At 37.8% G+C, this 72,089-nt stretch overlaps 1 pseudogene; it reads left to right on the forward strand.

The window, feature by feature from the left end:
* The first annotated feature begins 9,052 nt into the window (after positions 1-9,052).
* Positions 9,053-46,862, forward strand: LOC136386470 (upstream-binding protein 1 pseudogene; annotated as a pseudogene).
* The last annotated feature ends 25,227 nt before the right edge of the window (positions 46,863-72,089 follow it).

Consider the following 72,089-nt stretch of genomic DNA (forward strand, 5'->3'; position numbering starts at 1 on the left):
GATATCAAGTTATACTACAAGGCCATTGTACTCAAAACAGCCTGGTACTGGCATAAGAACAGGCATATAGATCAATGGAACAGAACAGAGAACCCAGAAATATACCCACAGTTCTATGGACAAGTGATATTTGATAAAGGAGGTAAGAAAATACAATGGAGTAAAGACAGCCTCTTTAACAAATGGTGTTGGGAAAATTGGACAGCTACCTGCAAAAAAATGAAACTAGATCACCAGCTTCCACTACTCACAAAAATAAACTCAAAATGGATAAAAGACTTAAATGTAGGCCATGAAACCATAAGCATCTTAGAAGAAAACATAGGCAGTAAGCTCTCGGACATCTCTCGGAGCAATATATTTGTTGATTTATCTCCACGGGGAAGTGAAATAAAAGACAGGATAAATAAATGGGACTATATCAAACTAAAAGGCTTTTGAACAGCTAAAGACAACAAGAACAGAATAAAAAGACAAACTACACAATGGGAGAACATATATGACAATAGGTCTGATTAGGGGTTAATAACCAAAATTTATAAAGAACTTGTAAAACTCAACACCAGGAAGACAAACAACCCAATCCACAAATGGGAAAAGAGATGAATAGACACTTCTCCAAAGAGGACATACAGATGGCCAATAGGCAGATGAAAAATGCTCAACATCACTAATCATTAGAGAAATGCAAATTAAAACCACAATGAAATATCACTTCACACCAATCAAAATGGCGATTATCAACAAAACAACACAGAATAAATGCTGGCGAGGATGTGGAGAAAAGGGAACCCTCCTGCACTGCTGGTGGGAATGCAGACTGGTGTAGCCACTGTGGAAAACAGTATGGAGATTCCTCAAAAAACTGAAAATCGAACTGCCTTTTGACCCAGCTATCCCACTTTTAGGAATATACCCCAAGGACACCATAGAACGCCTCGAAAAGGAGAAATGCACCCGCATGTTTGTGGCAGCATTGTTCACAATAGCGAAGATCTGGAAACAGCCCAAGTGTCCGTCAGAGGACGAGTGGATTAAAAAGCTTTGGTACATATATACTATGGAATACTACTCAGCCATAAGAAATGATGACATCGGATCATTTACAATAACATGGATGGACCTTGACAACATTATACGGAGTGAAATTAGTAAATCAGAAAAAAAACTAAGATGAATCCATACATAGAAGGGACATAAAAATGAGACTCAGAGACATGAACAAGAATGTGATGGCAACAGGGGTGGGGGTGGGGGGAGGGTGGATGGGGTGAAGAAGGAGACAGGGGTTGGGGGAGGGTAGGGGCACAAAGAAAACCAGATAGAAGGTGACAGAAGACAATTTAACTTTGGGGGAGAGGTATACAGCACAATCAAATGTCAAAATAATCTAGAGATGTTTTCTCTCAACATATGTACCCTGATTTATTAACGTCACTGCATTAAATTTAATAAATAAATTAAAAAAATATAATGGAGGAAATTGACAATTCACTTGTGAAATATTATGGCAATAAATGGCTTTGTACTAAAGATAAATCATTTATCTTCTCCAAAATAATATGATATGTCAATAAATATGAAGTAAAAATGATATATATATTTGTCAAGAAAAGCTTGTTATGTATCACTATAAAACAATGTTAATAATATCTGCAATAAACAACAGAAGTTTGAAAAATGTATCATAATTTCCTTTCATTTTTCTTCAGTTTTTGTCCTAAGCATGTGTGCTACATAGATAAATGTTCAATTGAAATGAAAATATAATTGTGTCAATATGAAAAAAAATTACAACCAGGAGAAACGTGCATGGAAATTATATAACCAGGAGAGAGAGAGAGAGAGAGAGAGAGAGAGAGAGAGAGAGAGAGAGAAATGGAAAAGCCATAGCTGAAGGAGAAATTAAGACTCTTATTAAAGAGGGATAAATTATTAACTATTAATTGATTGTTTATATTTATTTTTCTCTTTTCCACCCTAATTTTTCCCTGGCCATGACAAGCCTCCTTGTTTATTATAGCACTACTTGCTATTAGTGACAGAGAGTGTTTCTCAATATCATGGCTATGTAAATATTGCACATGTGCTTTCTAAATTTAGGCTCTTCTCATAATCGAAGTCTTCAGAATGGCTTTGAGGAGACTTCTTGATCTTAAGAGTGATTACAGTTCTCTGTTCAGTATCAAGTGTAGCTGCATCTGTGAGGAGAGAGACTGGTCTGCTTGTTATAGGTTTGGACGTTGCTGATGAGACAGGGAAGTGGATGAGGCTGTCCTTATTCATGTGGGCATTGTTAGATTCGGGGAGGCGTGCTGTGGCTGCCAGAGTGTAACATTTTGGAGCAGGAACAGGGAGGTGCTCATAGGGCCCTGCTGTGGCTGCCAAAGTGTAACTATTGAAGGAGCAGGAACAGGGAGTGCTGATAGGGCCCCTGTGAGGCTGAGAACAAAGAAGTTTATGTTTGAAATTTGCCACTAAGCTAAACCCGGCCCCTGTTGCTATGTTCCAGCCCCTGTTGCTATGCTGCATGTGACCTCCCTAGCGAATAGCTAACTGCCACATCTGCTTCTGTATAATGCTTGCTCACTTAGGATATATAAGGACCTAGTTGTAAGCGCCAGGTGCGACTCTCGTTTGCAGCTCCTTGTGGGTACGGTGTCAACGGACACCTTGAGAGCTCGCTCCTGCGCAGGTTAAACTGGCCAATAAAGTAACATCTAAACTCCTGAAAGTCTCCAACGTTTGTTCTCATACCCAGTGGATGCAACAGGCATCAAATATGAAAACATTTGATTAAGGCTCTGTTAAAAAAGTGACTCTGTTCTTGGTTATACAATTAGGGAACTTTGGACAGGTTATTTATTCTCTGATTCCCTCCTTTAAACCAGAGGATCATAGGGGGAAGGAAACAAGCTGTTTTCATCACAGTTCATAGGACATTTGTGAGCTTTCTATAGTTTTTTTTTAAATAAAGACAAAGACCTTTGCTTAGTTTTTAGTGTTCCTTTTTACCATAGTGGAATTAATATTACCATTTAGTTATTTTATTATTATTTTTATTTATTTTTTCATTCATTTATTCATTCATTCATAAAAATGCTTTCAACTCTTTAACTTTTATGCATTTTTAAATGGAGAAGAGGAAGTGTCAGCAAAAGGGATAGAGCACCAGATGAGGCCTCTTCCATTTAAACTGTATTTACAAAGGCATTTTCTTAATATTGAAACACACCATTGTTCCCACTTGGAGGTGGACCACAAGAAAGTTTCTAGCTCTATACCTCAGGTTAAATACCTTGACAGATTTGTGAAGTTGCAGGTTGAAAGATCCTTGTTAATTTGACTCCAAAATAACTCAGAAGAACTTCTAGCAGATGTTTTATTTTAATTTTCTTAAAAATGTATTATTTTGCATTTTCAAGGAATTAGTGACCTTTATTGTCAGGGAGTACAAAGCTTTTCTTACTGAAAGATAATGGTTTCAACTTTTATGCTGTTTTCTTAAGTTTGAGGGTAAAAAGAAAAATAAATGGATGCATATGAGTGCTCCCTGAGGTTGTAACAGGCCACAGTAGATCTCTGAATCTGCTCTGGTATTGTATTACAAGGATAAGGTAAAATTGAGGAGTCTTAGAAGCCAATGATTGTATAGATAATTATCTTAATCATGAATGGTGTGAAAACACCAATTGAAAAAGAGACTAGCAGAGTGGGCAAAATGAAAATACTCAAATATATGTTGTTTACAAGAAACTAACTTTAAATATAAAGACACAGATAGATTATAAGTAAAAAGGAGAAACATATACCATGCTAACACCAATCAGGAAGAGGAGAAAATAGCTACATTAATTTCAGATAAAGCCAACTTCAAGACAAAGGAAATTATCAGGGATAAAGAGAGTCTATCTCTCACTGTTCATCTCTGTTCTACATCAACATCAACAGTTATAAATTTTATTGATAGTACGTGCGCTTGATATGACATGATGAAAATGTTACTGTAACTAGGTGATTGTCCTTTCCAAGACACATCTTCTAAATCTAATCATGAGATAAATATCAGGCAAATTTAAATAGAGGGGCTCTACAATACATATGACCATTACTTCCCCAAATTATCAAGATCATTAAAAATAAGAAAAAGTTGAGATACTGTCATAGTTGAGAGCTTAAGAAGATATAAATATAAAATATAATGTGCATTTTGCTTGGGATCCTAGAATAAAAAAGGGCATTTGGTAAAAACAAAGGATATTTGAATGAAGTATGGACTTTAGTTTAATAATAATGAACAAAATTGATTCACTAATGCAATATATATCATATTTTCAGAATATGCTCTAAAATATGCAGAATTAGAATAACAATCAGAGATAGCAAGCTACCCTAGGGTGAAGCTCTGAGCAGACGAGGGCTCAGTGGCCTCTCTGACCCATACTGGAAACAGTGCGTGCTGAAAACAACAAAACAATAGGATAAGATTCAACAACACAGAATATGTATAGGCTCTCAGCACAGAGATTAGGAGTCAGCATGTTCCTTGTCCTTTACTGCACCTCCTGAAAACTTCTGCTGTCTGCTTCCCTCGGTTGTTTCTACTTGCTAGTAAATATCTGAGTAAGGCTGGGGATGGGGTTTCAGTACTTTGGTCTGCTGACCTCAGCCCCTCAGAGCATGTTATATGGTCTCTGAGTAGCTCATTTTCACCACGACAAGTGGTGCCCCATATGGGAAATGGGAACCAAATATAAGGTTTGTTACTTTGAGTAATTCATTGTTGCCACAACAAGTGGTGTTCCACATGATGTGCCAGAAGAAACAACCTCCCAAGCTTGGCAAAGAAAAAGGATGTCTGTTCATCCTGTTTGGTAAGGGACACAAGCAAGCAAGGAACTAACCCTTGAATGCAGTGAGGTCACTTTTAGGGGTCAGCCCATGGTATTTTCCTTTCCCTTCATCTCTCCTTTATCATGAGAAATTTCCTTTCCCCTGAGCAATGGAGTCTTAAGTTACAGATATGGAGACTCCTCTGAGTGCCAGGTTGTTGGATCAAAATTTAACTGCCTTCTTACTCATGGTGTGACAACAATGCCCTTAGTATGCAAATGAGGGGAGTTCAGACTTAGAAGATTGGGAAAGCAATTTACCAAGGGGATGGTTGAAGCAATTGGGATGTGATATGAAATGACACCTTGGGATTAGAAAAGGCTGGTAAAAACTGTTCTCCCCACCAGGCCTGAACCTCAAACCAGGACCTCCCCCTAGATATTTCACCACCCCTAAACAGCAGGAAGTAGCTAAAGTAGAAGAGACCTTCACCCCTTTTCCTTAATCAACTAAAGTCTGTTAGGTTTGAGTAAAGGGATCCCTTAAATCCAAAGCCCCTTTAAAAACTCAAATTGCCCTCACCAAACGCTCACCTCTCCCCAAAAGTGAGAAAGAAGGACATTTTTAGAAAGATTACAGGCAGAACCTATGTAGCTTGGCTTTGTGTGTGCCCTGAGAGACTAATTCAAACTCAATCTAAAAATTCCCTTTAAAGGTCCAGCAAAGCAGATTGTAAAAAACTAATTTGATCAATTACTATTCTTGTTGTGTTTATGATAATTACCAGGCCAAGGTAAAACTAGACTTAATATTGAAACTAGGATAATCTTGATTTGGCTTTTTTAAAAAATAACTAAGGATAATTTTAAGAAGAAAAAGAGATAAACCAGGTCATTTAAATATCTTAAGGCCTTCTAGAGACCTGGAAACTACTGTAATGCTGAGAACAAAAGAAAAAGTATCAATAATACTGTAAAATATAAAACTATTTCAAATTTTCTTAACCACGTGATCAAAAATACATTTGATATTACTACTAGTTTTAATTTAATGAATGTCATTTAAAGTTCTTAACAAAAATATGCTTTTTCCCTAGGTTTACAAAAGGTTCCTGTTATCTTTATTATATCTTTTGAAAGTGTAAGTTTGTTTGCCAATAAAGGAACCTGCTTCTAGGGGCCATAAAGTATATTCACTAAAGTATTAATTTGCCTGACCAGGCGGTGGCGCAATGGATAGAGCATTGGACTGGGACGCCGAGGACCCAGGTTCGAGACCTCGAGGTCACCAGTTTGAGCGCAGGCTCATCTGGTTTGAGCAAAGCTCACCAGCTTGGACCCAAGGTCACTGGCTCAAGCAAGGGGTTACTCAGTCTGCTGAAGGCCTGTGTTCAAGGCACATAGGAGAAAGCAATCAATGAACAACTAAGGTGTTGCAACAAAAAACTGATGATTGATGCTTCTCATCTCTCTCTGTTCCTGTCTGTCTGTCCCTATCTCTGACTCTGTCTCTGTAAAAAAAAAAGGTATCAATTTAAAATTGCTTATTACTGATATAGTTGTCACTGAAAGTTAAGGTCTTTAAAAATTGAGAATTCTGATTAATTAGAAAGAAATTGTATAGTTTTAATAATAAAAGTTATAAAGTATAGAGATACTTTTGAAAGAAAAAGGAAGAAAGTAAATTGTTCTAAAAATTGGTTATTTCTGAATGGTAAAGGTTTCTGTAAGTTGCAGGTCTGTGCAGGTTGTAGAAGGTTTGTGTGAAGAAAATAAATAAGGAACTGAAAAAGTAGACAAAGATGAGAAAAGGAAGAAAGAAAAGATTTTAGAAAAAGGATTTCTCTGAAAGAAAAATAAAATGTAACATTAGAACTTTCTTAGGGGCCTCAAGATCTTGAAAAATTCACCCAAACTTACAGGTATTATAGAAAGAGTCAATAGCTTTCTTAAGCTCCAACTACACACACAAAAAGGGGGAGTCAGGAGGACAGACTCAACCCACAAGAAAAATTGTATAAGGCCCTTTTTTCTCTTAATTTTTGAGCATTTTCTTATCTGCAACTGGGAGGCATTTTATAGCAGCTGAGCAATGGCTTAAGTATCTCATGTTTTAGTGGGATATATTAACTGGCTCTGAGTGGCACAATCCAGTCAAATTACTAACCTGGGGGCCAGGGTATGTTCTAATTTAGTCATCAACCAGTCTTTTTTGATTACCAGTGAGAAATGTGAAGCCTTATTATGTATTGGCATCAGCCCCTAGAAAGCAACCTAGTTCCAGGGATCCAGAAACTGATAGTGAATCCACCTCCGGAAATGAACCCAAAAAAGAAGAGGACACCTAACTCACTCCCAAGCACTCAGGGAGAGCCTGACTTGACCTGGGACACTTTAAACATCTAAACATGCATACTGAAGAAGTTTTGCACAATACAGACAGGCTATAACCCCTAGAAACCTGTCTCTAGGTTTGTTCTTCACCTTCCACTGCAACCACTTAACCATCTTACTCTGTTAATCTTTACTAAAACGAAAAAGGCGATATAAAGAATATGGTCTGAAAATATGCAGAGTTAGAATAACAATCAAAGACAATGAGATGCCCTAGGGCAGAAGCCCAGGGCAGAGACTGCTCTGACCAGTACAGAAAACAGTGCACGCTGGAAACAGCAAAACAATAGGATAAGATTCAGCAACACAGGATACGTTTAGGCTGTCAGAACAGAGATTAGGAGTCAGCATGTTTCTTTTTTTTTTTTTTTTTTTTTTTTTTTACAGAGACAGAGAGAGAGTCAGAGTGAGGGATAGACAGGGACAGACAGACAGAAATGGAGAGATGAAAAGCATCAATCATCAGTTTTTCGTTGCGCATTGTGACACCTTAGTTGTTCATTGATTGCTTTCTCATATGTGCCTTGACCATGGGCCTTCAGCAGACCAAGTAACCCCTTGCTTGAGCCAGCGACCTTGGGTCCAAGCTGGTGAATTTTTGCTCAAACCAGATGAGCCCACGCTCAAGCTGGCGACCTGGGGGTCTTGAACCTGGGTCTTCTGCATCCCAGTCTGATGCTCTATCCACTGCACCACCGCCTGGTCAGGCTAGTCAGCATGTTTCTTGTCTTTTACTTTACCCCCTGACAATCTCTTCTATTCCCTTGGATTATTTTTACTGGCTAATATCTGAGTAAGACTGGTGATGAGGCTTCAGTCCTTCAGTCTGCTGACTGAAGCTGTTGCCTCCTCTCAGCCCCTTGAACAATGTCATCTGGTCTCTGGGAAGTTCATTGTTGCCACAGCATACTATATATACACCATATTAATGTAAGGTATTGATAATAGAGAAAATTGGGTGCGGGATATATATAAGAAATTCTCTGTGGCACCTGCTCAATTTTTCTGTGAATCTAAATCTATTTTAAGATAAAAACTTGTAATAAAAATTAAAAATCAATAATAATAAAAATATATCCTTAAAATGTGTTCATTTGGTTATGTATTAGCATGATCTTGACTTGATGCTCATGTTTCAGTTATCAGAAACATCTGAGAATAAACTCAAGATTTTTGTGTAACAAAAAATAATTGAGATATTTTATTCATTTATCAAAGATACAGACACAAGTCATAGTCTTTGCCATCAAGGAGCTTTTACTCTAATGGGGGAGGATACTCATACAGTAGATGATTGAAGTGCTGTGATAGAAATATATGTAGGTACTGTGGGAAACAAATAAAGGAGTGGGAAGTATTATCTCAGTGATGGTAAAAGTGCAGAAAAGGATTTTCATATAACATGCTTTCCTCTTCTTTATAGAATACAGCTAGTGCTCGACTTACAACCACGATTAGTTCCGACAGACCGGTCATAACACGATTTGGTTGTAAGTTGTGTAAGCTATATGTACAGTACTGTGAAATGATGTTATAAAAATCTTTAAGTCATATTTTATCATAATTTTTTCATTATTGTTATATATGATAATTTTCTTTTTTCATTTTATGCCATTTGTATCATCTCTACACCATTTTGTTTCTTATTTTTACATTCGTCAGGTTTAAGTAAAACACTGTATTACCAGTACAACTGGTTTAATATTTGCAAAGACAATTTCCACTTGGTAGACATCTTGGGAGGGGTTTGATGAAAAATATCCAAGACACAAAACACAAATTGCTGTACTGAGTCTGGGATAACAGTTGAAATGGTGCATGGGGAGATGGTAGAGCTGCCAGAAGCTGGTCTGCACTGTCGTACACCCAGCTGGGCAACACTTGCGCTGCCAGACACGGAGCAGTCGTGGCTAGCGATTGTGGTCATAAAGTCAAATGGTCTTAAGTTGCATAAGTAGTAAATCGATCAATATTTGTATCATCTTGTTTTATTTTGTATGTTAATTTTCCATAATGCTCTTATAGTCAGTTGAATTTTTCTCTTTTCTAGGAAAATATATCTGACACCTCCTGCTCCCTTCCCTGTTTCCCGCTTCACTGTGTTTATCTCCATTCAAGTAATTATCATATTATTTTATATTGAAATGTTTATCCCTCCCACATCAACCTAAATTGTAATCTCATTGAGGATAATAATGATGTTTTCAAATAATGTATCAATAAATTATGACCACTAAAACAAGAAGCGAATAAATATGTATTTAGTAGTTTAAACGCTTAAATGCTAATATTGCTTCAGTTAAAACATTATGCTAAGATTGGCAGGTTCAAGATAGCTACAAATTATTTGACTTTCTTTTTTTTATATCTGGGCTGGTTTATGTTTTTTAAATTGATTTTAGAGAGAAAAGGGGAGAGAGAGAGAAAGGGAGAGAGAAACATCAATCTGTTGTTTCACTCACTTATTCACTCATTGGTTGCTCTTTGTATGTGCCCTGACTGGAGATGAAACCCACAATCTTGGCATATTAGAACCATGCTTCAACCAACTGAGCTACTCAGCCAGGGCTGGTTTATGATTGTTTTGACTAACATGATGCCCTAACTATTAAGAGAAGCGTCCATAATTGAACTGTCATGTTTCACAATTGAACCCTCCCAGTTTCTGTAGGATGATGTGGCAGCATGTGTGCATGCACAGATGATGATGTAACACTGTGTATACAGCGGAGCAGCCCACAGCCATGCCAGTCGAGATGTGGACGGTACAGAGGAAACTTCAGTGTGTTCTGTGGCTCGCTAAATTCGAATCTGTAACCAAAGTGCAACATGAATATCGGTGAGTTTATTACAAAGTGCCACCACATAGGAATAACATTACTTGGTGGGATAAGCAGTTGAAAGAAACCAGCAGCTTGGTGGAGAAACTCCGTTCTGATAAGCCATCAGTCAGTGATGAGTCTGTAGAGGATATACGGGATAGCTACCTAAGGAGCCCTAAAAAATCTGTGCATGAGCCCACATCGAACTGCACTGAATAGGTATGAAACTGGGAGAGTTTTCCTTTTATTTGGTGCAGATTTCACATTTCTATAGTCTTTTGTTGCTTTCCTGTGACTGGCAGAAAAGAAACAGTGGGAGAGCTTTTAAACAGCATGGGATGAGATAGGGTCCAGCTTTCTTACCAACTCAGCAAGGTACCAACCATGTGAGTAAAACCATCTAGTACACTCTAGATCAACTCAGGTGCTAAATGTGACAAAGTAATCCTAATTAACATGTGAAGCTGAGCTTCATGTGAATTGTCAAGCTGAGCTTTATCTATATTCCTGACACCCCAAATGTGAGGTGAAGTAAAATGGTTATGTTAAATTATGAAATTTTGGGATAGTTTGTTAATTAGAAATAGATAATTAAAAGACCAAGTCTCTTCAACTCTATTTTTTCAACATTGTATATGAAAACTCTCAAACATACAGAAAAGTAGAGAAAATCTACACCATCTAAATTTTACATTAAATTTTTGTCATATTTGCTTTGCTACATATTTATCTCTTGCCATCACTCTACTGATACATCAAAGTATAAGATTCAAAATAAGTTGGCATCAGTATAACTTATCTCTAAACATTTCATCATGGATATCATTACCTAGAGTTCAATATGTAGTTATATATTTTTTCTTTTGAGAGAAAATTGACATACAATTAAATATGCTGATCTTCAATGAACTTTTCCTAAGTTTTAACCAATGAGTACACTTGTGTAATCCGAATCTCCACAAAGAAGTAAAATGTTAACATTGACTCAGAAAATTCCTTCATGTTCCTTCTAAGTCAGTTTCTGCATCTAGCCCACAAGAAAGCATTTGCTTGATTTTTCTCTATCACAAATTTATTCTGTTCTAGAAGTTTATATACAAGTTACTGTAGATTTTCTATTCCTTTATGTGAAACTGGTTTTATTCAGATTAATGGTTTTGAGATTCATGCATGTGATATTTTTAAGAGCTTTACTCAATTTGCAGAGCACTAAGCAAGAACACTAAGCAAGAACAGGAAAGTTAATGCTGAAAAAAAGAAAAGAAAAGAAAAGAAACTTTGGAACTACCTGATCCAGAAGTTGAGGTTTCAAGGGATTATGGGGAAGGGGTATGCAGAAGCACTGGTGGGGCAAGTTTTAATTGCACAACCTGGAGCTTGGCTATTTATGGTAAGTGATGTAAGCACTATCTTTCTGGACAACAGATCCTTCATTTCTGAAAGGGTTCTGGTGTTCAAATTATTGTTTGTGTGTATATGTGTGTGTGGGGGGAGGCATTTGATTCTGGGTGCAGCTGGGGATCAAAGTTCTCTCTGTACTGTTTTCTCTGAAAAGCAACTCAATATCTTGCTCAACAGGATAGGACTACTTCCAGTTGCTTCTGTAGTTGCATTACTTAGTTGCATTGTATAGATGTAACTCCATTTGTCTACCATTTTTTCTTGTAATGGACACTTTCATTCATTCCAGATTTTAGTTGCTATGAGACTAAAACTGTCCAATTCTGTTTCAAAGTAGTTATATCATTTACATTTCTGACAACAATGTTTGAGAGTTAGATGTTGTCAGTTTTTTAATTGTAACAATTTGATGTTGTCATTCTTGAAATGGAAACTATTCCAGAGAATGTGTAATGATATATTGTTTTGGTTTTAATTTGCATTTGCCTGATGATTAATGATGTTGAGCTTTTTTTTATGTGCTTATTGGACGTTTTTATGTTTTTCTTGGTTAATGTCAGTTTGTCTTTTGCCCATTAAAAGTACGTTTTCTCTTTTTATTATTGAGATATAGGAGTTTTAATATATTCTGGATGAGTCTTTTATCAGACTGTGCTTTGCAAATATTTTTCACCAGCCTGTTTTAGCCACTTATTTTCTTTTGTCTATCAGTGAGCAGAGTTTTATTTATTTATTTATTTATTTATTTATTTATTTATTTATTTATTTATGTATGCATGTATGTGTGTATGTATGTATGTATGTATTTATTTTTGTTTTTTTCTGAAGTTGGAAACAGGGAGACAGTCAGACAGACTCCCGCATGCGCCCGACCGGGATCCACCCAGCATGCACACCAGGGGGCAATGCTCTGCCCATCTGTGGCGTCACTCTGTTGCAACCAGAGCCATTGCAGTGCCTGAGGCAGAGGCCATGGAGCCATACTCAGCACCTGGGCAAACTTTGCTCCAATGGAGCCTTGGCTGCAGGAGGGGAAAAGAGAGACAGAAAAGAAGGAGGGGGAGGGGCAGAGAAGCAGATGGGTGCTTCTCCTGTGTGCCCTGGCCGGGAATAGAACCAGGGACTCTTATATGCCAGGCCGACGCTCTACTACTGAGTCAACCGGCCAGGGCCGACTTTTATTTTTAATGAAGTCAAAATTAGTCACAGTTTTGTTTTGCTTTTTTCTTAGTCATGGCTTTTGTGTCATGTCTAAGAAAACCTTGTCAAACTTCAAGTCACAAACAGTTTCTTTTAAAAATTTTGCTTTTTACTTTGGGTCTATGGGCCCTCTTAAATTTTGTGTGTGATGCGAGGTAGGTTGTTCTAGTAACATTATTTGGTGAGTGTGTCAGCAATTAAAGAACTATATAATGTGGTTCTATTTCTGTATTTTCTATTCTGTTCTCTTTATATATTTGTTTATTTCATGCCAGTTTTACATTATATTGATTCTTGTAGTTTTATAGTAAATGCTGAAATCAGGTAGTGTACATCTTCGAGCTTTATTCCTTATTTTTTTGCAAGGTAATTTTAGATATTTAAAGTATTTTGCAATCCATATAAATTTTAATATCAACTTTCCAAAGGCCAAAAAAAATCCTTGGGTAATATTATCTATCAATCTGGTGTAATTTTCCTGACTTTCCACTTGTTAATTAAAAATGTATTAAAGAAAATGCAATACTGTCATTCTTGAAAGCAGTTCAGATCTTGCTTCCTGGCCCTGGCTGGTTGACTCAGTGGTAAAACATCAGCCCAGCATGTGGATACCCTGGGTTCAATTCCCTGTATGGGCACACAGGCGGGGTCACCACCTGTTACTCCACCCCTTCCTCTCTCGCTTCTTTCTCTCTTCCTCTCTCTCCCTTTCCTGCAGCATGGCTTGACTGTAGTGAGTTGACTCCAGTACTGAGGATGGCTCCCTGACCTCTGTCTCAGGCACTTAGAAGAGCTCAGTTGTTAAGCAATGGAACAACATCCCAGATGGGTACAGCATCTCCCTCTAGTGATTTTTTTCAGGTGGATCCAAATTGGGACACATGTAAGAGTCAGTCTCAGCCTCTATTTCTCTCACTGAATAAAAAAAAATAATAAAAAAAGATCTTGCTCTCTAGCATGTTGTCAATTGTGAAAACACTTATAAAAAATCTCTACAAGGTTGGACATTTTTAATGTCAACAATACTTATAAAGTAGTATGTTACATATAGTAATACATTAAACTTGGAAGGAATTGGCATCTTAATTATCTACTGTCCTTCCAATCCATGAGCATAGAACATCTCTCTATTTTTAATATTTTTAATTTTTTATGATAAATTTTCTATTTTTCAGCCCAGAAATTTTGCAATCTTCTGTTGATTTTATTCCTAAAATAACCCTTTCTGAATAAAATTGTATTTTTAAAAAATTGACTTTCTAATCTCATTCATAACCTTACCTGGGGTTCTAGCAGGGGAGAGCTAAGAAGACTAGAGTGGAGTGAGGAGAGTATAAAGTTGGAGGCCCAGGAAAAAACACTGTGGGGGAGAGCCACGATAAATCCTGTGCTGAGTCATTCTCTAATACTGTAGTCACTATGTTTCCTGAGTGGAACAGTCGCCTCTGAGCAGCATCAAGCTGCAGAAAAGCAACTACTCTACCTTCACGTGTCTTTCCTGCCCTAGTTATGGAGACTGGGTCATGCTGAAAAGCCAAGAAACAGGAGGCACATTAGTGACTCAGTTATCTGGTGTTGAGGTCAGAATTTCCCCCCATATACTCCCAAATCTAAGACTGCTGCTTCTGCCCAACAGGAGACTCAGTAGAAACTGTATGGACTGCAGGCAGACCACACCTCTGGGACTTAAAGGTGACACTCATTGGATGCGAAAGGCCACATCCTACTGAGGTCTGTGAAAAAACTTGACAGACTGACAGCTGGGGCCCAAAGGCACAGTGACATCCACCACCCTTTCTAATACCTGAATTTTCTCAGGCTCTAGACTCTATCAGAGGTTATTTCAGTTGCTGCACCCAACAAGCAGCCAACAGACAGAGGCTGCAGGAGGTGAAACTCAGTAAAACTTGGCCTTTTAAGTGGATCTTCTCCCAGGCCCACAGTGGGTAAAAGCCAGCCTAGGAGAGCAGCTTGGTATTTCCATGTATACCTGGGCCCACAAGAGGCTGCTACAAACTCTGGATTGCTTGGTGCTCTAAGAAGTTTGCTGAGGGCAAGTCATGGGCATTGCCACCCACTGTTCTGTGCTGGGTTTCTGGCAGGGAGGCCCAGGGTGGGCATATACAGTGGCCAGCTGTGGAGAGCATCAGTTCAGGACCTAAGAACCCTTGATAGAATGATATCCTAAGGAAAGGCTCCTCACACCTGGCCCAGCTGAGGTGAGTTCTACCCTCTGTGGTCAGTACCAGAACACCAGCTCATGTGCATTGGACAGGGTGGAGCTTCAGAGTCAGCCAGACTGGGCACAAGATATCTTTCCCTGAGGATCTATATTCCACAGGGGGAAGGGAGAGAGGTTAGGAGCATGGACATTTAGTGTGTGGATCCCTGTGAGTCTATTGTTGGATCTGATTGAGGAGCTTAGACACTTTCTTGGTGGCACAGTCAGCCCCAGGAGAGGACTCTCTCAGTCTTTCTCCCTGAGACAAGGGTCTCACCATCTGAAAAAACTTTTGCAGAGGTAACTGTCAGTCACATTCAGTCTGAACTTGCTGCTCACCTTGTTGGGGAGAAATAAAATATGAGTATCCAGTAGTGGCTGAGAGACTAGGCTCGGAGTAAGGGCCATGTATCCTGTACTAAGCTCCTGATCAAAAGACAGCTGAAGTAGGGGGTCCCACTAACAATGTATTTCCAACCTGAGCTGCACTAACCCACAAAGCTTGCAACATGTGAGGCATTGGTTGGGTGAGGCCAATCTGAACCCACATTACAGGTTTTCTTTAGAAGACTCTCTCAGAAGACCAGGCAGCTGAAAGAGGAGGTGTAGCTGTTGAAAAGTGGAGGAAAATGTTACAGCACTTGGGTCTTTTATAGAGCTACTATCATCTCTAAACAGGAGGAAGCTGATCCTATACACATATTGGCACCTTCCAAAATAAACAGAAAGAAAAAACACTGACACAAACAATTAAAAAGAGCAGTAGCTGCAAATAGGTAACCCACAGAAGGTTACAAACAATGGCTGATGACAACCCAACAATAATTAGAACCAACACAACTGGTAGTGGGTGGCAGACAGCTCCAAACTTAGAGTCAGATAGCTTCCCAAGCAGCATGCCCAAAGGAGGAGTCTAGAAGGCAGCAGACACTTTGGAGAATAAATACGCTCAACAGGACAGACATTGCAAAGTATTTAATACATGATAAAGGTTGAATCTTAGAGCCAGCCAGCTTAAAGGATAACCATATACATGTAAGGACCAACTGCTTTCAATACTCACATAGAAGTAGAGAAAAAATAGTACCTCAAGAAGCATTTCTGGAGCAAGGAGATCAGGTGGTCTAGAGGCCAATACCACTGAGCCCATCTTCTTCACAAAAATACCACAAAATTTTTAAGTCAAATAGTGATATCTAATACACAGACAGAATGGAAGACAAAGAAATGCAGCACAAATGAATCAACAAGAGAAATCCCCATAAAAAATACTAAATGAAATGAAGGTAACCAAACTACCAGAAGCAGAGTTTAAAATAATGATTTTTAAGTTGCTCAAGCATCTCAGAGAAACAATGGATGGTCATAATAAGAACCTAAATAAAGAGATATTAAGCACCAAAAAGGACATTGGAATGACAAAAAGAACCAGTCAGAAATGACAAATACTATAAAAAACAACAACAAAGAATTCTATAGACGGAATCAACAATAAGCTGGATGAAGCAAGGGATTGAATCAGTTGTTTAGAAGACAAGGTCAACAGAAGCACATAAGCAGAGAAGCAAAATAAACAGAGTCACAAAAAGACTTAGGAAACTCTAAGAGACCTCCATAACAACATCAAGAGAAAAAACATCTGCATCATAGGGGTTCCTGAAGAAGAGAACAAACAAGGGGTAGAAAACCAGGTCGAAGAAATCATAACTGAAAATTTCCTTAAAATGATGAAGGAAAAAGGCACACAAGTTCAGGAAGCACAGAGAGTCCCATTTAAGAGGACTCTAAAGAGGCTTACACCAACACACACCATAATTAAAGTGCCAAAGTTAAGAGACAAAGAAAGAATACTAAAAGCTGCAAGAGAAAAGCAGTTGATTACCTACAGAGGAACCACCATAAGGATGATATCTGACTTCTCAGTAGAAACACTTGAGGCCAGAAGGGATTGGCAAGAAATAGTCAAAGTGATGCAAAACAAGAACCTGCAACCAAGATGACTTTATCCAGCAGGGAGATTTTGAAAATCAAAGGAGAAATTAAAAGCTTCCCAGACAAAAAGAGACACATAAAATTCATTCCAATCAAACCAGTACTGCAAGAAATGTTAAGGAGCCTGCTATAAAAAGAGGAAAGAGAAAAAAATTGAGAGAAAGCATATTGTAGATTTAAAGAATACATATCAATGATAAGTATAAATGTAAATGAATTAGATTCTTCAATCAAAAGACATAGAGTAGTTGCATGAATAAGAAAACAGAACCTGTACATATGCTGTCTACAAGAGACCCACCTCAGAACAAAAGATACGTATAGATTGAAAGTGGAAGGATGGAAAAAATATTTTATGCAAATGAAATAAAAAAGTTGGGTAGCAATACTTATATCTGACAAAATAGCCTTTAAAACAAAGGCTATGATAAGGGATAAAGAAGGTCACTACATAATGATAACCAGAGTAATCCAACAGGAAGATATAACTATTGTAAATATTTTTGCACCTAATATAGGAGCACCTAAATATATAAAGCAGATTTTGATGGATATAAAGGGCATGATTTACAGCAATACTACAATAGCAGGAGATTTTAATACCCACTAATATCAATGGAGAGATCCTCCAGACAGAAAATTAACAAATAGTGACCTTAAATGACATACTAGATCAACTGGATTGAATTGATATCTTTAGGACATTTTGCCCCAAAGTAGCAGAATATAAATTCTTTTCAAGTGCTCATGGTACATCCTTTAGGATTGACTACATGGTAATAATAGTAAGATATTTTAATGTTACCCAAGGCATTCAAGCAAAATTTTAAAATTTAGAATCCAATGAGGGCAAAACTTCTGAAATTTTTTCAAAGCATCTATACATAGTAATAAATAAAAACAATTTGAAATCTAATGTTTTTGCACTGGTTGATAATACAAATACAAATTTTGCTGGGCAAAGACACAAAGGGGTAAATAATGTGTATAAAAAATTACAAGAGTTACTCCAAAAGAAAATACTAGGAATAGGTTGTAATGCACATATTTTTGTCAAATACAATCAACATGGCATCATATGTCATGCCAATTTATGTAAAAGTAATAATAACTACAATTTATTTGCATTTTAGTCATTTTACCATTCGTGTTGCTACTTTAAAACAATTTTTTGAAAAAGCAAATGTTGAATACAAAAAGCTTTTAGGATCTTCATAGATGGTTTGCTCTAAAACCTGCTATAGAGCATGTTCTACAATTATTTGAGACTCTTCATTTATATATTTTTTTGAATTTCCAGTGTGTTTATTTTTTTTTCTTTCTTTTTTTAATAATTATATTTTTTTAATGAGGCGACATCAATAAATTAGGGTACATATATTCAAAGATAACATGTCCGTTTTACGTATGTTGAAACATGCTTGAGATTCTGGGATGAATCCCACTTGATCATGATGTATTATTTTTTTAATATGTTGTTGTATTCGATTTGTTTGTATTTTGTTTAGTACTTTAGCATCTGTATTCATTAGAGATATTGGTCTGTAGTTTTTTTGGGGTTTTTTGTGCCATCCTTGCCTGGTTTTGGTATGAGGGTTATGTTGGCCTCATAAAAGGTGTTTGGAAGTATTGCTTCTTCTTCAATTTTTTGGAAGACTTTCAGTAGCATAGGAACCAAGTCTTTGAATATTTGATACAATTCACTGGTATAGCCATCTGGGCCTGGACTTTTATTTTTGGGGAAGTTGTTAATAGTTTTTTTCTATTTCTTCTCTACTAATAGGTCTGTTTAGGCTTTCTGCTTCTTCTTGACTCGGTCTAGGAAGGTTGTATTGTTCCAGGAATTTATCCATTTCTTCTAGGTTGTTGAATTTAGTGGCATAAAGTTTTTCATAGTATTCTACAATAATTCTTTGTATATCTACGGTGTCCGTGGTAATTTCTCCCCTTTCATTTTGGATATTGTTTATATGAGTTCTTCTTTTTCCTTGGTAAGTCTTGCCAAGGGTTTGTCAATTTTATTGATCTTTTCAAAGAACCAGCTCCTTGTTCTATTAATTTTTCTATAGTTTTTCTGTTCTCTATTTCATTTATTTCTGCTCTGATTTTTATTATCTCCTTTCTTCGGCTGGTTTTGGGTTGTCTTTGTTCTTCTTTTTCTAGTTCCTTAAGGTGTGAAGTAAAGTGGTTCACTTGGGCTGTCTCTTGTTTGTTCATATATGCCTGAAGTGATATGAACTTCCCTCTTATCACTGCTTTTGCTGCATGCCATAGATTCTGATATGTCGTATTGTCATTTTCATTTGTCTGTATATATCTTTTGATCTCTGCACTTATTTCTTCTTTGACCCATTCATTTTTTAAAAGTATGTTGTTTAGTTTCCACATTTTTGTGGGATTTTTCCTCTTTTTTGCACTTGAATTTTAGTTTCAAGGCTTTATGATCAGAAAATATGCTTGGTACAACTTCAATTTTTCTGAATTTGCTGATGTTTTTATGGCCCAACATATGGTCAATTCTTGAGAATGATCCATGTACATTGAATAAAAATGTATACTCAGTCACTTTGGGATGAAATGTCCTGTAGATGTCTATCATATCCAGTGTTCTAATGTTTTATTTAAGGCCGCTATATCTTTGTTGATTCTCTGTTTGGATGACCGATCTAGAGCCATCAGCGATGTATTGAGGTCTCCAAGTATGATTGTATTTTTGTCAGTTTTTGTTTTAAGGTCAATAAGTAGCTGTCTTATATATTTTGGTGCTCCTTGGTTTGGTGCATATATATTAAGAATTGATATGTCTTCTTGATTCAGTGTCCCCTTAGCCATTATGAAATGACCATTTTTGTCTCTGAGTACATTTGCTGTCTTGTAGTCAGCATTATCAGATATGAGTATTGCTAAGCCTGCTTTTTTTTGGATGTTATTTGCTTGGAGTATTGTTTTCCAGCCTTTCACTTTGAATTTGTTTTTATCCTTGTTACTTAGATGAGTTTCCTGTAGGCAGCATACAGTTGGATTTTCTTTTTGAATCCATTCTGCTACTCTGTGCCTTCTTTTTGGTGAGTTTAATCCGTTTACATTTAGCATAATTATTGACACTTGTGAGTTCCCTATTGCCATTTTATAGATTGCTTTCTGTTAGTTTTGTGTCTTGTTTGATCCTTCTCTTTCATTTTTCTATCTTTTGTTTTTATTTGGTTGTATTCCATACATCTTTCCTCTGTTGCTATCTTTTTTAAATCATGTGCTTCTGTGGTGGTTTTTTCAATGGTGGTTACCTTTAAGTAATGAAAAGGGTTCCTACCCTGTTCATTGTAGTGCACTATTTTGTGAATACTTTTGCACTCCATTGCCCTTTGCTACTGTTAATCTCCATCCTCTCCCCCCCTTTCTTTTTGTTGTCACAGTTTAAATTTGGTTTTATTGTGTTCTTGGTGGAGATTTTACTTGTGGCTTTGTTTTTTGTTTGTTTGTTTTTTTGTTCTTTGTATCTGATTGGAGAACTCCCTTTAGTAATTCTTGGAGTGGGGGTTTTCTGATGATAAATTCCCTCATCTTTTCTGTATCTGTGAATGTTTTTATTTCTCCTTCATATTTGAAGGATAGCTTTGATGGGTATAGTATTCATGGCTGAAAGTTCCTCTCCTTCAGGAATTTAAATATTGGGGTCCACTCTCTTCTAGCTTGTAGAGTTTCTGTTGAGAAATCTGATGATAATCTAATGGGCCTTCCTTTATATGTTGTATTCTTTTTTTCCCTGGCTACCTTGATAATTTTTTCTTTGCCGTTGGTTTGTGCCAATTTCATTATGAGGTTTCTTGGAGGAGGTTTGTTGGGGTTAAGAAAACTCGGAGTTCTCATTGCTTCTTGAATTTGAGGCTTAATTCTTTCCACAGGCTTGGAAAGTTCTCATCTATTATTTGTTTGAATATGTTCTCCATTCCATTTTCTCTCTCTTCTCCCTCTGATATACCTATTATTCTTATGATATTCTTTTTTTTGTGTTTGTGTGTGTTTTTCTGAAGCTGGAAATGGGGAGAGACAGTCAGACAGACTCCCGCATGAGCCCGAACGGGATCCACCCGGCACACCCACCAGGGGCGGACGCTCTGCCCACCAGGGGGCGATGCTCTGCCCCTCCAGGGCATCGCTCTGCCGCAACCAGAGCCACTCTAGCGCCTGGGGCAGAGGCCAAGGAGCCATCCCCAGCTCCCAGGCCATCTTTGCTCCAATGGAGCCTTGGCTGCAGGAGAGGAAGAGAGAGACAGAGAGGAAGGAGGGGGGGTGGAGAAGCAAATGGGCACTTCTCCTATATGCCCTGGCCTGGAATCGAACCCGGGGCCCCCACACACCAGGCCGACGCTCTACTGCTGAGCCAACTGGCCAGGGCTGTTATTCTTTTTGATGGAGTCAGATAATTCCTGTAGGGCTATCTCATTTTTTTTTTTTAATTTTTCAGTCTCTTTCTTCTTCTCTCTGTTGTGCCTCAAGTTGCTTGTCTTCTATTTCACTAATCCTACATTCTATCTGGCCTGTTCTATTAGCTAAGCTTGTTACCTCGTTTTTCAGCTTGTGAATTGAGTTTTTCATCTCTGTTTGATTTGTTTTTATAGTTTCAATTTCCTTGGAAATATATTCTTTTTGTTCATTGAGATTTTTTCTGAGCTCCCTAAGTTGCCTTTCTGTGTTTTCTTGTATATCTCTGAGTATTTTTAGGATTTCTATTTTAAATTTTCTGTCGTTTAACTCCAAGGTTTCCAATATATTAAATTTTTTTTCCATAGATTTTTTTTCATCTCTCTGTATTACCTCTCTTTCTTTTGTATCCATGATATTTGATTTTCTCTTCCTTAATGGCATCTGAGGGTGGTTTTGTTGATAGTATTAATGATATTTAATAAAGAATAAAAAATTAAAAAAACAAAAAATCGAATAGAGGTTTTTTTTAAAAAAAATTAATAATTAAATAAAGAAAAATAAAATAAAATTAAAATTAAAAAAAAGGAAATTATTCCCCCCTCGTTTTTTCCTCTCCTCTCCTCTCCCCTCTTTCTTGAGAAAATCTTGTGGTGAACTGTGAATTATATTGTACTAAATAAAACAAACAGTGCTTGTAATGGAGGGCCTGAATTTGGGAGAAGTAATAAAGGGGCAAAAAAAGGGGGGTATGGCCCCACAAAAAGAAAATAAGGAAAAAATTTGGGTCATGAATAAAATGATTTGCTTTTAGGTATTGGTTTACTAAGAGTTATGATGAGAGGAATAAGAGGGAAACAGGAAAATGTGGGGACAAATTAAAAAGTTACTATTCTATTTAGTGGAACAAGAACTAGATAAAATGGAGAGCCAGGGATGGGAGAACTGCTAGTGAGTTAAAAAGGTGAAGGAAAAACCTCCCAAAATGCCACAAACATAAGTTTGAGTCCTAGATAAGATAATTTGTTCATTATTGAGCTTTGAATGAGAGGAGATGTAAAGGAGGAAGGAAGAAACTAATATAGAGGGAGAAAAGAAAGAGAGAGAGAGAAAAAGGAGGGAATCACTAAAAGAAGAAAAAAGAAAAAAGAGGAGAGAGAGAGAGAGTTAAGAGTTTTGGAGTGCGACCCTCATAGAGAGAAAAGAAGAGGAAAGAAAAGATAATGGGAGATGTAACACTTATGGGTAGTGTAGTTCAAGGAGAAGAGAGAGTAAGACCAGCAGAGAGTTAAACGACCAAATTGGAGGAAGAAAAAAAAAATTAAGAATGAAGAGAAACAAACGAACAAATATAATAAAATGGGATAGTTTATAAAGTCTGTGGATTATTCTTGATTTTGAGAGGTTATCTTCTTGCTTTTTCTTTTCTCTCCCTCTTCCTGGTTGGTACCTCTGTACCCTGGGTTCTGCCCTTGTGGTATGCTCAGTTAGAGGTTTGCAGTTGATAAGTCTCTATGGTGATGTCATGTATTGTGCTTCAGTCTCGTTGGCAGTTGAGACTCATTAGCATTTATAGGCTCCGACAGTGAGAGAGTCCATGTTCTTGGAGCCTCTCTCCTAGTCTTTCCTTCCTCAATTAGTAGCCTGATAATCCAGCTATGAGGTTGCTGCTCTCTCTGCCTGGATAGTAAGAGGCTCAAAGAGCTGGCAACTTCCCACTCTATTCCCACTCAGCACAGGGCTCTAGGTAAGGCTCAGTCAGTCATAGCTGCTAGCATAATCAGGTGGGGCTTCTGCCCACACAAAGGCCCCTGACTCTGCCCCTCTGTGGGATAATACGGGCGCGCACTGCAGAGGTACTCAGAGGAATTTCTCACTCACTATCTGCACGCAGACCAGGATATCAGGCCGGCCGTCTCACCCTCTGAGTGAAAGCCCCGCCCACATGGGAAAGTTCCAGCGTTGGAATTGGCTCTCGCTCCCTCCCCGTGCACAGCTTTTTCAGGGCACTGGGGCAGCCCAAGATTCTGTTCCTGGCCCACACAAAGGCCCCTGACTCTGCCCCTCTGTGGGATAACATGGGATTCCACTCCTGAGGTGCTGGGAGGAATCTCATGCCCACTGTCTGTGCACGCTGACCAGGATATCAGGCCATCCACGTCACCCTCTGAGTGAAACCCCGGCCTGCATGGAAAAGTTCCAGCATTGGAATTGGCTCTCACTCCCTCCCCATGCATGGCTTTTTCAGGGTGCTTGGGCAGCCCGCAGATTCCGCACACAAAGGCCCCTGACTCTGCCTCTCTGTGGGGTAACACCAGCACTGACTGCTGAGGCACTCGGAGTAATCTCTCGCCCACTATCTGCATGCGCTGACCCGGAGATTGGGGAAAATGGCTGCCCCACTTGTCTTTCTTTGTCTGGGTTTGGTGCGAGTGTTAGCTTGTATTGACTGGTTGCCACAGGCACAGTTTTTCCTCGGCTTGGATCTCCATGCCACAGCCTGGTTCGGCCGTTTGTGTCGTGGCCTGGGTCTATTCACCCCCTTTGCCCACCTTAGTTTCTATATTCTCAGTTCCCAGTGAAAGCTGCCCTGTTTAGGTTAGTGAGGAAGGGAGAGCATTTCTTACTCCCTATTTCCTTCGGGGTTTGATTATATATTTAGCCAATTTTTCACTCAACCATACCTTCGGGTGTATTGCGAAACATCTGGAGGCTCCAAGGATAGGATTTTCTGTTTCTGGTTGAAGATCTTGTTGAGTTTTGGGGGAGATTTATCAATATCACTTCCTACCGTGCCATTACTCTGACATCATCTCTTCATCTATATTTTTAAAGTTTAGACAAATGTCCTAAAATATTGGAATCATTTTTCAATAATAAAATATCTGAGATATTAATGTATTTTGTACATAATCAAGCATCTATATTTCACAAAACGATTCAAAAAATTCAAGGTGAACACATTTCAGCTACAGAAGTTAGTCTTATTTTGAATGACTTTATACTTCAATATAAATCTCATTTTAAGGAAAAATTTCTTTAATTATAAAAAGAAAATTCTCAGTCTTAGAGGAATCAAATCTGGGCATAACAGAAACGTTTATCAAAGAGGTGCAGAATTTTTACCAGACATGTTTTCAATATATTGAGGAATGGTCTAAAACAAACATCGCAGGAAATAACAGTTTTCAATGGTGTTTTTTTACTTCATCACAAGTATATTGGTCAGATATTGAATCCTGTCTTGAGTTTTTGTCTAAAGAAATGCCAGAAATCAAAATAGACAACAATTGTGTCTTTAAAGAAATTAGAAGACTGAATGTATATTTAAATTCTGAAAAATTAATAAAATTGGAAAATAAACACTTCATAATTGATAAAAGATAGGTGGAAATACTTAGCCATTTCAAAAATGAACATATCCACGTGAAAATTTATTTATTCTTGTTCAATTTACATTGTGCTACCCTGGAACTAATGCAACAGTTGAAAGAGTTTTTCAATTGCTAATGATTTTTGGATAGGTGAGAAATAGAGATTGTATGTTGATACTCTAGCTGCAGCACTTGCCATAAAATTCAATATGAAGGATATTTCTTGTTCAGCTATTTCCAATATATTGTTACAAGATAATATATTGACAAAAAATATTCATTCAATGGAAAAATACTCATTTATATAATATCTAAATGAGTACTTTTAATACAATTATTAAAAATTAATAGGCATATAAGCACAATTACAATATAAAATATTACAAATAATGTTATTATGCATTTATTATATTACAATGTATTATTGTTGCAATAAATAAAATGTTTCTTTTATTTATGATATTGTTTTCTTAAACTTATTTTTGTCCTCCTTTTCATTGTAAGAAAATTGGTCAGCTTAGTATATGATCCTTTCTCTATAATTTACCATTTTTCTTTGTTTGTTTACAGGATTTTCACTTTATATCTGTATTTTAGCAAAATGACATTGTATGCCTGGTATGGTTTTGCTCATACTAATTTCTATGTGCTTTGCTGATAAAAGGTAGAGTTTGCCACCCTAAAACTTGCCTCTTTGGGATATTATTTTTAGTTCATAAATTTTAGGAAACAACAGACCTGAGAGAAGCTCTGAAAACCAAATACAAGTTTCCCTTTGTAGAGGACTTTTATGTTTTTAATGGAAATCTCCATCTGTAATGATGTTACCCTCACTGGACCAGGCCTGTCTTCATTTTCAGTGGAGAAGCCATGGACTTAAATCTTCATAACACTATGACCTTCATTTACTATACTTTACCTTTAAACTTCCCATAATTGTCTCTATTCCCTAACCCAGGGGTCCCCAAACTTTTTACACAGGGAGCCAGTTCACTGTCCCTCAGACTGTTGGAAGGCTGGGCTATAAAAAGAAACTATGAACAAATCCCTATGCACACTGCACATATCTTATTTTAAAGTAAAAAACCAAAACAGGAACAAATACAATATATAAAATAAAGAACAAGTAAATTTAAATCAACAAACTGACCAGTATTTCAATGGGAACTATGTTCCTCTCACTGACCAACAATGAAAGAGGTGTCCCTTCCTGAAGTGTGGCGGGGGCCAGATAAATGGCCTCAGGGGGCCGCATGCAGCCCTGCAGGCCATAGTTTGGGGACCCCTGCCCTAAAGTTTTCTTTGTTCTTGAGGTGAAGATGATATTTATGATGATGGTTTTGTAATTTTGGTGAGAGATACTCAGTTTTCTTGGGTCTCTCCCATGTATACAGGAGGTATATATGTTATTAAACTTTAATTTGCTTTTCTTTTGCTAATATGCTTTGCACTAATTTGATTTTCAGTCCACCAGAACTTTGAAGGGTAGAGAATGATATTTTTTTCTCCCAACACTGAGTTTTATGAGTCTCTAAGTTATGTGTTTCACCAAATTTGAGAAAACTTAGTCATTTTTTTCTATAAATGTTTTATTTTCAGAAACAATTTTCTCTCTCTTTTCTGATATCCCTTACATATGTGTTTAACTTTTTATATAATACCTTAGGTTATTGAGACTCTACTCAGTTATTTTTCTCTCTGTTCTTTAGATTAGATAGTTTCTATTTATCTATCTTTTTGTTCATTGATGTTTTCTTCTGTCATCTCTCATCAGATAGTAAATCAATTCAAGTGGATTTTTTTCTCAGAAATTGTATTTTTGTTGTTATTGTTGTTTATTTATTTATTTTGTTATGACAGGCAGTCTCCTTTGCTGTACTCATACTCCTAACTTTGTCTTCTATGTGGAGGCCAGAAGTTGAAATCTGTTTAGTTCTTTCAGTAATAACTGGTATGCTTACAGTATGTCTCACACCTGTGTTACTCTAAAGTCAGCTAGATGCACAAATGATTTTATACACTGAGATTAGGGGTACCCTGTGTGTTTCATATTGTTATGAGGTACAGCTTTCACTTTCCAGTCATTATGGTTCAGGGTTTACAATTTAATTTTATCTCCCTCAAATAGAACTGTGAGGGCCTTTTATTCATGCAAAAACTCTAAAATGTGAAAACTTATCTGTGACCTGGTTTCTTTTTAAGTGTATCTGCCTGCTTCTGCTTGCTTTCTGGTGCCTTCAGGAGTACCCACCCCACCCCAAATTGTTATTTGTAGGCTTTTGGAGAATTAATCTTGTAAAAGTTCATTCTTCATTACCAGACAGGGCACATACAAACTTTGTGATTATAGGATATATAAATAAAAGAGTAAATAATACTAGATGATTTCCAATTTATCTTTTGTTCATTTTGTCAACCTTACTTCAGTCTAAGTATGGCAGAAATTAGAGATATATACTTCCATATATGTGTCCATGTGCTTATTTTAATATCTCCTAATTTCTTAAACTTGGTCCTTTTATTTTGTTCTGTATTCTGCAGAAAGAGAAATTAAGTATTATATTTTAACTTGTATCTTTTTATTTATTTTTATTATATTTATTTATTTTTGATGGGGTGACATCAGTAAATCAAGATACATATATTCAAAGATAACATGTCCAGGTTATCTTGTCGTTCAAATATGTTGCATACCCATCACCCAAAGTTGGATTGTCCTCTGTCACCTTCTATCTAGTTCTCTTTGTGCCTCTCCCCCTCCCCCTTCCCTCTCCTTCTCCCCCCTCCCCCTGTACCCACCACACTCTTATCAATGTCTCTTGGTCTCACTTTTATGTCCCATCTACGTATGGAATAATGCAGTTCCTGGTTTTTTCTGATTTACTTATTTCACTCCGTATAATGTTGTCAAGATCCCACCATTTTGCTATAAATGATCCGATGTCATCATTTCTTATGGCTGAGTAGTATTCCATAGTGTATATGTGCCACACCTTCTTTATCCAATCATCTATTGACGGGCTATTTGGTTGTTTCCATGACCTGGCCACTGTGAAAAATGCTGCAATGAACATGGAGCTGCACGTGTCTTTACGAATCAATGTTTCTGAGTTTTTGGGGTATATACCCAGTAGAGGGATTGCTGGGTCATAAGGTAGTTCTATTTTCAGTTTTTTGAGGAACCACTATACTTTCTACCATAATGGTTGTACTACTTTACATTCCCACCAACAGTGGATGAGGGTTCCTTTTTCTCCACAACCTCTTCAACATTTGCTATTTTTTTTTTAATTTTATATATTTATTTTTTTTCTGCAGCTGGAAACGGGGAGAGACAGTCAGACAGACTCCCGCATGTGCCCGACCAGGATCCACCTGGCACGCCCACCAGGGGTGATGCTCTGCCCACCAGGGGGCGATGCTCTGCCCCTCCGGGGCATCGCTCTGCCGCGAGCAGAGCCACTCTAGCGCCTGGGGCAGAGGCCAAGGAGCCATCTCCAGAGCCCGGGCCATCTTTGCTCCAATGGAGCCTTGGCTGCGGGAGGGAAAGAGAGAGACAGAGAGGAAGGAGGGGGTGGGGGTGGAGAAGCAAATGGGTGCTTCTCCTATGTGCCCTGGCCGGGAATCAAACCTGGGTTCCCTGCACGCCAGGCCAACGCTCTACCACTGAGCCAACCGGCCAGGGCTTCAACATTTGCTATTACCTGTCTTGTTAATAATAGCTAATCTAACAGGTGTAAGGTGGTATCTCATTACAGTTTTGATTTGCATTTCTCTAATAACTAAAGAAGATGAGCATCTTTTCATATATCTGTTGGCCATTTGTATTTCTCTTGGGAGAAGTGTCTGTTCCTGTCCTCTTCCCATGTTTTTATTGGATTGTTTGTTTGTTTGTTGTTGAGTTTTATGAGTTCTTTGTATATTTTGGATATTAGGCCCTTATCTGAGCAGGTGTTTAAAAATATCATTTCCCAATTAGTTGGCTGTCTGTTTATCTTGTTATCAGTTTCTCTTGCTGAGCAAAAACTTCTTAGTCTGATGTAGTCCCATTCATTAATTTTTGTTTTCACTTCTCTTGACTGTGGAGTCAAATTCATAAAATACTCTTTAAAGCCCAGGTCCATGAGTTTAGTACCTATGTCTTCTTCTATGTACTTTATTGTTTCAGGTCTTATGTTTAGATCTTTGATCCATTTTGAGTTAATTTTAGTACAGGGGGACAAACTTTAGTCCAGCTTCATTCTTTTGCATATGGCTTTCCAGTTTTCCCAGCACCATTTATTGAAGATGCTTTCTTTTCTCCATTGTGTGTTGTTGGCTCCTTTATCAAAAATTATTTGAACATATATATATATATATATATATATATATATATATATATATATATATATATATATATATATATGTGGTTTTATTTCTGGGCTTTCTATTCTGTTCCATTGGTCTGAGTGTCTATTTTTCTGACAATACCATGCTGTTTTGATTATTGTGGCCCTATAATAGAGTTTGAAGTCAGGTATTGTAATGCCCCCAGCTTCATTCCTTTTCTTTAGGATTGCTTTGGCTATTCGGGGCTTTTTATAGTTCCATATAAATCTGATTATTTTTTGCTCCATTTCTTTAAAAAATGTCATTGGAATTTTGATGGGAATTGCATTAAATTTGTATATTGCTTTGGGTCATATGGCCATCTTGATTATATTTATTCTTCCTAACCAAGAACAAGGAATATTCTCCCATCTCATAATATGTTTTTCGATTTCCCTTAACCATATATCTTTGTTGATTCTCTGTTTGGATGACTGATCTAGAGCTGTCAGCAGTGTATTGAGGTCTCCAAGTATGATTGTATTTTTGTCAGTTTTTGTTTTAAGGTCAATAAGTAGCTGTCTTATATATTTTGGTGCTCCTTGGTTTGGTGCATATATATTAAAAATTGTTATGTATTCTTCATTCATTGTCCCCTTAGCCATTATGAAATGCCCATTTTTGTCTCTGAGTACAATTGCTGTCTTGTAGTCAGCATTATCAGATATGAGTATTGCCACACCTGCTTTTTTTGGATGTTATTTGCTTGGAGTGTTGTTTTCCAGCCTTTCACTTTGAATTTGTTTTTATCCTTGTTACTTAGATGAGTTTCTTGTAGGCAGCATACAGTTGGATTTTCTTTTTTGATCCACTCTGCTACTCTGTGCCTTTTTATTGGTGAGTTTAATCCGCTTACATTTAGCGTAATTATTGACACTTGTGAGTTCCTTATTGCCATTTTATAGATTGCTTTCTGTTAGTTTTGTGTCTTGTTTGATCCTTCTCTTTCGTTTTTCTATCTTTTGTTTTTATTTGGTTGTGTTCCATACATGTTTCCTCTGTTGCTATCTTTTTTAAATTATGTGCTTCTGTGGTGGTTTTTTCAATGGTGGTTACCATTAAGTAATGAAAAGGGTTCCTACCCTGTTCATTGTAGTGCACTATTTTGTGAGTACTTTTGCACTCCATCGTCCTTTGCTACTGTTAATCTCCATCCTCTTCCCCCCTTTCTTTTTGTTGTCACAGTTTAAATTTGGTTTTATTGTGTTCTTGGTAGAGCTTTTACTTGTGGCTTTGTTTTTTTTTTATTCTTTGTATCTGATTGGAGGACCCCCTTTAATATTTCCTGGAGTGGGGGTTTTCTGGTGATAAATTCCCTCATCTTTTCTGTATCTGTGAATGTTTTTATTTCTCCTTCATATTTGAAGGATAGCTATGATGGGTACAGTATCCGTGGCTGAAAGTTCCTCTCCTTCAAAACTTTAAATATTGGGGTCCACTCCCTTCTAGCTTGTAGAGTTTCTGTTGAGAAATCTGATGATAATCTAATGGGCCTTCCTTTATACGTTGTATTCTTCTTTTCCCTGGCTGCCTTGAGAATTTTTTCTTTGCAGTTGATTTGTGCCAATTTCATTATGATGTGCCTTGAAGTAGGTTTGTTGGTGTTAAGAAAACTTGGAGTTCTGTTTGCTTCTAGAATTTGAGGTTTTAGTTCTTTCCACAGGCTTGGGAAGTTCTCATCTATTATTTGTTTGAGTATGTTCTCCATTCCATTTTCTCTCTCTTCTCCCTCTGATATACCTATTATTCTTATGTTTTTCTTTTTGATGGAGTCAGATAATTCCTGTAGGTCTATCTCATTTTTTTAAAAATTTTTGAGTCTCTTTCTTTTTCTCTTTGTTGTGCCTCAAGTTGCTTGTCTTCTATTTCACTAATCCTCTCTTCTATCTGGCCTGTTCTACTAGCTAAGCTTGTTACCTCGTTTTTCAGGTCATGAATTGAGTTTTTCATTCTGTTTGATTTGTTTTTATAGTTTCAATTTCCTTGGAGATATACTCTTTGTGTTCATCAAGTGGTTTTCTGAGCTCCCTAAATTGCCTTTCAGTGTTTTCTTGTATATCTCTGAGTATTTTTAGGATTTCTATTTTAAATTCTCTGTCATTTAACTCCAAGGTTTCCAATATCTTAAAATTTTTCTCCATAGATTTTTCCTCATCTCTCTGTGTTACCTCTCTTTCTTTTGTATCCATGATATTTGATTTTCTCTTTTTAATGGCATCTGAGGTTGGCTTTGTTGATAGTATTAATGCGATTTTATAAGCAGTAAAAAGTTAAAAAAATAAAAATAAAAAAAAATTGAGGTTCTTTTTAAAAAAATTAATCATTAAATAAAGAAAAATAAAATAAAATAAAAATTTGAGAAAAAAGGGAATTATTCCTTCCCCTCCTTTTTTCCTCTCCTCTCCTCTCCCCTCTTTCTTGAGAAAATCTTGTGATGAACTGTGAATTATATTGTACTAAATAGAACAATCAATACCTCTAGTGGAGGGCCTGAATTGGGGAAAAGTAATAAAGGGGTAAAGGAAAAAGAAAAAAAATAAAAAGGAAAAAAAATAAATAAATAAAAGAAAAAAAAATAAATATATATATATAAGGGGGGGCGGTATAGACCCACAAAAAGTAAATAAGGAAAAAATTTAGGTCAAGAATAAAATGATTTGCTTTTAGGTGTTGGCTGACTAAGAGTTATGATGAGAGGAATAAGATGGAAACAGGAAAAAGGGGTAGAAAATTTAAAAATTACTATTGTATTTAGTGGAACAAGAACTAGATAAAATGGAGAGCCAGGGATGGGAGCACTGCTAATGAGTTAAAAAGGTGAAGTAAAAACCCCCCAAAATGCCTCAAACTTAAATTTGAGTCCCAGATAAGATAATTTGCTCTTTATTGAGGTTTGAATGAGAGAAGACGTAAAGGAGAAAGGAAGAGACTAATATAGAGGGAGAAAAGAGAGAGAGAGAGAGAGAGAGAGAGAGAGAAAGGATGGAACCACTAAAAGAAGAAAAAAGAAAAAGGAGGAGAGAGAGAGAGAGTTAGGGGTTTTGGATTGCAACCCTCATAGAGAGACAGGAGGAGGAAAGAAAAGATAATGGGAGAGGTAACACTTATGGGTAGTGTAGTTCAAAGAGAGGCAAGAGTAAGACTGAGAGAGAATTAAACGACCAAATTGGAATAGAAAAAAAAAATCAAGAATGAAGGAAAGAGACACAGACGAACAAATATAATAAAATAGGATAGGTTATAAAGTCTGCAGATTATTCTTGATTTTGAGAGGTTATCATCTTGCTTTTTCTTTTCTGTCTCTCTTCCTGGTTGGTGACTTTGTACCCTGGGTTCTGCCCCTGTGGCACGCTCTGGTAGAGGTTTGCAGTTGATAATTCTCTATGACAATGTCATGTATTTGGCTTCAGTCTCGTTGGCAGTCGAGGCTCATTAGCGTTTATAGGCTCCAACAGTGAGAGGGTCTCTCACTGTAAGAGTGTTCCTGGAGCCTCTCTCCTAGTCTTTCCTTCCACAATCAGAAGCCTGATAATCCAGCTATGGGGTTGCTGCTGCCTCTGCCTGGATAGTAAGAGGCTCAAAGAGCTGGCAACTCCCCACTCTATTCCCACTCAGCACAGGGCTCTGAGTAAGGCTCAGTCAGTCAGAACTGCTAGCATAATCAGGTGGGGCTTCCGCCCACTCAAAGACCTCTGGCTCTGCCCCTCTGTGGGATAACACGGGTGCCCACTCATGAGGCGTTCGTAGGAATCTCTTGCCCACCCTCCGTGAGTGCCCACCAGGATGTCAGACCAGCCGCATCACACTTTGAGTGAAATCCCTGCCCGCACGGAAAAGTTCCAGCGTTGGAATTGGCTTTTGCTCTCTCCCTATGCGCAGCCCCCTCAGGTGCTGGGGCGGCTCAGAGATTCTGCTCCTGGCCCACTCACAGGCCTCTGACTCTCCTCCTCTGTGGGAAAACATGGGCGCTCACCCCTGAGGAGTTCGGAGGAATCTCTTGCCCACTCTCCATGCGCGCCGACCTGGATATCAGGCCAGTCGGAATCAGGCTTTCTCTCACTCCGAGAAAGCCCTCTGCCCACATGGAAAAGTTCTGGCATTGGAATTGGCTTTTGCTCCATCCCCGTGCAGCTTTCCCAGGGCGCTGGGGCGGCCAGGAGATTCTGCTCCTGGCCCACTCACAGGCCTCTGACTCTCCTCCTCTGTGGGAAAACACAGGCACCCATCCCTGAGGAGTTCAGAGGAATCTCCTGCCTACTCTCCGTGCGGGCTGACCAGGATATCAGGCGGGACGCCTCTCACTCTGAGAAAGCCCTCCACCCACACAGAAAAGTTCCAGCGTTGGAATTGGCTCCAGCTCCCTCCCCATGCCCGGCCCCCTCAGGGTGCTGGGGCTCCTAGGAGATTCTGCTTTTTGCCCACACAGAGGCCTCTGACTCTGCCTCTCTGTGGGTTAGCATGGGCGGCACCCACCCCTGAAGTGTTCGTAGGAATCTCTCACTCACTATCCACGCGCGCTGACCAGGAGATGCGGAAAATGGCTGTCCCACTTGTCTTTCTTTGTCTGGGTTTGGCGCACAGGTTAGCTTGAATTGCCCAGTTTTTCCATGGCTTGGATCTCTGTGCCACAGCCTCGTTTGGCTGTTTGTACTGCGGCCTGTATATATTCACTCCTTATGCCCGCCTTAGTTTCTATATTCTCAGTTCTCAGTGAAAGCCGTCCTGTTTGGGTTAGAGAGGAATGCGGAGCATTTCTTACTCCCTATTTTCCCCGGGGTTTGACCATATATCTAGCCAATCTTTCACTCGACCATACCTTCGGGTGTGTTGCGAAGCATCTGAAGGCTCCAAGGATAGGTTTTTCTGTTTCTGGTTGAAGAACTTGTTGAGTTTATGGGGAGATTTATTGGTATCGCTTCCTACCGCACCATCCCTCTGACGTCATCTCCTCAATCATTGTATCTTTTTCTTTCAGTGACTTTGGTGTTTTAAAATGTGGTTACATTTTTTATTATTGGAAAATTTCTTCCACTGAAAAAGGCTGAGTGTAGATATATAAAAAATTATAATTTTAAGTGCAATTATATATTAGCAAAGATGAAGTGCTAAGTATAAGTGACAAATTTAAATAAAAATTAACAAAACTTATATGTCTTAAGAAAGTAAAATAGCAAATCCAAATGGTTTGACTTCATTTTAAGTGTTGTCAAAACCATTTTAAAAAACAATGGTGATATATTTAGTGTGGTATTTTGCTACAGTTCACATTTTAATTCTAAATTTGTGGAATTGAGGGTATAATTCTTAAAATAACCTCAAATGCAATGTAAATTATAAATTTCTAGTACATTGTAAACAGGATGTGTTGTTTACAGCTGTTTTGATCCGCTAAATAACTGTAGATTTGCTTCCTCAGCTACAGCAGAAAATTATTGGCTATAACTCCCTGCCTTGTTCAATAACTTCCAGTAATTATAAGGAAGAGAATGCAATAAATTTATGTAATAGACTGCCCCTTTGCCATAATATACAATCAGAGCCGATCAATGCTTCTTACAATAAGGAGAAGAGTTACAACTGTGTTTTATTTTATAGCTTTGTTAATACAGCTTTGCAAACCACCAGAGGGAGTAGAGTTAAACCTCAGTGTTCAAATTCCATTGTGGTAAAACATAGCCTCAGGCTGACATTTTACAAACTAGCAACACAACAAGGGGTTGTGTACTTCTTAGCCGATCATTTTATTTGTTCACTCATCCAGCTAGTGGAAAACCTCTGTGTATTGCTGCTCTTTAAGTTCATATGACTGGAATTATGAGAATCTCTGAATATAATAAATAATCAGGTTTAACCTTTGCTCACATCATTTCAAAAAGGGAGAAATAAACATAGTTGATAAGCCTCCAGTGTTGCAGCAACCCACAATGATTTGTTCATTACAGAGTTATATTTGTTATGGTTTTCAAAATATAATTTTATTGTGGTTTAAATCAAAGGGCATTTTTGAGCCTTGCTTAGTTATGCTTAAAGTATAATTACATGCTACATATCTTGTTAAGTAAATGAAAGACTTTTCTTGGTTATTTGTTATAAATTTTACTTTGCCTTTAGCAAAGTGAAGGCCAGTCCTCTAAAGTGTTTCAAGTATAATGCACAGTGAATATAAAACAGTCCATTAATTGGGATAATAGGTCCCAGCATGTAATTGCATTTCTTAGGTAATATGGATATCAACTGAGTGAAGTGTTATTTATTCAAAGTTGTTAGTCACCCGTGGATAACTTTGTTTATTCATTGATGCTTAAATAAATGCATCATCCATCAGTAAGTATAGTTATAAAAAATTTATAACAGAAATCATTATTGCATCTCAAATTATGAGAGGAAACAGTATATAAAAGTTACTGAGTAATGCCATAATGGAGTCTTGTCAATGCTTCAGGTTATGTTGGTGGACAATAAAATAGTGTAGAAACTCAAGAAAAAATATGAGCTAAACATGGTAACTTTGTTTTATATTGTTTTATCCAATGAATTATCTGTAAGACATGTAGCAAATCCCATCAGTAATTTCTAGCCACGTTTACTTGCACAGTTTTCCAAGAAAAATTAATTCACCAATAATCTGTTCATGTGTCACAGACCTTTGCAATCTCTCAGATAGTCTGTGTGTGAGAGAGGTTTTAGTTACAGCTGTAAAAATGTTTCCTTTAATTTTTATTTAATAGGTTGCTGGCAATTTCTAAGGTGTTGAAAGCACATGTTTTGTTTTAATATGTGTAGGCCTCCACAAATTATTCACAAAGTCAAGAGGGTGACCCAGAGCTCTATTAACTCAGGATCAAATTATTTTCTTTCCCAGAAATCATTGGCAGTACTGAGGGGAGGGTACGGAACTTTGACCAATCCACCATCCTTCTTGACCCCTTAGTATACCACTTCCCCTCTGTTTGTGTTCTAAGACTATCTGGATGAATACAACGTATTTTTGTGTTATTGAGTAACCCTTAAGAAACAGAAATATTTCTATTACATGTACCAGGACTTTTTAGTACCCATTTATGTTACGGATCACATTATGCTCCTAAATATTAGAATAGCTTTGTTTATTGATTTGGAAAGTCTTTTCAGCTTCTGGTGTTTCTGTGAGACTATAGTAATTAGTACTGCCTGTGTTTTCCTCAACTATGTTCATGTTTGATACTTCACATTTGGTTAGACATGTATAATGTACCATACCAGTAAGGACTAGTTGGCCCAAGGACTTTTAAAATTTAAGTTGATATACTACAGTAGCTTGTTGATATAGATCTAAATTTTAAGTTGTCCCTATCTTCTCAATTGTATTAAACCTTTAGAGTATTGCTATGAGATTATAAAGATATTTGAAGAATTGAAAATTGAAAAAGGAGTCCATTAAGAATTATATCAATTTAATGGCAAATTCAGTCTTATATACAAATGAGCCAATGTTCTAAGAGATTTGGCATTTTCCTTTAAGCTACAAAGATATATGAGACACAAATTAATTACTTTATTCTTATCTTGCAGATGCATTCTCTTCTAGAAAGAAGCCATTTACTTATTCTTCATATTTTTTTTAGGAGTAAACATTTTTTTAATGACAGAGAATGCATGAATGTTTTATTATTACACTGAGTAGCAGGAAAATTTCAAAAGAGAAGGTAGAAATTACTAATTTTGAAATCAGAACTTATGGACAATCTAGCATAATAACATCATTGACTAATGTTAATGGGCACTTACAATTTCTGTGCCTTTTCTATCACAAGTCAAAAAGGAGAGGCATTATGTTTATATAATATACTTCTAACCACTTGGTCAACAATGTCATATTCCTGGAAAATATAATGATATAAGCTGTCTTCTAAAATCTTAGGTGGCATGGTCATTAACATTAGAATAACTACGTTTTTCAGAGGTTCAACATGGATTATGTGTTTTTAACATCATTTTTGATAAATAATGAGGTACATTGATATATAGTTTTATGGTTGAAAAGGGTAGTGCATTAAAAAATAAAATGAAGATGCTATATAGACTTCTGATGTGATATGTACCTAAATAAATTTTCAGTGAGAAGACTGCATTTATTTTGTCCCCAGATCATCCTTGGGAAAAAACAGTCAAGCACAAATTCTTGTTAAATAATATATACCTATCTCTCATGTTAGCAAAATTTCTTTGCAGAGCTTGCTTCCATTATCAATTTTTTTTTATTTTTCTTTGAAATATGTATATAAGTTAATTTAAAATACACTTTCTTAAGAAGCACCAATGAAAAGCTTTGAAATGAGTTTTTTTAAAAATAATGTATATGCCTATTGATATTTAGGAATCAATTTAAACTTTATATTATACATTTATTTTCAGAGTGCTATCTATCTGCATATGGAACAATGCAAATTACATTAGCATGTACTTAATACAGAATAAAAATTCTACTTATGGTCAACTCAGAGATATATCAAAGAAGATATATCAAAGCTGTCAGCAAGCAGCTCTAGAAAGTGACTGAAGTGCAGAAAATTGCCCATCAGAAATTGTGTCTTTCCAGAGGCAGCCCAAAACCAATAACTTCTTGAGGTGGAATATAACAGCCTGATTATTTAAGTCAACTTTGGGAGAAGTCTGAAGAGCCACATATACTACAGAGCTTCTGGTAGAAATGACTAAAAATTTTTAGGTCTGCATCACAATTTGATTTTGCCTTGTTCTCAATTTTGCTTCCTCTTTCTTCCATTCATATGTTAGAACTAGGTTCCAGAAACCCTCAGACTACAACATTACTTGCTTACCTCTAAATTATCTTCCAAATTGGACTAGACCTCTGATATATTTTACATATAGATCACCTGGGAAAAATACATACTTTCCTCTTATCCTTATTACTAATATTACAAAAAGAAAAAATGACTTGGCCTTCTTTGGGTGGAGTACAGAGTGCATTCCTAGCTGCTGTGGCTGATGCAATGCTGTGAGAGTACTCCAGCTCCCAAAAGCCTCCTGGGCACACCCAGGAAGGAAGCTCGCCTGCTATAAGGAAGTGACTCAGCGCCAACCACGCAGCTCCCTGATCTTTACAGCCATTGGTGAAAGACACATTGTAACACCCTATAGGCTGAACCCATGTATATAAGATAGCTTACTTCCTGAATAAAGTGGATCTGTGTCACTGAACCTGGTCTCTGGAGTCGGGTCTTTGCGTCTCAGTCGTCCTTACCCCCAGCAGGACTTGTCCACAACTGGCGCCCAATGTGGGCAGAGACCTAAACAGCATCCAAGGGATGGGTGAGTGACCCTCTGCAATGGGAAACCTTCTCCCCCACTCTCGAGCCCTGCACACCTTATTGCAGAGTAGGCAAGTTAAAGTTAGTGAAAAGGATCTTTGTACTTACTGGGAGATCCTCTCAGGTTTCAATCTCTGAATTAGGGACACGCCTCTTTGGGACCCGGATACTTGGTCCCAAGCTTTCTGCATGTCCGTTTTGACTGAAGTACATGGGGGACAAACTTTCCCTCTTGGCCTCACTCCTGCCTTGTTGGCAACACACACCTGTTTGACTGGTGCTCCTGCTGGGGACCCACCGCCCATCCTTAAGGGGAGAGGACAGGCTACTCCTCTCTCAGAGGATCCCGTACCTCCATATTCACCTCCCCCTGTAGAGTAAGAAAAGGGTTGGGCCAACAACTTTGATGGACTTACTGCCGAGCACGCAGAAATGAAACTAGACACATTAGAATCTGTGCCATCAAGCCCTGGCTGGTTGGCTCAGTGGTAGAGTGTTGGCCTGGTGTGCAGGAGTCCTGGGTTTGATTCCAGCCAGGGAACAAAGGAGAAGCACCCATCTGCTTCTCCACCCCTCCCCCTCTCCTTCCTCTCTCTCTCTCTCTCTTCCCCTCCTGCAGCCAAGCCTCCATTGGAGCAAAGTTGGCCCGGGTGCTGAGGATGGCTCTGTGACCTCTGTCTCAGGTGCTAGAATGGCTCTCCTTGCAACAGAGCGACACCCCAGATGGGCAGAGCATTGTCCCCTGGTGGGCATGCCGGGTGGATCCCGGTCAAGCACATACGGGAGTCTGTCTGACTGCCTCCCTGTTTCCAGCTTCAGAAAAATACAAAAATCAACAACAAAAAAAAACACCCCAAAACAAACAAACAAAGAAAAAAAAAGGAAACTGTACATCAGCTCAGCTACCCAAAAAAGCGGAAGTCGCTACTTCCACATTCCCTGCTGGGGCTCAATGCCCCACCCCAGCTTCTCAGATGCCATTTTCTCCATCACATGTTCCTGCTGCAGACTCATGGGCTAGCATATATGACCCCATGTATCTTTTTTCTTTCTGTCTGTCTTGTCTATTTTTCTTTATCTCTCTCTCTCTCTCTCCCCCCTACCCCCTCTCTGTAATGACACTGGAAGGACCCAGCCACAGCACAGTGGCGGGGATCACACCCTCTTCTAATACAAGTGAGAGGTTATACTTGTGTTTTTAGCCAATCTGGATTTCGGGAATCCCCCAACCTGCTTGACAGGGTATCTTGGGCACGCACTAAGTGGTTCAGTCTTCACTCGTCCAAAGCCACAGTCCTGGCCTTCTCTGCACTGACTATGCCTGAGGGGAGGAGGTCCTCACTGCTCCAGAAGATCTTGTGGCTGGCATGCATGCCCCATCACTTGGGGGCATGTGGAGGCTTTGGCATGAGGGGGCAGAGAATTGCCCCTGATGGGCCCCCAAGCCCTGGTGCTCTGCTTTTAATTATGTGTGCTATAGTAACCACTGACTCCCAGACTCAGGCGGCGACAGCCCAGGGCTCAAGCCTGGCAGTGTGAGCTGGTGTTTTCAGTTCATCTTTGGAGGGTGAGAATTGGGCTGAAGTTGCGATTCGCAGAATCCAGAAGGTAAACGGCAGCAGCTGCGGTGGGAGGATGAATGGAAGCCAGGCTTGCATCGCCAAGTGGCTGCTGGTATGTCAGGGAGTGCCTAAGCTGCTGGTGGGTTCACTGACATGTTGGGATATAGGGGTGGATGCCATCATGCTCTCCAGAGCAGAGATGGAAATGCTGACTACCATTGCTACATGCTCCTCTTTGGGACAGTGTAAGACCTGCCAGGATGGCGGGGATGAGGGGGTGGCTGAGGCCTCATGTGCTTGGACTGATTTCCTGGACTATGACCCAAGTGAACACTGGCTCCTTTGTTGGATGAATTTATGGATTTTGGACAATGTGAAATACCCTGATGGGGGTGGGTGGCGGCTTTACTGGAAGCACTCCCCTGCCCCAGGAAGCTTTTCCCATGGCTAGAAAGAAGGCCAAGGACATTTTGTGCTTTTGGTAAAGTGCTCAGAGACTGGTGAAATGTACCTTTGTAATTGTTGAAATTGTATGATTTGTCATGTTGTTGTAATTTGTGTAATGTGCCTTGCAATCATATGTAGTATGCAGCCCACAGTAAGCCATCCATTCTGTGTTTGGATGCTGGGACCTTTGTGGGAAGGGGGCGTGCATGGACCTACATGCATTTTTTAAAATCAAAATGGAACTGTGTTTAATGGCACCTAGAAGGTCTCTGTAACACAATGGAAGGGAAATGACATTCAGACTGCTAGGAGGAATCCCCTGTTTAAGACCCCCATTCTATTTCCTAACTAGCCAAACATTACAGAAGCTTGCCTCATTGTTTAATACAGCTAATCTATTAGCATATAGTATAATAGGTATAATAGTTGTTTTAGTTCTACTAGGGTTCTGTTGCATAATGCGTAGCATTCAGAAGCTACAACAACAGCAAGCTGTCATTCATCAAGTCCAATTGGCCTTAATGAAAAAAGAAGGGGGAGGTGTGGGTGGAGCGCAGAGTGCATTCCTAGCAGCTGTGGCTGATGCAATGCTGTGAGAATACTCCAGCTCCCAGAAGCCTCCTGGGCATACCCAGGAAGGGAGCTCACCCTCAATAAGGAAGTGAGTTAATGCCAACCAGGCAGCTCCCTGATCTTTTCAGCCATTGGCTGTGAAGGACATACTGTAACACCCTGTAGGCTGAACCTATGTATATAAGCTAGCTTAGTTCCTGAATAAAGTGGATCTTCGTCACTGAACCTGGTCCCCAGAGTCGGGACTTTGCATCTCCGTCATCCTCACCCCCGGCAGGACTTGTACACATACTTCAACAATATGAACTATTATGATAATCACATCTGTCAAGCCTCTTTATATATTCACTATGGCAGGAATGCCCCATAATTTGTAGAATAATGTACAAGCAAAAGTAAATCATGTCACCTTTGGTCCTTCCATGTACTCTCCTTACTGACCATATTCCATCACCCATTCAAAAAATTATCATAGAATGAAAATGGTCAATGAGAGAGCCCAAAGGGCCAATATCTACAAAGATACACTGAAAAATGAGTGAAAACTGTCAAATAAACTTTTTGAGAACTCTGGGAAATAAGCAAAGTTTTAAAGCAACCAAGAAATAACTGAATCAAGAAAAATGTGACTTAAACATGGATCTAGAGCTTTGTGGTATTTTAATTAGCCTTTTCTTACTCCCTTCCTTAGCATTGCATTTGTCTTAAAGACTGCACTCATATTCTTGGTATAGGTACCAGTTTTCAGAAAGAGCAGAGCAGAGCTTATTTCTAAGAACTTGTATGTATCTGCTTTAATCTAACTTAAGGTTCCTTAAAGGCCTGACACAAAGTGTTTTTCCTCCCAAACTCAGAACTCTTTCAGGATAGAAAAGTCCAAAGCATAAGGTGTTTGTCAAAAACAAACACCCCTCCCCTGACCAGGCAGTAGCACAGTGGATAGAGCATTGGACTGGGCTGCAGACAACCCAGGTTGAATCTCTGAGGTTGCCAGCTTGAATGCGGGTCTCACCATTTTGAGTGCAAGGTTGCTGGCTTGAGTGTAGGATCATAGACATGACCCTGTGGTCACTGACCTGAGCCCAAGGTTGCTGGTTTGAAGCCCAAGGTGGCTGGCTTGAGTTCAAGGTCACTGGCTTGAGCAAGGGTTCACTAGCTCTGCTGTAATTCCCTGCTCAAGGTACATATGAGAAAGCAGACAATAAACAACTAAGGAGCTACAGCTAAGGAGCCTCAACTGAGAATTGATGCTTCTCATCTCTCTCCCTTCTTGTCTGTCTGTCCCAATATGTCCCTCTCTTTGTCTCTCTTTGTGTTCCTGTCTGTCTTGCTAAAAAACGAAGAAACAAACAAACAAAATAACATCACTGCACTCCACTATTGTTGTACAGAAACTCAGAGAGGGGAAGAAAAGTACCCAGGTCACACAACAAGGTAAAAAACAAACAAACATACAAAAAAACTATAAAGCAAATGAACAAGCTACTGCTATCTTGGGCAAAATATTACAATTGAATAAAACAATAGACATGTTGAAAACCTCAGTAGAAACTCTATGGAGCAAGTTATTTTAAAGAATAAGATAATTGACAAATTCCCACAAGTTAATAGGAAATCTGAAAAGCCATGTTTATTGCCAGTGTAGGACAGATGCTCACAAAAGATCTGTGAAGGCCTGAAGTTTTTATTTGTGGCTGATCTATAGGTTCAGCCCAACCAGGAAGTAAAAGCTTAGGTAGTGTTGTCAAGAGGGTGGGTAGCGCCTGACCTGTGGTAGCGCAGTGGATAAAGCATTGACCTGGAAATGCTGAGGTCGCCAGTTCAAAATCCTGGGCTTGCCTGGTTAAGGCACATATGGGAGTTGATGCTTCCAGCTCCTCCCCCCTTCTCTCTCTCTGATTCTCTCTCCTCTCTCTCTCTCTCTCTTCTCTAAAAATAAATAAAAAAAGAGGGTGGATAGCTATTGAGGGAATTTCCAACACAAATCCAATTTGCAAAGACTAGGAGAATATTTTCTTCTGCCTTTTTGTACAAATATATATTTTGACTTCCATTACATTTGATGTCCAGTATAGTATCATTTTTGGATGGAAAACCTAATAATTTGACATTTCTATAACTTATGCAGTAATCACTCTGATAAATCTGATACCCATCTAACACCATACACCGTTATTACAATGTTATTGACTATTTTCCTATGCTGTACTTTATATATACATGACTATTCTGTAACTACAAATTTGTACTTCTTTTTAAAATTTTTTAAAATATATCTTTTTTCTAATTTCAGTTTGCAATCAATATGTTTTTTGTTAGTTTCAGATGTACAACATAGTAATTACACAGTCATGTACTATACAAAGTGTTTCCCTGACATTTCTAGTACCTACTTGGCACCATACATAGTTATTACAATATTAATGACTACATTTCCTACGCTGTACTTAACATCCCCATGACTGTTTTGTAAATACTAGTCTAAACTTCTTAATCTGTTCACCTTTTTTACCCAGTCCCCCAATTTTCTTTTCCTTTGACAACTGTTATTCTGTTCTCTGTATCTATGAGTGTTTAAATTTTGTTCATTTATATATTTTTTTATATTTCACACATATGTGAAATCATATGGTATTTGTCTTCCTTTGATTGAGTTATTTCACTTCACATAATATCCTCTAGGTCCACCCATATTGTTCACAAGTGTTAAGATTTCATTCCTGTAATGAAATACTCCATTGTATTTAAGTATCAAAGCTTTTTTTTTTTTTTGTATTTTTCTGAAGCGAGAAACAGGGAGGCAGAGAGATAAACTCCCGCATGCGCCCAACCTGGATCCATCTGGTATGCTCACTAGGGGACAATGCTCTGTCCATCTGGGGCATTGCTCCATTGCAACGAAAGGCATTCTATTGCCTGAGGTGGAAGCCATGGAGCTGTCCTCAGCACCTGGGCCAACATTGTTTCAATGGGGCCTTGGCTGTGGGAGGGGAAGAAAGAAATAGAGAGAAAAGAGAGAGGAAAGGGTAGAGAGGCAGATGGGCATTTCTCCTGTGTGCTCTGACTGAGAATTGAACCCGGGACTTCTATACACCGGGCTGACACTCTACCACGGAGCCAACCAGCCAGGGCCCATCACATCTTTTTAATCTACTCTTCTGTTGATGGACACTTGGGTTGGTTCCATATCTTGGCCATTGTAAATAACAGTGTAATGACCATTGGGGTGCAGAATTTCAGAAATGAAATCGCTGGTTCATGACATAAGTCCTTTATTAATTTTTTCAGGACCCTTCATACAATTTTACACAGTGCTTGCATTAACATGCTTCCCACCAACAGAACATGGAGGTCTGCTTTTCTCCACACCCTTGCCAGTACTTGTTATTTGATGATTTATTGATTATAACCATTCTGAGAGGTGTGAAGTGGTATCACATTGTGATTTGAATTTGCATTTTTTTGAGGATTAATGATATTGAACATCTTTTCATATGTCTATTGGCCATCTGTATGTCTTTTTTCAAAGAAGTGTCTATTCAGGGCATCTGCCTCGTATTTCTTGTATTGTTTGTTTTCTTGGTGTTGAGTTGTATGAGTTCTGGATATCAGTATGGATGCCATTCTGAGCTCTTGTGGAGCATCAGTTGACTAGGGCAGTAGAGACTGGGGGGTTGGTCCAAATTTGAAGATAAGCCCAAGAATGAAGTGATGGCTCACTCCCATGGTGACAGTTGTAAGAGCTGGCTGAATACTTCCCTACACCACATGCAGTCCAGGGGAGGATGCAGCTGGGGCCCTTGGGTGTGGCAGGTGGTGGCAACTGTGCTACCTTCTCAGGTGGTGGACAGCAGTGGGGGCAGCATGAAATGCGAAGCTAGGGCTGCGCCCAGGAGGGAAGTACTCTCCTTGGCTCTGCCACTCCTGCTAGAGTTCCTTGCCTTGTCATGTCTGCAGCCCATCTGCTCTTGTCCCAGCTGCCCCCCAGACTGACACTGGTTACCACTCATTTTGCCACTGGAAGTTTCAATTGTGCCCTCCTTTAGGATACTCCCAAGAAGATTGGCTTCTTTGCCCCTCTCATGCAGAGTGCACTGAACACTGGACAATAGCAAGCCAAAAAATAGCCAGAGTGCTCAGATTGAGGAGGTGATTGATTCAGTGTTGGTGCATGACTTTGATGCCAGGCACTCTGGCATCAAACAGGAGCTGGGAGCAAGCACCTGCAGCATGTAATGTATTGGCATTGCTCATTTTATGTATGTATGTATGTATGTATGTATGTATGTATGTATGTATTTATGTATTTATGTTTTTATGTTTTTATGTTTTTAGGTGAGAGGAAGGAAGATAGTGAGGTAGACTCCTAACATATGCCCTGACTGGGATTCACCCGGCAACCCCATCTGTGGCTGCTGGAATTCAAGCTACTGTTAATACCCAAGGCTGATGTGTTCTGACTAACCAAACTATTCTCAGCACTGGGGCCATGCTTGAACCAATGGAGCCACTGTCTGCATCAGGGAAAGACAGAGAGAAGGGAGAGAGGGAAAAGGAAACAGAATGTTGCTTCTCCTGTGTGCCCTGACAGGGAATTGAACCCAGGATGTCCATACCTCTGGCCCACACTCTATTCATTGAAACAACTGCCAGGCTGACATTGGGCATTTTAAAGTTGAAAAATTCTAGCCTTTCATTGGTTGATGAATCTACCCCCTGCCCCTCTCACATACACTCTCCAACGTCTCCAGCAGTAAAACTGCATGATCAAATGCTCACTTATCTGAACCAAAGTCAGTTTTATAAAATTCGAATGCTAGACAATCAAAAAATGGGAGATATGCTTTAGATCACTGGAAAACTGATAAAGAGTATCACTGGAGTTGCATTCTATGATAAACAGCTACAATATACAGAGCATCAGCAACTTGAAGGTTGGAAGTGGAATGGCCTAGGACACAGACATCTTGATTTACAAATTCCTATGTCTGTGGGAATAATTGAAACAAGGACAAATTCAAGCCAGTTAATGGTGGTTGAATTTCTATGAAACCCTTCAAAATGCACATCTTCTTTCATTCAGGTCCACGGTATCAGCACAGAATTTACTCCACAGAAGCACAGAGGTGAAAAGGGAATGCCTAGAATCTAGGTAGACATTTTTAAGCAGGATGGAAGTCATGAATTCAAAGATCATCTATACTAAGCTAGCTGCCAGATCAAAGTTTATAACCCTGAAGGTGCAGATGGAAAACAAAATAACTGACCAAGAGATATGAAAAAAAAAAAGTATTAGCCATGCTATGATACCACAATCCTCACAAAATGTTTTCCCTGATCTGATACCCGCAGAGCCTAAGTGAATAACAGCCCCATCATACTATCCCTTCTCACCTCCCCGGAACAGAACATTTGCCTTGTCACCGACAGCAATTCTCCAAATCATCAAGGAGATCTTTTCCCAGGCCTCTGGTCAATAGCTTCAGCATTCAGCTATGACCAGGAAAACAGCAGTGGCTGCTCAAAAACAGATTCTCTTCCTACCAAGACTGTTTTACAGTTTTTCAGGTGCCGACTTATTAAAACTGACTAAGGAAGATTTAGTACAAATTTGTGGTGTAACATAGAATTCAGCTCTATAATTCACTAAAGTCAAGGTCAGTTAGGCCCAGCTTAACCATTTATGTCTTCCAGAAATAGCAGCAAGCTATAGGCAGTGGAGCCCAGAATGGTAGTGGGACACCCTACCTTTTTCATGCAATCCACTTGGAAGAAATGGATGTCTCAGAAGTTGCCAAAAATCTAGCATAGATATTTAATATTATTTTTCACTAAATTGACCAGGTTTACAGACAGAGTCTCATTGGTACTCCCATTCTTGTTAGTGATCAGATGGTTCAGAATTTGCAAGATGAGAGTTTTTTTCTTATTCTCCACAGTTAAAATTGAAAATATTGGCATTATCCACCTAATTTTGAAGTGATGTCTTATAGAGTCTGAACTATATTCAGTACCAAATAAAGCTGTACTTAAATGTGTGTGAAAACTGAATCCAAGAAGTCTTGGGATTGGATTTTACTATATGAAATGTTTGATATTGAAAACACAAGATGAACTTTCTAATGAGCTGTATGAAAGGTGAATCTCCTCACTGTCACTGCCATAGCCAAGCATCCTTGTGAGTATGAGCATGTCAAGATAGCACATGTGCTCTGGGAGCCATGGTGAGGCACGGCTGCCTTTTTCTCTGGAACAGGCCAGTAGATGGAGTTCCTAGAAGCAGACGTTGCTGTCTTTTTATACTGTATGCAATTTGGAAATGTATGTTTATGTTGTGCATTTACCTGTGCCAGTCTGGCCTTTATTACCTGAACATTCTCCTGCCTCGGGGACAGTGCTGTTGTGAAGCCAACATGGAATCTGTCTGTAGGACATGCTATGTGTTGAGACAGTGATTGGTGGGCTGGTAAGAGGCTTGGCACCTTCTTGGAAGAAAACATGTATAAGGATGTGTGTTTCACATAATCATGCCAATTAGGGAGGATACGAGCAGAAAGACAGGGCTGGAAGCAAGCTGCATTATCAAGAGTATCTTGGTAAGAGAATCAGTGTAAATCCTAACAGGTACAAACAATTTTTTGCTTTTGCTTTTTCATATATTTATAGAAAAATGTATAGTTTCAGCTTCCACTTTTAGCATTTTGTTTCTGATTTTTATTTATTTATTTATTTATTTATTTATTTATTTATTTATTTATTTATTTTGTATTTTTCCGAAGCTGGAAACGGGGAGAGACAGTCAGACAGACTCCCGCATGCGCCCGATCGGGATCCACCCGGCACGCCCACCAGGAGTGACGCTCTGCCCACCAGGGGGCGATGCTCTGCCCCTCCAGGGCATTGCTCTGCAGTGACCAGAGCCACTCTAGCGCCTGGGGCAGAGGCCAAGGAGCCATCCCCAGCGCCCGGGCCATCCTTGCTCCAATGGAGCCTTGGCTGCGCGAGGGGAAGAGAGAGACAGAGAGGAAGGAGGGGGGTGGAGAAGCAAATGGGCGCTTCTCCTATGTGCCCTGGCCGGGAATCGAACCCGGGTCCCCAGCACACCAGGCCGACGCTCTACCGCTGAGTCAACCGGCCAGGGCCTGATTTTTATTTTTTAAACTTCGGTGGTTCTCTTTCTTTTATTTTTTCTTCATCCTTCTGTCTTTGATTGCCCTTCCCAACTCACCCTGCATGATCCCCTTAAACATTTCTAAAACCCTATGCCAGATATCAAAAATAGGTGACCTGAGCAGGAGAAAAAATATAGTTTCTGACTTGGTGTTAAGGGGTCTTCATTATCAACAAGTTGACATTATTCTTGGAACACTAGACACCATAAATCAAACACTGAAATGTACCATGAAAACTCCTTACATTTCTTGAATATTGAGATTTAGTACAATCACGAGTAAACTGTCTTGTGGTTATTTAGAGACTTTTATACACCACATAACAGTGTTTTTTTCTATAAAAAGAGTGCCTCTTTTACAAAACCAAATGCTGTCCACCAATATACTTTTCAAAGGGAACCTTCTGTTTTTGTAATTTTTCCTACTATTGTTATCTATTTCTTCACCTAACACCTTCCCAAAAATTCATCACTAAGCAGTTTTGAGGCCCGTGGTGTAGCACACTCAATTTGTTTTTAAACTTGAATTTTATTTCAATTAGAGCATCTCTGTCCATTTACCCAGATGTCTTCGTTTGAAATATATTATTTGATCCTTATCTTTGTTCAAGCAGAAATAGGATTGCGTCATTTTGAATTTAAAAATCTCTCCAAGAAAATAAACTCTTTTGGTGGGTAAAAGCCTTGACACTTTGTTTTATTCTTAAAGAAGGTTGTGCCTGACCTGTGGTGACGCAGTGGATAAAGTGTCGACCTGGAAATGCTGAGGTCGCTGGTTCGAAATCCTGGGCTTGCCTGGTCAAGGCACATATGGGAATTGATGCTTCCAACTCCTCCCCCCTTCTCTCTCTCTCTGTCTCTCTCTCTCCCTCTCTCTCTCCTCTCTAAAAAAATGAATAAATAAAATAAAAAAAGAAGGTTGTCTGGTACAAATAAACACTATCCCTAAATATTTTCATCTTCAGTATAAAAATATCTATAACTCCTATACACCTTAAAGCAGGAGACACTTCCTTTCCCTCATTTTCTCTTTGCTTTTGTATGACCACATGTTTTCTGTACCTATCACTTAGGCAAGAAGTGGGTTTCTATTAATTGTCTTAGCTTGGTTTGTTTATTTAGCATTCCTTTTTGTGTCTCAAGATTTATGGAACAATAAATGTCATTTAATGCTGTGTGTTACTTTGAATTCCTCAATGAGTTTTAGAAGTGAAGAAAAAATAATTAAAAGCTCATCAAATTTGAAATTATACCAAATGGTATTGAGCATTAATCTGTCCCAATTAAACAAGTTAAATTACGACACCAGAAAATTGCTACTTTGTTTTTAAATAGTACAATGTATTCAATTCAGTATAATGCTTACTGATTGATTGCTTGGCAAATATTTTTTTTTTATTTAGAAAATTAAATTTAACCAGGTGACATTGGTTAGCAACAGTATATAGATTTTTGGCAAACATCTCCACACCATTTACACCGTCGATTATCTTGTATATCCATCACCCAAAGTCAAATCATTCTTCTTCACCTTATATTTTTTCCTCTTCATACCCTTCCCCTAACCCCATTCCCCCTTCCTCTCCTCTCATCCCCTACCCCCTGGTAACCACTGCACTCTTATCTATTTCTATGAGTCTCAATATTGTAACCCACCTATGCTTGGAATCATACAGTTTGTGGCTTTTTCTGATTTACTTATTTCACTTATATAATATTATCAAGGTCCATCCATGTTGTCATAAATAATACTATGTCATCAATCCTTATAGCTGAGTAGTATTCCATAGTATATATGTACCACATCTTCTTTATCCATTCATCTATTGAAGGGCTTTTTGGTTGTTTCCATGTCTTGGCCATTGTGAACAATGCTGCAATGAACATGGGGTTGCATGTGCCTTTATGTACAAATGTTTTTGAGTTTGGGGAGTATATACTCAGTAGAGGGATTGCTAGGTCATATGGTAGTTCTATTGTTAAACTTTTGAGGAAAAAACATACGTTCTTCTATAGTGCTTGTACTAATTTACATTCCCACCAACAGTGAATGAGGGTCCCCTTTTCTGCAGAGCATCTTCAACATGTTTTTTTTACCTGTCTTGTTGATAATAGCTAATCTAACAGGTATGATGTGGTATCTCATTGTAGTTTCAATTTGCATTTCTCTAATAGCTCTTATGTATCTTTTGGCCACTTGTATCTCTTCCTGGGAGAAGAGTCTGTTCATATCCTCTCCCCTTTTTTAATTGGATTTTTGGCTTGTTTGTTGCTAAGTTTTGTGAGTTTTTTAATATATTTTGGATCTTAACCCCTTATTTGAGATGTTGTTTGAAAGTATTGTCTCTCATTTAGTTGGCTTTATGCTTCTTTTTTTGTACGTTTGTTTTGCTGTGAAGCTTCTTAGTTTGATGTAGTTCCATTCATTTATCTTTGCCTTTAATTTCCTCACATTTGGGGTCAAATTCATAAAATGTTCTCTACTGCTAAGGTTCATGACTTTAGTACCTATGTTTTCTTCTATATAATTTATTGTTTTTAATCTTACATTTAAGTCTTTGATCTCTTTTGAATTAGTCTTTGTGTAAAGGGGCAAACTGGAGTCAAGTTTCATTCTCTTGCATGTAGCCTTCCAATTTTTACAGTGACATTTTTGAAGAGGCTTTTTTTCTCCATTGTGTATTTTTGGCTCCTTTATTAAAGATGATTTAACCATATATATGGGGTTTTATTTCTGGGCTCTCAATTCTGTTCAATTGGTTTCTGTATGTATTTTTCTGTCAATACCATGTTATTTTGATTAATGTGGCTTTGTAGTATAATTTGAAGTCACGTATTGCAAAGCCTCCAGCTTAGTATTTTTTCTGAGGATTAATTTGGTTATTCACAGGTTTTTTTTTATGGTTTTATGGAAACCTGATGATTTTTTGTTTTATTTCCATAAAAAAGGACATTGGAATTTTAATGGGGATTTCGTTGAATTTGTATATTGCTTTGGGTAATATGGCCATTTTAACTATATTTATTCTTCCTATCCAAGAACATGAGATAGTTTTTTTATTTAATTGTGTGTCTTTTTTATTTTCTTTAACAATACTTTATAGTTTTCATATAAATCTTTTCCATATATTTTTATGTTTATTCTTAGGTTGTTTTTTGTTGTTGTTGTTGTTGTAACTATAAAAAGGATTATTTTTTTAGTTAATTTTCTAAAGTTTTATTGTTGGCATATATTAAAGCAATAGACTTCTGTATATTAATTTTGTATCATGTGATCTTACTGTATTGGTTTATTGTTTCTAATAGGCTTTCAGTGGAGTCTTTGGGGTTTTCTGTATACAGCAGGAGTCCCCAAACTACAGCCTGTGGGCTGCATGTGGCCCCCTGAGGCCATTTATCCGGCCCCCGCCACACTTCTGGAAGGGGCACCTCTTTCATTGGTGGTCAGTGAGAGGAGCATAGTTCCCATTGAAATACTGGTCAGTTTGTTGATTTAAATTTACTTGTTCTTTATTTTAAATATTGTATTTGTTCCCGTTTTGTTTTGTTTTGTTTTTATTTTAAAATAAGATATGTGCAGTGTACATAGGGATTTGTTCATAGTTTTTTTTTTATAGTCCGGCCCTCCAATGGTCTGAGGGACATTGAACTGGCCCCCTGTGTAAAAAGTTGGGGACCCCTGATATACAGGAACATGTCATCTGCAAAAACTGAGACCTTTATTTCTTCTTTTTCAATATGAATGCCTTTTATTTTTTTGCATGTCTGATTGCTCTAGTTAGAACTTTTAGCACTATGTTGAATAGGCGTGGAGAGAGTGTGCATCCTTGCCTTGTTCTTGAATTTAGAGGAAACGCTTTCAGTTATTTACCATTTAGTATGATGTTTGCTGATGATCTGTCATATATGGTCTTTACTATGTTCAGGTATTGTCCTCTTGTATTCATTTTATTGGGTATTTTATACATAAAAAGGTGTATCTTATCAAATGCCTTCTCTGCATCTATTGATAAGATCATATGGTTTTTGTTCTTTGTTCTGTTTATATAGTGTATTGTTTTAATTGTTTTACATATATTGAACCATACTTGTACATCTGAGATGAATCCCACTTGATCATTATGTATTATTTTTTAATATGTTGTTGTATTCTATTTGCTAGTATTTTGTTTAGGATTTTTTCATCTGTATTTATTAAAGATACTGGTTTGAAGTTTTCTTTTTTTGCATTGTCTTTGCAAGATTTGGTATGAAAGTTATAATCACCTCATAAAATGTGTTTGAAAGTATTGCTTCTTATTCATATATATATATATATATATATATATATATATATATATATATATATATTTTGTTTTTTGTTTCATATATTTTTTAATTGATTTTAATTCATATATATATATATATTTTGTAAGACGTTGAGAAGAATAGAAACCAAATCTTCTATGAATGTTTGGTAAAACTCACTTGCGTAGCCATCTAGTTGTGGACTTTTATTTTGGGGGAGGATTTTGATAGTTGTTTCTATTTTCTCCCTGCTTATGGGTCTACATAGGCTCTCCACTTTCTTGTGACTCAGTCTCAAAAGATTGAATAGTTCTAGGAATTTATCAGTTTCTACTAGATTGTTGAATTTGGTGGCATACAGTTTTTCATAGAATTCTACAATGATCATTTGTACACCTATGATATCTGTTGTAATTTTTCCTCTTTCATTTCGGATTTTGTTTATATAAGTCATTTCTCTTTTTTCCTTAGTGAGTCTTGCCAACAATTTGTGATTTTATTGATATTTCCAAAGAACTAGCTGTTTGTTGTATTAATTTTCCAATAATCCGTTTTTCTCTATTTCATTCTTTTCTGCTCTAATGTTTAGTCTTTACTTTCTTCCGCTGGTTTGGGGTCCCTTGTTTTTCTTCTAAATTATTTTTCTTTGTTTTTTGTTTCATATATATTTTAATTGATTTTAATTCATTGTGTTTATATAAAATCTAGTGTCGCCTTGAATGCATTTCCCCTTCCCTGTATTCCCCTCAACATCTCCTGTGCCCCCCTCCCCATAGCACCCTCCCCCCTTCCTTTCAGGATTATCCCATCCTATCATCCCCTTTCCCTTTGTCCTCTTTTCCTCTGGTCCCTTTGATCCCTCCTCTGTCTCAATTCCATTTCTAAGTTGACATTGTTCATTGGATTCCTCAAATGATTAAGGTCATATGATATTTTTCTTTCTCTGCCTGGCTTATTTCACTTATCATAATAATTTCCAGGTCCATTCATGTTGTTGCAAAAGGAAATTTTTTATATTTTTTATGGCCCCATAGTATTCCATAGTATATATGTACCACAACTTTTTAATCCACTCGTCCACTGACGAACACTTGGGCTGTTTCCAGATTTTTGATATTGTAAACAATGCTGCCATAAACATGAGGGTGTATTTCTTCTTTTGAATCAGTGATATGGTGTCTTGGGATATATTCCTCAAAGTGGGATGGCTCCGTGAAAAAGCAGTTCCATTTTTAATTTTTAGAGGAATAAACATACTGTTTTCCACAGTGGCTGCACCAGTCTGCATTCCCACCAACAGTGCAGGATGGTTCCCTTTTCTCCACATCCTCACCAGCACTTATTAGGTGTTGTTTTGTTGATGAGCACCATTTTGATTGGTGTGAGGTGATATCTCATTATGCTTTTAATTTGAATTTCTCTAATGATTAGTGATGTTGAATATTTTTTCATCTGCTCATTGGCCATCTGTATGTCCTCTTTGGAGAAGTGCCTATTCATTTCTTTTGCCAATTTTTTTTAGATTGTTTATCTTCCTGGTGTTAAGTTTTACAATTTCTTTATAAATATTGCTTATTAACCTTTATCAGACATATTGTTTGATATGTACTCCCATTTTTAGTTTCTCTTTTTATTCTGTTCATATTGTCTTTAGCTGTGCAAAAGCTTTTTAGTTTAATATAGTCTCATTTGTTTATCCTGTCTTTTATTTTACTTGGCTGTGGAGATAAATCAGAAAATATATTGCTGCGAGAAATGTCAGAGAGTTTACTCCCTGTGATTTCTTCTAAGATGCTTATGGTTTCATGACTTACATTTAAGTCTTTTATCCATTTTGAGTTTATTTTTGTGAATGGTGTACGATGGTGGTCTAGTTTCATTTTTTTGCAGGTTGCTGTCCAATTTTCCCAGCACCATTTGTTAAAGAGGCTGTCTTTACATTGTATGCTCTTACCTCCTTTGTCAAATATCAATTGTTCATAAAGGTGTAGGTTTATTTCTAGGTTCTCTGTTCTGTTCCATTGATGTATATGCCTGTTCTTATGTCAGGACCATGCTGTTTTGAGTCCAATGGCCTTGTAGTATAACTTGATATCAAGAAGTGTGATAAGCTCACTTTATTCTTGTTCAAGATTGCTGAGGTTCTTCATGTTCCTTTTTGGCTTCATATAAATTTTTGAAATATGCGTTATATATCCTTGAACTATGTCATTGGTATTTTAATTGGCATTACATTAAGTTTATAAATTGCTTTGTGTAATATAGACATTTTAATGATGTATATTCTTCCTATCCATAAACACAGTATATGCTTCCACTTGTTTGTATCTTCCTTTATTTCTTTTATCAATGTTTAATAATTTTCTGAGTACAAGACTCTAATATCCTTGGTTAAATTTACTCCTAGGTACTTTTTTTTTTTTTCTGCAATAGTGAAGGAGATTGTTTTCTTAATTTCTATTTATGACAGCTAATGGTTGGTGTATAAAAATGTCTCTGATATCTGAGTATTAATTTTATACCCTGCCACATTGCTGAATTTATTTATCAGGTACAGTAGTTTTTGACTGAGACTTTAGGGTTTTCTATCTACAGTATCATATCATCTTCAAATAATGATAGTTTTACTACTTCATTTCCAATTTTGATGCCTTTTAATTCTTTTTCTTGTCTGATTACTGTGGCTAGGTCTTCCAGAACTATGTTGAATAAGAGTGGTGAAAGGGGGCACCCCTGCCTTGTTCCTGATCTTAAGGGGATTGCTTTTCATTTCTGCCCATTGAGTATGATGTTGGCTGTGGTTTTTCATAGATAGCTTTTATCATGTTGAGGTATTTTTCCTGTATTTCCACTTTGCTGAGAGTTTTGATCATAAATGGGTGCAGGATTTTATCAAATGCTTTTTTCTGCATCTATTGATATTATCATGTGGTTTTTCTCCTTCATTTTGTTTATGTGATGAATCACATTGATTAATTTGTGAATATTGCACCAGCCTTGCCTCCCCACAAGAAACCCCACTTCCTCATAATGTATTAGTGTTTTTCATGTGTTATGCCATCCAGTTTGTTAATATTTTGTTGAGAATTTTAGCTTCTAAATTCTTCAGGGATATTGGCCTTTAATTTTCTTTCTTTGTGTTTTTTTTTGCCTGGTTTTGGAATCAGAATTATGCTCACCTCATAAAAGGAGCTTGGAAGTCTTTCTTCCTCTTGAATTTTTGAAATAGCTTGAGAAGAACATGAGTTCTTCTTTGAATATTTGGTAAAATTCACCTGTGAAGCCATCTGGTCCAGGGCTTTTGTTTGTTGGGATTTTTTTGATAACTGTTTGATCTCATTTGTTTAATTGGTCTTTTTAGGTTTTCTAATTCTTTCAGATTGATTTTTGAAAGATTATATGTTTTAGGAAATTTGTCCTTTTTACCTAGGTTGTCTAATTTTTTGGCACACAGTTCTTCATAGTATTTTCTTATAATCCTTTGTATTTTTTTTGTGTCAGTTGTTATTTCTTTAATCTAATTTCTAATTTTACTTTTTTGAGTCCTCTCTCTTTTTTTTTGGTGAGTCTGGTTAATGGTCCATCAATCTTGTTTACCTTTTCAGAGAATCAGCTCTTGGTTTCATTAATCCTCTCTATTTTTTTTAGCCTCTATGTCATTTATTTCCACTCTGATCTTTATTATTTTCTTCCTCTATTTCCTGTGGGCTTTAATTGCTGTTCATTTTTTAGCTCTTTTAGATGCAGGGTTAAATTGTTTATTTGATCTTTTTCTAGCTTCTTCAGGTATGCCTGTAATGCTATAAACTATCCTTTCAGGACTGCTTTTGCTGTGTCCCATAAATTTTTACTTGTATGCTCATTTTTATTTGTTTCTAGGAATATTTTGATTTACTCTTTGATCTCATTGTTAACCCATTCATTATTTAATAACATGCTATTTAGTTTCCAAGTATTTGAGTTTTTTTCAGTTTTTCATCTGGAGTTATTTTCTAGTTTCCTGCCTTTGTGGTCAGAGATGATACTTGATATGATTTCAATCTTTTTAAATTGGTAGATACCCCTTTTGTGCTCTAACATGTGATCTCTCCTAGAGAATGTATCATGAGCACTTGAGAAGAATGTATATTCTGTTTTAGGGAAAAAGGTTCTGAAGATATCTGTTAAATCCAGTTGATCTAATGTGTCCATTAAGTCTGCTCTATCTTTGTTAATTTCCTTTTTAGAGAATTTATCTAGTAATTTTAGTGGGGTATTGAAATACTTTACTATTGTAGTGTTTTTGTTAATCTCGCCCTTTATGTCCATCAAAGTCTGCTATATAAAATTTAGGTGCTACTATATTATGTGCATAGATACTTATAATGGTTATATCTTCCTGCTGGATTGCTCCCTTTTTCATTATGTAGTGACTTTCTTTTTCTTTTACTATATAGTCTTTGTTTCAAAGTCTATTTTGTCAGATATTAGTATTGGTACCCCAGCTTTTTTTTTTTTTTTCATTTTCATTTGCATGAAATTCTTTTTTCAATCTTTTACTTTAACTCTATGTATATCTTTTGTTTTAAGATGTCTCTCTTGTAGATAGCATATGTGTAGGTCTTTTTTTTTTTTTAATTCACGCAGCCACCCTATGTCTTTTTATTGGGTCATTTAATCCATTTTTGTTTAAGGTTATTATTGATATGTAGTTGTTTATTGCCATTTTCTTTTTTATATTTACATTCTTTTTACTATATATATTTTCTCTTTGTTCTGTTTACATCAGACCCCTTAACATTTCTTGTAGCATTGGTTTAGTTGTAATAAATTCCTTGATTATTTTTTCTTTTTGTCTGGGAAACTTTTTATTTCTCCTTCCATTTTAAATGATAGCCTTGCTGGGTAAATAAGTCTAGATTGTAAGCTCTTGTTCTGTGTTACTTTGAAAATTTCTTGCCATTCCCTTCTGTCCTCAAATGTTTCTGTTGAAAAGTCAGATGTCATCCTTATGGGGGCTCCTTTGTAAGTGATAGCCTTTTTTTCTCTAGCAGCTTTTAATATTTTCTCTTTATCACTTAGTTTTGGTATTTTAGTTATGATGTGTCTTGGTGTAGATTTCTTTGGGTTTCTCTTTACTGGAGTTCTCTGTGCTTCTTGAACTTGTGAGAGCTTTTCATTCATTAATTTAGGGAAGTTTTCAGCTATGATATGATTAAATACTATCATTAGTATTCAATCCCAAGTCTCTATCCCTTGTTCTTTCTCTTCTTCCTCAGGAACCCCTATGATGCAGATGTTATTTCTCTTCATGTTGTCACAGAGCTCTCTTAGAGATTCCTCAGACTTTTTGAGTCTCTCTTCTTTTTTCTGCTCTGCTTCCATGCCTTCATTGCACTTGTCCTCCAACTCACTGATTCGATCCTCAGCTTCATCCATCCTGTTTTTAATTCCTTCCATTGTGTTTCTCAATTCTGATATGTATTGTCATCTTCGATTGATTCCTTTTAAATATTTCAATGTCCTTTTATATACTTGCTATTTCTTTATTTAGGTGTTTGTAATGATGATCCATTGTTGTTCAAAGATCCCTAAGCATCCAAACAATCATTATTTTACACTCTGCATTGGGGAATTTGGTTATTTTTATATCACTCAGTTCATTTCCTAGAGGTTTCTCTTGTGATTTCATTTGGATTGTACTTCTCTGTCTTTTCATTATGTCTATAGGTTAGGATGTGTTGTTTGTAGAGTTGGTTGAATCTTGGCTTGGTGGTATCTGCCTCCAATTTTCAGTTGTGTTATTTCTAAGTCTTCTTGGGTTGGCATCAGCTATTATTTGTAATCCACTGTCAGATTTGGCTTTTCTAGTAGAGTCGCTTTGAAGTCTTGATTTGTTTGTTTTCTTCTCAGTTTCCTTAACACAGTGGTAGTCTTGTTTACTGATGTCAGAAGGGGTCTCATTTAAACTGTATGCAGGAATATGGTGGGTGTAACTTGAGACTCTGATGGCCTGATCTGCCAGTTACTCTCTCTGAGGGCTTGGTGTTTCTCAGCTTCAGTATGGGGAAGTGTATCTCAGATCTCCATGGAGACCTGAGTTACTGCCCCTCCTCCCCACTTCTTGTTTTCAGCTGTGTCATGTTGCACTGATTGGAGCTGGAAAGATATCTGAAGATGGATCATGCAGAACCACTTTAGTCTTATATTTTGTGGAAGGATCAACCCCTCTCCAAGCTATGGCCTCCTTCAGCACTGGATGAGTCAGCTTCTCAGGTCATCCTGTGCATTCCTCTGCCCCTCACCATCTGTTTCTCTCTCTCCTTTCCTTTTCGAAGACAAGCCAGCCCTTTCAGCACACTGTGTTCCCAGGTCCCCAGGCAGGTGGCTGTGAGCAATATTTTCTGCTCTTTTCCTTGAAAGGAGAGCCCTTCTGGGCTTTCAGCATTACCTTTCATCTGTTCCTATAAGCAGGGGTTACCCACCACTCCTTGGCATTCCCTACCAGGCTTGGTGTGGATTCTTCTTTGCTCCTTGGTTTTTGAGAGCTGTTCTTGTAGTCCAGAGATGGTTTTTTACACTGATTGTTCTTAAATTTATTTGTAATCCAGTTTGGTGGTGTGAGCTGGGAGTCTGTGCATCTGCCTACTCTGCTGCCACCTTCCGATCTTTAAGCATTCTAATAATTATTATTTCAAACTATGCATAATGTATTTTGGTTATTTTTTATCTCACTCAGTTCTTTTTCTGGGGATTTTTCTTGTTGATTTATTTGGATTGCATTTCTCTGTCTTCCCATTTTGTCTGTGTATACACTCTTTGTTTAGGTGTGTTGTTTTTGAAGCTAGCTAAGTCTAGGGTTGGTATTGTCTGCCTCCAATTTTTAGTTGTGTCATTTCTAGGTCTTCTTGGGTTGGCATGAGCTGTTGTTTTTTATCTGCTGTGAGCCACTTATCTGCTATTACTGTTCTTTTTGCTGTGTGTGTTTCTGTTTTCTAAGTCTTAGCTGGGTAGGTGTGAGGAGCACTTTCTTCTTTTTTTTTTTTCGAGCTGGAAACGGGTAGAGACAGTCAGACAGACTCCCACATGCACCCAAACAGGATCCACCCAGCACGCCCACCAGAGTGATGCTCTGCCCACCAGGGGGCAATGCTCTGCCCCTCTGGGGGGGGGTCGCTCTGCCGTGACCAGAGCCACTCTAGCACCTGGGGCAGAGGCCAAGGAGCCATCACCAGTGCCCGGGCCATCTTTGCTCCAATGGAGCCTTGGCTGTGGGAGGGGAAGAGAGAGACAGAGAAGAAGGAGGGGGGGGGTGGAGAAGCAAATGGGCGCTTCCCCTATGTGTCCTGGCCGGGAATCGAACCCGGGTCCCCTGCACGCCAGGCCAACGCTCTACCACTGAGCCAACCGGCCAGGGCCAAGGAGCACTTTCTTAATTTCCACTCTAACAAGGGTTTAGGTTGTGAACTGGTGCTTTTCGTATATGCCTGCTGAATGTGATTACCCTAGACCTCCTTGTCCGGGACCTGGTGAAGATCAGTGGGGGTCACTGCCTATGACTGGCTCTTATCAACCTTTTTAGTGCTACAGGCAATCCAGATCTTGTGGCTGCCTCTGCTGTACCCAGGTGCCATTGTAAATATCATCTGCACTCCTAGACTTGCTTTTATTTTCTCTTGGCCTGGGGGAATTTCCTTTAAAAGTTGAAGTTTCCCTGAGATCTGCTTTCTGTTACCTCTTATTGCTGGCTATGTGTAATTCAATGATTAGGTACCATATTGAATGTGGCCTGCTCCTTAGTCTCAGATTTCCTTCTATCCAGATTTTTAATTATTTTTTTTTCCTTTTCAGCACTTGGTAGGGTATAATCACAGGAGTTCAGTGGATGTGGTCCCTGTGCTCTTGTGATGTAGTCTGTCCACCAGCCTGCTGCCACTATTGCTGCCTGGGATGTTTGGGCTCAGGTGCTGCTGGCACCAGCCCACTTCTGTGGCCACCATGGCTTCTGCTGCATCAGGTGGGCTTGAGCGCACCTGTGTGTGCCTGCTTGGACTGCTTTCAAGTCACTCCAGCCTTTGCTGTTGCTGAGGGCTGGCCTGCACCACGGAAAGTTTGTGCATGAACTTAGGTCTCTGCAGCATCTGCCCTAGCTTCTCTCTTGTGGCTGTGCCCACAGAAAGCTGCTCATACTACTTTCGATGCAGCCTCAGCATCTGCTGCTGCCTAGGGCAGGTCTGCATCACCGGTGCATTTGCGTGTCAGCTCAGACCTCCTCAGCAGCTGCTGTGATTCCCACCTCCATATCTGGACCCATGTGCGCCTGCTCAGACCACACCTGAGGTCACCCAGCTTCCACTTCCGCTGAGCTTGCGCCCGCGCCATCTGTGGGTTTGGGCACCAGTAGGGACCTATGCTGCAGCTGTCCTTGCTGGCAAGCATGTGCATGCCCACACAGTCCCCCTCTGCTATTGTTCAGGCTTCTGCTCCCGCCAAGAGAGAGATCAAGCTATAGGCAGGACTAGGTGCAGGCCTGGACCTCTGTTGTGGCCATCTAGGTCTCTGCCTTCACGGGCTGGCCCGCTTGCACTCACTCAGATTGCCCTGTCCTCTGCAGCCATGCCCTGGTTTCCATAGCAGCACCCTGCAACATCTGGCCCACCTGCCTTGAAAGGAGCACTCAGCAGCGCAGGGGGTGGTGTAACTTAGACCTCTGCACTCACTAGCTGTGTCCCTAATGTGCTGCCTGCTTCTAAGTCCCTCTTTGTTCTAACTGGGACAGGTTAGCCTCCAGTAGACAGGGTAAATTCTTTCCTTTGCTGGTGATGCTATTCCCAGGAAAAATGTTCACTTTAGATTTGGGAAGTGATTTAGCTCAGGGGTTACAGTGTTCATCCCTCAAAGTGTCTCTCCTTGTGCCTCTGAGACCACTCTCTCCCCAGGTATCTTCTATTCTCCTAGCACTCCCCACTCCTGGAGCTAAAGGAAAGTGGCTGTGAGTGACGCTCTCTGTGCAGTCCCTTTAATACAGAGCCTTGGTCTGAGAGTTCTGCCTCCTTCTCTCAAATAGTATCTAGGCTCTTTATTCAGCCAAATATAGTCCATAAGCCCCTTCCAGGATACAGGGATCTTGGTTGGGATTCAGTTTTGGGGCTGAGGACCCACAACTCACTGGCAACCCTCGGCATCGCCATTCTCTCCCAGAAGCAGGGCAACCCTTTCCACATCTCCGCCTTTTCTACCAGTCTCAGTGTACGTTCTTTGATGGTCCTTGCCTGTACAATCCTCTTTGTTTAAAGTTGGTTTTTCAAGATGAGTGTTCTCAGAATTAAGTTGTAATCCATCTTAGTTCTGGGAAGTGAGAGTTGGAGCATCTGCCAACTCTGTGACCATCTTTTTCTTCTAATTTCTTGAAATGTGATGTTAAGTTGTTTACCTGGGCTTTCTTATTTTTTATATACATAAACCTTTAATGATACGAATTTCCCTCTTATTACTGCTTTTTCTGCATCCTAGAGATTCTGATATGTCATGTTTTCAATTTCATTTGTCTGTATACAGTGGTACCTTGAGATACAAACAGACCAACATACAAATCTTTTAAGATATGAGCTGCAACTCAGTCCATATTTTTGTTTGAGATCTGGGCAAATTTCTGAGATACAAGTCATGATTTGGGAAGCTGCCACTAGTTGACACGTTGGTGCACAGGTCCAGTATAAGCAGTTTGATATACGAGTTGACTGACGAGCTTGGTTACAGAATGAATTAAATTTGTATCTCAAGGTAACACTGTATGTTTTTTTATAGCTGCTTTTATTTCTTATTTCACCCAGTCATTTTTTTTTAGAAAAATGCTGTTTAATTACAAATATTGATCGACTTACGACCTATGCAACTTACAACCATTCGACTTTACGACCACAATCACTAGCCATGACTGCTCTGCTTCTGGCAGTGCAAATGTTGCCCAACTAGGTGTACGACAGTGCAGACCAGCTTTTGGCAGCAGTACCATCTCCGTGTGCACCATTTCAACTGTTATCCCAGACTTGGTACAGCAATTTGTGTTTTGTGTCTTGGATATTTTTCATCAAAGCCCTCCCAAGATGTCTACCAAGAGGAAATTGTCTTTGCAAGTATTAAACCAGTTGTACTGGTAATGCAGTGTTTTACTTAAACTACTTAAACTTGACAAGTGTAAAAATAAGAAACAAAGTGGTGTAGAGATGATACAAATGGCACAAAATGAACAAAGAAAATTATGATATATAACAATAATAAAAGAAAAATTTAAAATATGACTTAAAGATTTGTATAACATCATTTCACAGCACTGTACATATAGCCTACTCAACTTGTGACCAAATCATGTTTCGACTGGTCTGTCAGAACCAATTGTGGCCGTAAGTCTAGCACTAGCTGTACAATATTTTTGTGAGTTTTCTTATTTCTTTTTTGAAGTTGAAGCCTTATGGTCAGAGAATATTCTTAGTATAATATCAGTCTTTCTGAATTTCTTGATGTTAGTTTTGTGGCCCAGAATATGGCTTATTTTTAAGAATGTTTCAAGTTCACTGGAAAAAAATGTATACTCTGACATTCTGGGATAGAATGTTTTGTAGATTATTATTATGTCCATTTGTTCTAGTGTTTCATTTAAGGCCAACATTTCTTTATTGATTTTCTGTTTGGAGAACAAACTAGAAACATCAATGGTGTATTGAGATATCTAAATATGATTGTGTTTTTGTCAGTTTCTATTTTTAGGTCAGTTAGTAGATGTCATGTATTTTGGTGCTCCCTGGTTTGGTGCATATATATTAAGAAGTGTTATGCCTTTTTGATAAATTATCCCCTTTATCATTATGAAATGACCATCTTTGTCTCTGGTTACCTTTGCTGTTTTGTAGACAGCATTGTTGAGTATGAGTATGGCTTTTCCTTTGGATATTATTTGCTTGGAGAATCATTTTCCAACCTTTCACTTTGAATCTATTTTTATCCTTGTAGCTTAGATGTGTCTCTTAAAGGCAGCATATGGTTGGGTTTTGCTTTTTGATCCAATCTGCTACTCTGTTTCTCTTTACTGGTAAATTCAATCCATTTACATTTAGTGTAATTATTGACACTTGAAGATTTCTTATAGCTATTTTGTATATTACTTTCTGATAGCTCTAAGTCTTGTTTTGTTTTTCTTTTGTTTTTCTGTGATTTGTGGGGTTTTTGTGGTATTACATACTTTTTTATTTATTTTTCCTTTTTTTAAGCTATGTATTTCAGTAGTGGCATTTTTGAGGGTAGTTACTATTAGGTTATTACAGGTAAAATTATCAGCCTGACCAGGTGGTGGCACAGCAGATAGAGCATTATACTGAGGTTTGGAGGATCCAAGTTTGAAACCCTGAAGTTGCCAAATTGAGAGTGAGCACATTCAGGTTAATCATGGGCTTACCAGATTGAGTGCAGAGTCACTGGCTGAACATGTTATCATAGACAGGAACCTGTGGTTGCTGGCTTTAGCCCAAAACTTGAAGCCCAAAGTAGCTGGCTTGAGCCCAAAGTCACTGGCTTGAGCAAGAGCTTACTCACTCTGCTGTAACCCCTGGTCAAGGCAAAGGTACATATAAGAAAGCAATCATTGAACAACTAAGGTGTCACAAGGAAGAATTGATGCTTCTAATTTCTCTCCTTTTCTGTCTGTCTGTCCCTATCTATCCCTCTCTATGACTCTCTCTTTGTCTCTGTCAAAAAATAATTATCATATTTACCAGAGTCCAATATCTCATAAGTGCTTCTGCACTCCATGTTCCTTTTCTACTGCTGATCTTTGTCCTCTATCCTTTTATGTTATTGTTGTCACAGATTATCCTTGTTTTTATTCTGGTCTTGTTAAAACTTTCACTTGTAGATTTGTTTTGTTTTGTTCTTTATATCTGTTTGGATAACCCCCTTTAATATTTCCTGTATTGGGGATTTTCTGGTGATCAATTCCCTCAGTTTCTGTATGTCTGAAACAGTTTTCATTTCTCCTTTGTATTTGAAGAAGACTCTTGATATAGTATTTGTGGCTGGTAATTCCTCTCACAGAATTTTAAATATCTGTGTCCACTCTCTCTGGTTTTTATAGTGTCTGGTAAGAAATCTGATGATAACTTGATGGTCCTTCCTTTATATGTTATTTTTTTTTGTATTTTTTGGAAGCTAGAAATGGGGAGAGACAGTCAGACAGACTCCCGCATGCGCCCGACCGGGATCCACCCGGCATGCCCACCATGGGGCAATGCTCTGCCCACCAGGGGTCGATGCTCTGCCCCTTCAGGGCCTCACTCTGCCGCGACCAGAGCCACTCTAGTGCCTGGGGCAGAGGCCAAGGAGCCATCTCCAGCGCCCGGGCCATCTTTGCTCCAATGGAGCCTTGGCTGGGGGAGGGGAAGAGAGAGACAGAGAGGAAGGAGAGGGGGAAGGGTGGAGAAGCAGATGGGTGCTTCTCTTGTGTGCCCTGGCTGGTAACCAAACCCGGGACTTCTGCACGCAAGGCTGACGCTCTACCACTGAGCCAACCGGCCAGGGCTGTCATTGATTTTTGACAGTTTATTACAATGTGCTTTGAAGATGGCCTGTTTTAGTTGAGGTAACTACATGTTCTGTTTGCTTCTTGGATTCAAGGAACTAATTCTTTCCATAGACTTTGTAAATTCTCATTTTTATTTGTTTGAATGGACTCCTCTTTCACTTCTGCCTTTCTTCTTCTTCTAAAGTATTCATTATTCTTTTGTTGGCATTTCTGATGTAAGACAAATCTCTTAGAACCCTCTCATTTTTTAAGATATCGAGTCTCTCTCTTCTACCTCATGTATCATCTCTAATTGCCTATCTTTAATGTCACTGATTCTCTCTTCTATCTGGCCTTTGCTATTAGCTAAACTTCTTAGCTCACTTTTCAATTCATATATATAATTTTTATCTCTAGTTTGAAAGATTTGTCATATCTTTTAAAACATTAATGAGTATTATGTTGTTAATTGATAGGTTGCTAGCTCAGGTGGGAGAAATGTAGGCATAGGCACCTAGAGTACTGGACTCCCATTGACAGAGCCTCCAAGTCTTAAAAGACCCACTGAACAACAGTAGTAAGGCCTAGCCTACATCATTGCCACAGTGATACACCTGCAAACCTTAGCCTAAGAGCCCCAGAGAAATATAATATGTAGTACAGCACACCTGCTGAATAAAAAGAAGAACCTACTGCTCAAAACCAGAAAAAAAATCCATTTTTATAACTTTTTTTCATTTTGATTATTTTATCTTCTTTCCTTTTTATTCATTTCTTTTCCTTTTGAATTTCATTATTCATAGTTCTTAAATTTTTATTCTTGTTTTTATGAGAATTTCTTTTTAGAAACCTTTACCTTCTTTTTCCTTTTTTTATCTCTCATTTGATCATTATTAATCATCAAATTACTTTATTCTGGCTTCAAATTTCTTTGTGGCATTTTGCATGTTTTTAAGTTCATTTTTTTTATCTCTTTTGTCATTTTCCCTTAGTTCCTGATCCTTGTTCTTTGTAGTTTTTGTTCCACTTATCATTATAGAATTTTCATTTTTTCAGCTTACCTTTTCAATTTTTATTATATTTTTAATTAACTCTTATTAGTGTTATTAAGAATACCACTCTCAAGTGCAATTAAGGAAAAGAAATCAAATATCATTGATACAAAATACAGAGATGTAGCTCAGATAGATGATTAAAAATTCTCTTAAAAAAATTCCAATTACTTGAAAACCTTGAAATTATATGACAGAGAATTAAAAATTAAAATCCTAAAAATACTTGGAAATACAGGAAAGCATGGAAACATAATTTGAAGAGCTCAAAAAATTAACAAAGAGAATACTTTATTAAGGAAATTGACACTATAAAAAAGAAACAGAAAAAAACTCAATACATGAATTGAAAAATGAGGTAACTAGCTTAGCTAATAGAACAGGCCAGATAGAGGAGAGAATGAGTGATACAGAAGAGAAACTACAGAGATAAGAGGAGAGAGACAAATTTTAAAAAATGAGAAAGCCCTGCAGGAATTGTCTGACTCCATCAGAAAGAGCGCCATAATAATAATGAGTATATCAGAAGGAAAAGAGAAAGAAAAAGGAATGGAGAACATATTCAAACAAATAATTGATGAGAGCTTTCTAATACTGTGGAAAGAACTAGAGCCTCAAATCCAAAAAGCAAATAGAACACTGAGTTACCTTAACCAAAACAGACCTACTCCAAGGCACATCATAATAAAATTATCACAAAGCAATGAGAAAGAAAAAATCCTCAAGGCAGCTAGGGAAAATAAGAATACAACATATAAAGGAAGACCATTTAGGCTATCATCAGATTTCTCAGCAGAAACCCTACAAGCCAGAAGAGAGTGTACCCCAATAATTAAAGTACTGAAAGAGAGAAACTTGCAGTCAAGAGTACAATATCCATCAAAGGTATCCTTCAAATATGAAGGGGAAATAAAAACATTCACAGATATAGAGATGAGTGAATTTATCACCATAAAATACCCACTTCAGGAAGTACTAAAGGAAGTTATCCGATCAGATACAAAGAACAAAACAAAACAAAATCACAAATAAAATCTCCAAAAAGATCACAGAATAAAAACAAGAATAATCACTGACAACAAAAACAACAAAGGGGAGAGGACAAAGACTAGAAGTAGCAAAGCAGAATAGAATACAGAAGATCTCATGAGATAAGGTACTACCATGAACGTGATATAAATCCTTTTTATTACCTGATTGTAACCACTCTTGAAAAAAGCACTACAGAAACACATGGCTTAAAAAAAAAAAGAAATAGAAGAAAGAAGTATGGATTACAACCAAACAAAAACAAATGACAGAAAAATAGAACAGAAGAACCAAAGAAATAACAAAGCTATCAGAAAACAATATGTAAAATGGCAATAGGAAACCCTTAAGTGTCAGTAATTTCACTAAATGTAAATGGATTGAACTCACACAAATAAAAAGACACAGAATAGAAAAGTGGGTCAAAAAGAAAATCTAATTGTATTCTGCTTTCAAGACACATATCTAAGCTACTTGGATAAAAACAAATTTAAAGTAAAAGATTGGAAAACGATTCTTCAGGCAAATAATATCTAAAGAAAAGTAGGTGTAGCCATACTCATATATAACAATGCTGACTATAAGACAGCAAAGGTAATGAGAGACAAAGATGTTTATTTCATAGTGACCAAGAGGATATTGAATCCAGAATACATAACTTCTTAATATGTATGCACAAAACCAAGGAGCAGCAAAATATATAAGACATCTACTAAATGATCTAAAAATGAAAACCTACAAAAATACAATCATACTTGGAGACTTAAATTCACCGCTGACGGCTCTAGATCGGTCATCCAAAAAGAGAATCAATAAAGATATATTGACCTTAAACAAAACAGTAGAAAAATTGGATCTGATAGACATCTACAGTATATTTCATTCCAAAACGTCATAGCATACATTTTTCTCCAGTGTACATCAAACATTCGCAAGAATTAACCATATGTTGGCTCACAAAACTAACATTAACACATTCAGGAAGATTGAAATTATACCAAGCATATTCTCTGACCATAAATCTTTGAAACTAAGCTGCAAAAAAATAAAGTTACAAATCCATAAAAATGTGGAAAATAAATAACATACTTCTAAAAAATGAGTGGGTCAAATAAGAAATAAAAGCAGAGAACAAAACATATATACAGACAAAGGAAAATGACAACACAACATATCAGAATCTCTAGAATGCAACAAAAACAATAATAAGAGGGAAGTTTATATCAATACAGGCTTATATGAACAAACAAGACAGAGCCCAAGTAAACAACTTCCCATCACATCTTAAGAAACTAGAAAAAGGAGAACAAAGGCAACCAAAAAAACAGAAGAAAGGAGACAATAAAAATCAAAGCAGAAATAAATGAAATAGAAAACAGAAAAACAAAAAAAGTCAATAAAACAAGGAGCTGTTCTTTGAAAAGATCAATAAAATTGACACACCTTTGGGAAGATTCACTAAGAGAAAAAGAGAAAGGCCTCTTGTAAACAAAATTCAAAATGAAAGAGAAATTACAACAGATATTATAGATATACAAATAATTATTATAGAATACTATGAAAAACTATATGCCACCAAATATAACAATCTAAAAAAAATGGATAAATTCCTAGAACAATATAACCTTCCTAGACTGAGTCATAAAGAAGAAGAAAGCCTAAACAGACCCATAAGCATGGAGGAAATAAAAACAACTATCAAAATCCTCCCCGAAAATAAAAGTCCAGGCCCAGATGGCTATACTAGTAAATTCTATCAAACATTTTAAGAAGATTTGGTTCCTATTCTACTCAAAATCTTCCCCCCCCAAAAAAAAAAAACAGAAAACAATACTTGCAAACAAATTTTATGAGGCCAACATAACCCTCATATCAAAACCTGGCAAGGACAACAAAATAAAAGAACACTATAGACCAATATCTCTAATGAATATAGATGTTAAAATACTAAACAAAATACTAGCAAATCAAATACAACAGCACATTAAAAAAGTAATTCATCATGATCAAGTAGGATTCATCCCTGAATGCCAAGGAGGGTTCAATATACATAAAACAATTAACATCATAAACCATATAAACAAAACAAAGAACAAAAAACATATGATCCTATCAATAGATGCAATAAAGGCATTCAATAAAATACAACACAATTTTATGTATAAAACACTAAATAAAATTTGTATAGAAGAAAAATATCTCAACATAATAAAAGCTATTTATGACAAACCATCAGCTAACATCATATTAAATGGCAAAAAACTGAAAACTTTTACTCTAAAATCAAGAACAAGACAAGGTTGCCCACTCTCTCCACTCTTATTCAATGTAGTACTGGAAGTTCTAGCTAGACAATCAGACAAGAGAAAGAAATAAAAGGCATTCATATTGGGAAAGAAAAATAAGGTTTCACTTTTTGCAAATGATATGATCCTGTACATAGAGAACCACAAAGACTTCACAAAAAGACTATTAGAAACAATAAACCAATACAGTAAGGTTGCAGGATACAAAATTAATAAAAATAAGTCTATTACCCCCTTCTTTGCCAACAGTGAAGCTTCAGAAAATAAAACAGAAAAATAATCCCTTTTATGTTTACAAAAATAAAATAAAACACCTAGGAATAAACATAACGAAAAATGTAAAAGACCTATATACTAAAAACTACAAAGTTTTGTTAAAGGAAATCGAAAATGATACAATGAAATGGAAAAAATATTTCTTGTTCTTGGATAGGAAGAATAAATATAGTTTAAATGACCATATTACTCAAAGCAATACATAAATTTAATGCAATTCCCATCAAAATTCCAATGTCATTTTTTAAAGAAAAATAACAAAAATCATCAGGTTTATATGGAACTATAAAAAACCTGAAATAGCCAAAGTAATCCTAGGGAAAAAGAATGATCCTGGGGGCATTATAATACCTGACTTCAAATTATATTATAAAGCCATGGTAATAAGAACAGCATGGTATTGGCAGAAAAATAGACCAATGGAAGAGAATAGAAAGCCCAGAAAAAAACCCATCTATATAGGGTCAAATCATCTTTGATAAAAGAGCACAAAACTCACAATGAAGTAAAAAAAAAACTCTCTTTAATAAGCAGTGCTGGAAAAACTGGAGAGCCACGTGCAAAAGAATGAAACTCGCCTGACCAGGCGGTGGCGCATTGAATAGAGCATTGGACTGGGATGCGGAAGGATGCAGGTTCAAGACCCCGGGGTTGCCAGCTTGAGCGTGGGCTCATCTGGCTTGAGCAAAAAGCTCACGAGCATGGACCCAAGGTCACTGGCTCAAGCGGGGGGTTACTCAGTCTGCTGAAGGCCCACGATCATGGCATATATGAGAAAGCAATCAATGAACAACTACGGTGTCACAATGAAAAAACTGATGATTGATGCTTCTCATCTCTCTCCGTTCCTGTCTGTCTGTCCCTATCTATCCCTTTATCTGACTCTCTCTGTCCCTGTAAAAAAAAAAAAAAAAAAAAAGAATGAAACTCGACTACAGTTTGTTTCCTTGTGCCAAAATTAATTCAAATTAGAACAAAGACCTAAATATAAGATATGAAACTATAAATTACATAGAAAAAAAACAACATAGGTACTAAACTCATGGACCTTGGAGATAAAGAACGTTTTATGAATTTGACTCCAAAGGGAAGAGAAGTGAAGGCAAAGATAAATGAATGGGACTACATCAGTCAAGCTTATGCAGAAAAAAAAACAAAAAACAAAAAAACACCTGACAACAAAATAGACAGCCAGCTAAACGGGAAATGATATTTTCAAACAACAGCTCAAATAAGGGCCTCATATTCAAAATATACAAAGAACTCATAAAACTCAACAATAAACAAGCAAACAATCTAATAAAAAAATGGGAAGAGGACATGAACAGACACTTCTTTCAGGAAGAAATACAAATGACCAACAGATATATGAAAAGATGCTCATCTTCACTAGCTATTAGAGAAATGCAAATCAAAACTGCAATAAGATACCACCACACACCTGTTAGATTAGCTATTATCAACAAGACAGGTAATAACAAGTGTTGGAGAGGCTGTGGAGAAAAGGAACCCTCATTCACTACTGGTGGGAATGTAGATTAATACAACCATTATGGAAGAAAGTATGGTGGTTCCTCAGAAAATTAATAATGGTTCTACCATATGACCCAGCAATCCCTCTACTGGGTATATACCCCCAAAACTCAAAGACGTCGATACATACAGAGGCATGCAGTCCCATGCTCATCAGAGCATTGTTCACAGTGGCCAAGACATAAAAACAACAAAAAAAGCCCTTCAGTAAAAGATTGGATAAAGAGGATGTGGTACATATATACTATGGAATACTATTCAGCCAGAAGAAATGATGACAGAGGATCATTTATGACAATATGGATGGACCATGATGACATTATACTGAGTGAGATATGTAAATCAGAAAAAAAACTAAGAACTGTATGATTCCATACATAGGTGGGACACACAATTGAGGCTCATGGAGATAGATAAGAGTGCAGTGGTTACCAGGGGGAGGGAAGGGGAGGAGAGGAAGGGGACCAGTGGGTGGGGAGAAGCATAAAGAAAACCAAATAAAAGGTGAGGAAGGACTTTGGGTGATGGGTATACAACATAATCAAATGTCACAATGATCTGGAGATGTTTTCTCTGAATCTAGTTGATCAATGTCACCTTGTTAAAATTAACTATCTAAATAAAATTTAAAATAAAAAAATAAACAAGACTTCCAGGAAAACAAACAAAAAACAATCAAGCAAACAAACATAAAATAAAACTTTCTTTGGTCTCCTTGATAAGGAGGGCTGTTTAGCTAAGAGGTCTTATCTGTGGAAACATACTAGGGAGCATAATTTGCAGCTGTACCATTCGAGGCCCTCCCAATTCACCAGCTCTCAAAGGAACACATATCACATCTTAATTTTAAGCCTTACACTAAAAGGTGTAAGCACCCAAAGTGGGCAATGGAAAGGGGAAGGGTAAAATAATGAAATGTAAAAGAAGTTTGTTGACCTGAGATTTGACTTGTTGAGTAATTAATGCCTGAGTACACTAATGATT

The sequence above is a fragment of the Saccopteryx leptura genome, chromosome X (genome assembly GCF_036850995.1).
Source record: "Saccopteryx leptura isolate mSacLep1 chromosome X, mSacLep1_pri_phased_curated, whole genome shotgun sequence".
In the NCBI taxonomy this organism is placed as follows: domain Eukaryota; kingdom Metazoa; phylum Chordata; class Mammalia; order Chiroptera; family Emballonuridae; genus Saccopteryx; species Saccopteryx leptura.